This window comes from Numenius arquata, chromosome 12 (genome assembly GCF_964106895.1).
Source record: "Numenius arquata chromosome 12, bNumArq3.hap1.1, whole genome shotgun sequence".
Taxonomy (NCBI): Eukaryota; Metazoa; Chordata; class Aves; order Charadriiformes; family Scolopacidae; genus Numenius; species Numenius arquata.
In genome coordinates, this window is record NC_133587.1 from 33,797,767 (window position 1) to 33,869,855 (window position 72,089).

Here is a 72,089-nt window from a genome sequence, read left to right on the forward strand (position 1 = left end):
TAACTGGCTTTTTCATACCCTGGCATTGAAGGTTTTACGCTCAAATGTTTTGATGTATCCTGCTGGTTTCTGATTCTTGTTCTTAGAATTAGAAAAACGGAGCAAAAGTGAAGAATGCATCGGGGCACAGTTACTTTAAGTGTTGAGGACCAAAGCTTATGAAATAGCTACCAATATGTGCAGAAATTGCAGTCTTATCTCTGCGTTTCTTTCCCATTCAGTGTTGTTGCTACCCGATAGATAGGGATAGAAAATGATCAACACGTTGCTGTTTAAAGCAGCAAGGCAAACAATTTGGGCAAAATATCATTGCCTGCATTGGAATGTCTCCAAGTTCTTAGGTTTGTGTACCTGTCCCTGTTAAAAGCTTGTTATCCAATTTTTTTATAATAGATGTGTGAAAGACTTGTATTATAAAGGAGGGAGAGGGATCCTTTTGTTATGAACCTGTTGCTGAAGCTTAGCTTATAATCTGTTTTTTATTATTGTAATTTTCTGTTTCTTAATTAACGTTTTATATTTTAACTGTCTGCATTCAAGGGATCAGTGGAATTTTTAGGATAGTCTGTGCCCAGTTGTTTTGACTTGCAAGGAAGAACTACTGTCCTTAAATCCAAGCTCAAATATTGGAACAGTCCATCCTTTTAACAGTGAGTCAAAACCTGAATTACCAGTAGTTTTGATTACACTGATACTCTAAAAAGGTGGGGTGTTCTAACTGTGAACAAATGTGCACCCAGTAGGTGATAGTCTTTCAGATGGTGTTTTACAAGTAAAGCAAGAGTTGCTTCTGATTTCAGTGAAGCTTGTAATGGAGGGTGGTGACTTTTTTAAAAAGAGGAAGTAATACTGAAGTGACTGGATTATTTGGGTTAAATTCTATTTTTGGCAAAGAGGTTAATGAAATAATCATTGGCAAAAACATCAGCTTCCTTTTCATATTACAAAACCTTAAAGTTAAATGACGCTTCTTCTGAAAGTAGTTTAGATTTGGTCCTGAACATGTTTCAAAACTTAAATTAAATTAACATATTTTGGATAAACGAATACCTTTCAAGTCATCTAAAAAAAACCCCAAACCCCAAAGCTTGAGGGGAGTTTATCAGAGGCTGTATGTTTTGCAGAGCAGCTGTTTATGAAAATAAACTTTGCATAGTCAGGATTATTGTATGCATTCCTGTTGGAAGAAAATGCGGCATTGTACCTTTTCATTTATCACTGTAATTATCAACATCTTATTTGGTTCTATATAGGCCTCTCACCTGGGCTGGGGTGTAGACCCTTTTCTCTCTCACTTTCCTCAGACCTGTTCTGACCGAAGATGTATTCTAGAAGCACCGTGACGGCTGTCCCATCAGTCTGCATCAAGTATTTTCCAAAATTCCAGTTCTGGAAAACTAGTTCTGCATGCATTTGAATTGGAGATCCTTGGTGTAAGATTTCTGCCTCCCTGAGCTAGGAGTTTATTGTGTGGTCTGAGAATGTGATGATAAAGAGCTCCGCAATCGGCTTTGAAGCTGTATGTGTGTCTTAAAGAATAATTCAAATCACTAAAAGCATTAAGTGTCCTAGAAGTTCCTGATACAGTTTTTGACCTCCTCTTACTCAATCACAGCACTGATTGCAGACTTGAAACATGGAATCCAAATAATAGCAATATTCTAAGATGATAAGCCTATTAAGACCTGTTAAAGAACGTCAGACTTCTAACCTCACCCTTGGAACTGCCCTAAATATTAACCGTAGAGCTTCAAGTGATGTATGTAGTCTCGTCTTTCATCATAAAGTACTGCATCCTCTTCTGCCAGCTTCTGAATTTTTCTGGAGGTGCTGTCCATAAAATCCCACCCTGGGATTACTTATTTCTTTTCCCTCTGAGAACTGTACTGCCTAGAGTCACAGGCAGCACCCTGAGTGTGCATTGGCCATTTTCTGGCTAGCAGGGTAGTGAAGTATGCAGAAAACTTTATTAAAGATTGTATTGGTAAATCGGGAGGAGGAACCTTCAGTAATTGAAACAAGGAAGTTCGTTGTTGCTGGCATTGCTACACTGACACTCTTCATGCACAACATTAACTTGTTCCCACTAAGCAAGTGCTAAAGCTGCTGCTACTCTGTCCTGTGTCACATCTTTTGAAGGCTTAGTGTTTCTTTGAAGAATTAGGAAAGGCCGAATAGACCATCAGCTGCTGCATCTTTGCTAAAAAAATTTGAAGCAGCTAGTAAAATATTATAGCAGTTGTTCTGTGACATAATTTATAAAATGACCGGTCCACTTACTGTGAGACTGGCACTCCAAGATGCTGGCCAGTCCATTAGCCAGCAAAGTCAGGAATTGGTTTCAGTCTTCCAATGAAAACTGCCTCTCCTGACGAAAGCGGAACAGTTTCTGAAACTTTCTTGCTCTCTGTGAGTTCTTAGCATGCTTAATTGTTGCTTCCTTGAGCTGTGGCATAGGGAGATTAATCTCTCTGACTTCCCTTTAATAGATACTTTAAAGAAAAGTAAACCGCCCAAAACCCCTTGGTTAAGTGGGAGCAAGCCAGCTATGTGGGGAGGGAAGGGAAACCAGGAAAATACATTATTATGCAAGATACTATCATTGCATAATAATTCCTCATGTGTGCATGAGTTCAGAGAAGAAATGATATAATAAGAAAGACAGTATCCAGAGTGCCAAAGTAAACTCACTTGCAGGAAATAAGATGTGTGTCAAAATGAAGAACTATAGAGTTTATAGGAAAAAATATCTGAGAAGTCTTTCACGTGGCTCTTCCCAAGAGCCACATTAATCTCTTCATGTGGGTCTTGGCTACCTGTGGGGAGGAGTAATAGAGGCTGAACATACATGTAAGTTTCTGAAAAGTTTCTCTTATTTTAAATAAATCTGTTGAAGACTTTAAGTTACCATCTAGCTTTCTGAAAATGCCTATTTAAAAATAGTACAGAAATGAACAATATTTTGTGAAATCCATAGTCATTAGTGCTAATAGGTATCAGCTCCTGCCTCATCCACTCCAGGGCAGGCTTTAATTTTCTTTCCAATTTGATTTACTGTTTCTAGTCAATTGTGTCTTTTTTGCTTTCTGTGTGTACAGAGCTGTTGTGCAATTGTTAACTCATGTGACCTCAGTGCAGACCAGCAACATGGATGATGATAGTTGATGAATTAGATGAGGTTTTGCATTTGGTGGTGCTAAACTTCAGAAGCGTATTTTTGTGATGCTTTCCTAATGTTTGTATTAAGTGAAAAAATTAATTTCTGCATCAGTGAACGTTATTTGACATTAAATATTGTTATTACATTAAAAACCTGGAATAGTCTCCCAGCTAATTTGTAGGCATAAAGATATCTGAAGTTATTGAAAAGGTTTGACTTTCAGAGAAAAATGAAATTAGCCTATCAAAGATCACACCAAAGGATCTAGAGTTAGTATTTGTGTAGTAGGTAAAGAATTATCTGGACTTCTGTAAGGCCTTTGACACGGTCCCCCATGACATCCTGCTCGCCAAACTGGAGAGATAGGATTTGATGGGTGGACGGTTCAGTGGATAAGGAATTGGCTGGATGGTCACATCCAGAGGGTAGTACTCAATGGCTTTAAGTCCAGATGGAGAGCAGTGACAAGTGGTGTCCCTCAAGGGTCTGTGCTGGGACCGGTACTGTTCAACATTTTTATCAACAATATAGACAGAGGGATGGAGTCCACCATCAGCAAGTTTGCGGACGACACCAAGCTGTGTGGTGTTGTCGATACACCAGAGGGATGGGATGTCATCCAGAGGGACCTGGACAGGCTGGAGAGGTGGGCTCAAGTAAACCTCATGACGTTCAACAAGAGTAAGTGCAGAGTTATGCACCTGCGTCGGAACAGTCCTTGCTATCAATACAGACTAGGGGATGAGGTATTAGGAAGCAGCCCTGAGGAAAGGGACTTGGGGGTGCTGATGGATGAAAAGCTGGACATGAGCAGGCAGTGTGCTCTCGCAGCCCAGAAGGCCAATCCCATCCTGGGCTGCACCAAGAGATGTGTTGCCAGCAGATCCAGAGAGGTGATTCTGCCACTTTACTCTGCTCTGGTGAGACCTCACCTGGAGTACTGTGTGCAGGTCTGGAGCCCTCAATATAAGAAGGACATGGACCTGATAGAGAGGGTCCAGAGGAGGGCCACGAAAATGATCAGGGGGTTGGAGCACCTCTGCTACGAGGACAGGCTGAGGGAGCTGGGGTTGGTTCAGCCTGGAGAAGAGGAGGCTCCGGGGAGACCTCATAGTGGCCTTCCAGTACCTGAGGGGGGCCTACAGGAAGGCTGGAGACAGTCTGTTTACAAAGGCCGGCAATGACAGAACAAGGGGTAATGGCTTTAAACTGGAAAAAAGCAGATTTAGATTAGACATTAGGAATAAGTTCTTTACCATGAGGGTGGTGGAGCACTGGAATAGGTTGCCAAGGGAGGTGGTTGAGGCCCCTTCCCTGGAGACATTCAAGGTAAGGCTTGATGAGGCCCTGGGCAACCTGGTCTAGTTGGGGGTGTCCCCGCTGACTGCGGGGGGGGGGGGGGGGGGGGGGTCGGACTAGATGACCTTTGAAGGTCCCTTCTGGCCCAGATGATTCTATGATTCTATAATTTTAGTCATTAAAGTGATGTATATTGGTAAAAATACCAATGCTTTTATTTGCATTACCTCAGCTGTGACTTTTATTTGCAGATCAGAATCCCGCTGAACTGGACACTGCAAGCTCAGGCTGTTGCCTCGTAGGTTAGTGAAGCGTAACAGGTAAATGCAGGTGGACGGGAGCATTACAAGAAATTAATGTGAGCAGCGGGTTACTATAATATATGATGTCTGTGCTCTGATGAAAACCTCATCAGTTTTTAAAATATATTAATTTTAAAAAAATCTTGCAGAAGGTGGGAGCTTACATCACATTCTACAGTTTCTGTTAACCCATGTTAGGCATAAACTTGGGGGTTTTATACTTGGCCGTTATTTAGGCTGGCTTTTATTAGAGGATTATATGGAAAGTTAGTCTCCTTCTACGGTTAGGGTCGTTAAATAAATGTACTCTCCATTACACAGCTTGCAAGCAGAGGCAGATGTGAAATGCTGTGCAGTCTGGAACTCCAAGCTTGTCCTTTTGTAGGTACTTTGAAGCATTGCTGCCCTGTGTTCAGGCTTAATTGGTTTTCTGGGTTTTTTCAATGCAAAAGAGCAATGGTTTGCATTGACCTGTTCTTTCATTCTTTAGTTCAGTACAAGCATTCTGCTGGGATTTCTCTTGTGAAAGTCCTTGAGGTATGTTACTGTTGTCATCTTGTTTTGTGGTTTTTTTGGGTTTTTTGGGTTTTTTTTGTTTTTTCTCTTGCAGTAAGAACTACCTGTGATGCTTTGTAGGAAAGAGTAATAGCAGCAGCAGAGTATCGTGGGCTTGACTTAAGTTTCACTCAGTACTGCAGGACTTGGTTTGTAGAACTTTGCTGCTCATGGTTTCCTGGAGAACAGGAAGGAAGGATTAATGGCACTGGTTCAACTTGGGTACTCTCTCCTCTACTACTCTTCGGGTAGTCACAGAAGTAAAGTGTGTGTGTGAGCAGCTACTGTGTAGTTCTCTATTTAACTGATTGTAGAAAAAATATTGTTCAAATTTATTCCAATTCGGTTCTCGCTGGTGATGTTTTCTTTCCTGGAAAAATAAAAAGAGACACCAGGGCTGGGAGGTAGGGAGGAGGTCAAATGCTCATGAACCTAACTGAGGGCAAGTGACAGGGTATTTTAGTGGAAAATCATAGTATTTTGAGGTACTTGCCTAATGTGCTTGAGTGGCAAATTCCTGATCTCTTTCCTGAGAAAGATAAAAGACCTTTTCCTCCATTGTGAGATATTTTCTGCTTTTTGTAGGCCTTAGTGATGAATATGGAATTTGTGATTCTACATTCAACCAGATAAAACAACTTCTTAAGAGAGGATGGGGTTGTGGAGAATTAGGATTATAGATGCCTTATATTAAGGTAGCATCCCACCTTTCATTTCACAATTGTCATGGTTTGGCTGAGCTGTTAACTTTATTTCTGCCATTTGAGGGGTTGCTCAGATAATGCGCAAATGGAAGAGTGAAGGGTTTATTTTAATTAACAGTTTGGTACCTTTTGAAATCATCTGATAAAAGAATATCTTATCTGACATGATAGTTATAATAGAAATTAAACACATATCTTTATGGATAACCTGCAGGGTGTTTGCTGTTAGTCCACTTACAGTGAGAAAAACAAGCTTGTGGCTTTGTGATGGATGTGCTACATGAAGCAACCCCTGTTAATTAATGAGTTGGGTTTCTTAATGTTATGTGCTTCAGCCTGCAGTCAGGAGAGTGCTGCTTCATATTTGAAAACTGAGAACAAGCTGTAGGCAAACCGAAAACTGCTTATGACAAAATCACACTTGTCTTCAAGGCACATGATACTCTTATCAGGCACAAAAATTTCTTCCCAGTGGGTTATTCCTGTTTTGGTAGGCACTCCTAGCATTCCTAAATAGTAAGATATTTTTAGATTATATACTATTAAACAACTCCTGCATTGCGTTACTGAGGAGGATGTGATCCACAGGCTTATTAGTCTGTTTCTTGAGTGATGTTTGAGTGTGCATCAGATAGTACCTGCGCGTAAAAGTTCTCTTCTTGGTGTGCAGAGGACTGCGGAAATTCTGTGCGAGACCTTTCAATATAATGAGAAGACTTCCTTTTATTTTAAGCATATATATTTAAAATACAATGCATAAAAGCCTAGACACAAAAAAGATAATCAGGATTATTTGTTGGTAGGAGTCATCCTGTTATCTTCTGTGTACTATGAAGATCTTTCTTCCTGTTTGAGATTAGGTGAGTGAATAAGGCTGTAACTTTACGCCCTTCCTATTTTTCTTTCTCTTGACTGAAAGAACATTTTGTATACTTCCATATAGAGTACTTGTCATTTACCACTATCAGATTTCTTTTGGGTTTTTATCTCCTTTGTATAGTAACTTACTGCTTAGTATCTCTTGGACAGCTAATTACTCTAACGATCTGAATTTCTATACTTGCGGACTAATCAGTTTTGGTGTGTAGTTTGTGTGCGAGTTGGAAGGCTCAGTGAACAGTGGAGTTGCAAATTGCTTGTGACGCCTAGTGCAGAAATGTTTCATAGGTCTTTAAATAAGGAAATGCTGCATTCCCTTCAAATAGCAAGGTTTGCTGTTTCTCTTGAGATCTCAGCCATACTTAGAGGAGAGGCTAAGTCTGAAGAGATAATTAATAGAATTGCAGGACAGTTTTGGAGGCTCTCAGCCTTATGAAGAACAGAATTTTTTAAAAAAAGCTTGTGATCTAGATACAGTAGCAGCTCTAAACCATTTGAGCTGGTGTTTTCTTTTGCAGAATGTTAAAAACATACAACGTTAAGGTTTAGGTGTTCTTTTGACGCAGAGCATTTCTTACTGACACCTGGGTGCCATGTGGGTTTTAAAATGCCCTGTACCTTCCAAGTGTCCTGTTGAGGGTTTGCCCCTGGGACTTATGTCCATGTTCCTCTTCATGAACCAAAGAGTTGTGTCATTCTGGGGGGTGCCTGGGCATAAGCGATTTTCTTGGCAGAAAGGAAAATGAAAATAAATCAAACGGTACTTTTCTGGGGTTTTTCAAAATCTAACTTTCTAGCCTCCGTGCTGGCACATACGCTGGATGCACCTATGTTTTGAAACCTTTGTCTGGCAGACTTGGATAAATGTCTGGGTCATAATAAGCTCCAGAGGTGAAACTTTCAACTTTTCCCTGACTGTTTAGCTAATTAGTAGTTAAACAAGTTCAGAGCCTTGCGATGATTTTTAAAAATAGTAGTGTATTCAGTATTTAACTTCTGTAAACACATGCTGTGATTAAATATTTGTCATGTCAGCTTTTTAATTGCTGTTGTGTAATACGGAGTTTACAACTGACATAGGCACAGTGATGACTGTGGAGATGGCCACCAACAAATGTGCTTTTTAGGGTTGTTAGGTTTAGTTTTTCTTGTTCACAGCTATTTTGTCCACTGTGGTAATGTAACCACTTCACAGTATATTTTCTTTTAAATAATGCCATCCTTTGAATGATAGATTGCTTGTCACATCTGCTCTGTAAAGAGAGTGGTTTCCTGCTTTGAAAGGGAAGATGGAAGCCCCTGAGTTCTGTCACAGGCTTTCTGTACCAGAAGGATACAGCTTTCTACGGTTATTCATCTACAGAACGGTAACGTGCAGCCCATGCAGCAGGATAATGGTTCAACTCTTACATGAACAGCTGAAATTGTTCTTTGAAAGTCTTCTAAAACAGCAACAGCCATCTGATTAAAATTGCAAGCTCTAGTTTGTATCACTGCTCGTAACACCGAGACCGGAGGGAAACTTGCAGCCTTTCAGGATTTGGATTTGTCAGTTTTTCGAGATGAAGCTCTCTAAGTTTAATTATCCTATATCTGAGTTAGCGGCTTTACCTGGACTGAGAACAAGATTAACTCTTGACATATTACATATGCCTTGGGTCTTCAAAACACTTGTGGAGGTAATAAAGAAAGGTAAACTTTGTTTAAACAGGAATTAATGTATTAAATGAATAGCATGCTTTTGGAAGAGGTATCTGTTATTTCTCATATTAACTATGTGGTGCACTCAGCAGTTCAAGTCAGTGGTAGCTCTGATTACTTCTGCTGTGGTGTCATGATCCTGCTGGATACATAAGGGCCTGAAAAGTGGTGAGAAACTGTGTTATCTCTGACAGTAGAGAGTTTCTGGCCTGCAACTGGAAGTTTGCTGTGAGGCTTATGTTAAGCAGTGCACTTCTGTTTTGAAAACATTTTAGGCTTTCTCATGTTACTGGAAGTGTATTTCTGTATTAGCCTTGTGAAAACTTTAATCTGTGTTTAAAGTTTCTAAAATGTTTGCTAGGAAGAGTTCTGCACAAAGCCAAACTCAAATCTATTTTTGTTTGTGCTTGCTGGAAGAGAAATGAAAAGATCTTTTATTCCAGTGAGCTTTTTTGTTTTATGGTGTTGCTGTTTGCAGTGTGAAAGTTAGTTGTCAGCACTTGCATTTGTAAATCTCTTTTTAAGGGCTGATTACTCTGGGCTGAAAGTTGGCAGGCAAGATCTCAGCCCTAGAGCATTGTTTGGGGTTTTGCGTGTTTTTAAATAACAGATCTATCTGACTGGCTTGATTGAGAGAACGCATGCTGCTACTCATACTCTCGTAACTAGACAGCAAAGCAGACTGCATAAAAGCACGCTTTGAATATGAATTAGAAAAATTAGAGACTACTTCGAACGAAAGCAGAGGTGGAAGGATCGGGGGCTAGATTGGAGAAAGGTTTTGGGGGGCTGGTTGGGGCAGCAGTGGCTTTTTTGGCTGTATGACAGTCAAGTAGATGTCTCTTCCAAGCTGTTTGCCAGGCTGTGGTGTATGTGGATATAGTCTGTGTGTGTGTGTGTATATCTATCTATCTATATATCTTCAGACAGTTGAACATTAACTCTACCAGTACTATAAGCTAACTGAACCTGAACTAAAATGCAGTGTAAAGGTTAGCTTGATGTTGGCACCACAATGGCACACACGTGCGGGTTTTGGATGAGAGCGGTCCCAGCTCTGCTTGGCTTGGCACCCAGACAAGTGTGGATCATGTGGTTGTGGGCGCTTATCCCTGTAGTCATCTTGTGGACCATTGCTGGTTTGTATCTGGTATCTTCTGAAATGATGGAATCCTTATAACAAGACGCATTTGAAAATATTTGCCAGTAATGAATCGTGTTGTCAACTTAAAAAAAAAGACAAAACAAACAAATGAATCCCATGACTTTTTATTTGTGAAGGTGGTTGTGGATATTTCAGAGGGAAATCAGTAGGCTGGAATATATGCTGCCTGTGTCACTCGGCCAGGTGGTCTCAGTCCACCCTGAGAATATTCTTGTAACTCCTCAGATTAACTGCGGCTGACCAGATGCCCACAGGGACAGGTCTGTACAAATAAAGAGTTACTGCCCCCATCATCCTCATTCTAATGAGAAAACAACCGTATTAAGGCGCTCATCCCCTTCCTATTGCAGTTACTAATTTAGCAGACCGAGCACTGTGTTACAGTTCTGGGTACAATAAAGACTCCAGTATTGAATGTTGTGTGGTTTCTAAAGAAACATGTTTTTATCTGTATGTTAAGCTTTGGGGGGATAAGTGTCTTGCCTACTTAAAAACCAAGTTCAAACTGCTTTCGATAAACTTCAGTAAAATCCACGCAGTTTCTCTTGGATTAGTTAGTTCTGGAAATAAATACTTGCTTGTCTTGAGAGTAGCTTTGCTCTTGATGTAATGGATCTGAAGTTGTTGAACTGGGCTAAATTACTGTATGATGACCAAATGGCAAGTGAGAAGGAAAAATAAGGATTTACTATATGCATTTACAAAACTGAAACTATACTACAATTTTATAATTATGTTCTTTATAATCAACTCATAAACACAGGCCATTCTGTAGACTATGTGACTAGGCATAATTTGTGGAAGACAGCTGGTTTTGGTGAATCTGCTTGCTATAGACTAGAAATCCTATTTAAAAGCTTATTTAAGAGATTGTATGCTTCTGAAGGTTTTTCTTGTTTTTTTTTTTTTTTAAACAATTTGGATGGAAAAAAATTGCAGTCTACACCTGACGGCTCAATGTTCTACATTGGTATTGCTCTCCCTGTCCCAAACAGGTCTGCCGACTTGCATTTTTCTGTTGAATGTCTCCTACTTATTGCAGCAGGGTGTATTTATGCAAAGATATGGTTTACCAATCAGCAATTCAGTGTATTTTTTAAAGTGGTGAGCAATTAAATTCTTTAATGGGATGATAATTTTTACTGCTGCATTAAAATACCACATTTAACTTACTTGCTAATTTGGCTATTGAACTAGCATCAAAAGAGGATAAACTGTCTACAAACTATCAATCCTTATCTATAGTTTATAGCGCTACCAGATATTGATTGTGGTTCTTCTAAATAAGCTTGTGTATAGAGATATTTATCAATAATAATGAAAAGCATGCTAAAACACATCCTGTGAAGAGCCTTAAACATTTTGTGGTCTTTATTGTTTCTGTCCCTGAAATAACACTGCTTTTTCCACCAACGCTGTATTATCTGACATGACAGTCATGGAAGCCTGCTGTCATACAGGTTTTGTGCTTTAGGAGACTGGTAAGTGGCAACGCTGTGATGGAAAACTTGATGGCAACTAACTTTCCAGAACAGCCCTGCCCATGAAGTCATTTTGAAGTATATCACAACAGATGGGATTTTGCAGCACAGCACCTGATGTCCTGGGAACTTGTAGCAGTATGACATACTAAGTGAAGAAAACTGCAAAGGAAACTCCTTCTGCATTGGGGTCTTTCAGTATGGCTTACCCATTTGCACAAAGGCAAAAGCTAATCAATGTTAAAAGCATGGCACTTAGAAGGCAGGTCGACTGTCCTCTTTTAACAGTAATATTAAAGTAGTATATCGCTTGTTTTGAGAGCCATCTTGATCCTTAATGTTCAAAATGCAAAGGAAATATATGGGTTTGGCATTGTTATTAAAAATAATTTGTTCACAAGATGTGGATTTAGTGCAGTGTGTATCACAAAAAAAAATCTGCGTAACTAATGAGAATACATTATTAGTCTGAGCAATGCAAACAAAGTTACCTAGAGCTTCAATCCAGACCTGGCCTGTGATAAGCATCTTGTGTAACCTCATCTGAAGGACTTCTGAAAAGCAGTAGAATGATGTGCTGCTCTGATTGCTCGTGGCTTGCCCAAGAAATTTGAAGTTGCAGTGTGCACATTGCAGTCACATGTTATCTATCAAGTTGACTAACAACTTGTCTACCCTCATCTGAAATTAATGATTTAGCTGAATATTTTGTGCTTGATGGCCAGTCAGCAAATGCTTTAAAGGACATATGTGTAGTGGAACTTTACTCATGTTTGTTAGACTCCTGTGATCTTAGGTGTTTTCCTTCCACAATCCATAGATATACAAAGTACTGGTGCTAACACAACAGACTGGAGGATGGAAGATATTGCAGCATGACTGGGGACAGGCTGATCCTATGAGGGAACTGGGAATGTGTGAGATAAACATGTGACATAGAGGGATGCAAAGAAGTACCTTGGCATTGATATGAGGATCAAAATGCCAAAATGTCGTCACTGCTGACTGAAAGACATTTGTCTTTCTGTAAAGTAGCATTTAGCTTGTGAATCTGGGCTAATGTGCATGCTCAAGGTTAGTATGAACAGCCACAGAGATTATATACAGCAAACATGAACTGTGTAAGAAGTCTTGTGCTCTTTTAAGAAAAATATTAATTCAAAATTTTAAAAGGCTAAAACCAATTTCTTTAAAGAATATTAACAGAAACATTCTCCAAGAAGCTTAGACACCTGCAGTCTTAAGGTGCATATAGCTTCCCATGCGTGGGTTTGAGCAACACAGAGTATAGCTATTTAATTCTTGCTTTTGAAAAATTGCTTTCATACTGAGGATAACTTTTGTTTGTTTGTTTTTTAAATAAAATACAAACATCCTGAATGAATTCCAGACTTTCTGCCATGTAGACTCTTGTGTATGTTCATGCATGTGTAACACTGTATGTGATGGGCATTGTATTTTTTTGTTTGTTTTTTCCTGTGTTGTTTTTTGTCTATGTCATTTCTCCCTTACTTAAATAGTTTCTATTCCAAGATGAGAGGTAGGGTGCTAGGGGAAAAAAAACTTCAGGGAATATAACAGTGACACAGTGTATGTATTTTTCTAAAAACATGTTTTTCATGCTGACTTTACATTGGTAGTGTGAAGCGATAAACAGCTGTTCATCTAAGCTGAATACTTTGTCCCGGCAGGGATGTCAGTATATTTGTTTCTTCAACTTTGTACGCAAAATACCTTATCTTCTGCGTAATCCCATACTACAGATGCTTGGATCAGGGAATGTCATAATTTTATTTGAAAATTTTGGAGTGTATTCTGTCAGTTGTATGAAAGGTTTTTGCTTTTGTCCATTTCAAAATACAGTGCAGAGGAGATTCAACGCAAGGCCATAATGCCATAGACTGAAAGAAGCACATTTTAACTCCAGTCTTTGGGAGTCAAGATACCCTAAAAGGAGCTTATGCTGCTAAAGAACGGAATCACACGGGTACCTTCCATGTGCTGCAAATCTTTACTTTTTTTTTTTTTTTTTAAGGAGATCATAGAGAATCTCAGCCCAAAGTTCAGTGTCACCAACTTGAGGGCATTAAATTTCTCTCACGCATTGTTACAGGTGGAGTACTGGAGTTTCTGGGTTAATAGGTAACTCAAAAAGCATATTACAACATGCTCATAGTCCTTTTAGAAAAGAAAAATTTTTTAAAATTACCCTGATTTTACGTCCCAATGTTTACTTTCTGAGACTTTATACTTTAAATGAGCTTTTGTAGTTTTTTAAGACCAGGTGTTTTTTATAATAACAGTATTAAATAATAGCCTCAAATTTCAAAGTGAAGTTGCTTTCAGACTTTCAACTCTACATAGTTTTCTACTTGTCTAATCAAACAAAATAGCATTTTAGGATGATGGAGCAGAGCAACTTGTTGAGCGTTACTAATCTGGCAGAACTGTTGTAACATGCTTCGTACAACTTGCAAAGATTGACTGTCAGAGTAGTTGTAGAAGACAAAGGTTGGTTTGTGACTAAATGGTTCTTAATAAATTAAGTAAGTCTACCAGGTGGTATGAAGAAGCCATGGTTTGAAAACCAATCTGAGTAATTAAGGTGAGAATCAAGTGAAACTTTCCCAGTGGAATTTCCCTGCCCGATGCTGTGGCAAGTGTTCGTCTGCTCCCCAGGCAGCCGGCGATGGGGAGCTGAGTGTGTCTGTGAGATTGCTTTATCCTCGCCTTCTGCCGCAGCGTCTTCTCTGGACGTCTAATCCTGAGCGTGGTCTGGAGGTTCTTGGGACCTTTCAGTCTGAATCGGCATGGCATGTCTGGAATGGCTGTGAGTTCTCAGGAATTTCAACAACCGCTTACAGAATCTTTTGTCTTCCTGTTTCCACAGCTTACAAAGGTGACCAGTAAAGTTCTCTCTGAGCAGCCAAAAAGCAGACAGCTCATGACTTCTGATCAGGACACTAAAGTTGTGGCTGAACCGCAGGTGCAGCAAGTACAAGAAGTTAAAGACAGTTCTCATCTAGTAAGTATTATGGTTACGTATTCCCCTCATATAAGTGTTGCATGAAACAGTTTTTTGTTTATTTTTCTATGTCTTAATCAAAATTGTATCTCGGAGCATTTTAGAAGCCTGTTGGCTGATAGTATTGCAACATCAAGTGCTAGAACAGAGCTGTTGAAGGTGGCTAATTCTCCATACTGAGTAGGAGCCTCAACTTAGCTTTTCTTCAGGCCTACAGGGGATTTAATTACACTGCAACACAACAGTTTGCACTCATTTAAGGTACAGGCTTTTTAGGCTATGCAGGAATAGTATTACCAATCTTGAGTTAGGTTCTAGCTCACACATCAACATGTGAGGAAAATGCAGGAAATGTACTTGGTGTGTATCTGTAATTGAAAAAAGTAAAAACCCATACAAATAGGAAATTGCTTTCTGTAACAGGAATTCTGCTCAGTCAGTTCTGCCAAATGGCATGTGCTGCTGTGCTACTGTGTAGGATCCAGCAAGCTGCTTTATGGGATGCTTTTGGCAGATCATATAGCAGATAGTACTGTGTGTATATACGTTGCAGTAAACATTACGTACATCTTCAATACTTGATTTGTGTGTAAGCTCTACTCATAACATTATATTTTCGTCTGTGATCATTAACTGTATATGGGGACAAATGTTTCCACTTGGGACATCTTGAAGGGTTTAGTTCCAGTGCATGTTCTGCTGGGTACTTGGCCTGTGCTGTGCTAAGCAGCAGATGCTTGCTGCTTCGACTTAACCAAACACTAACGAGCATTTTGAAAAGCACTCTGAACTTGTGCTTTTCTTTGCTAAGCAAGCTGGGGGGGGGGGGCGTTGTTTGTTTGGTGTCCCCCTCCTCTTTTTTTTTTTTTTTATTCTGGGTTCTCTTCTGCTCTGGTTTACCTTTCTTGGATGTTAATTTTGTATATCTGACAGTAGAGGAAAAAGTCGAACCCACTTTTGTGCCATACTTTTGAAAGTTGAGCTGTTGTGATTTTTTTAAATTTTTTTTGCTGTACTCAGGGCAGTAATTCCAAGAAACCAGTGTGTGAGCTTGAGTAAGAGACTTCTGCAGATTTGTTTCAAAAGCTTGGAACTGTCAATGCACTTTCAACAGGTGCAGTAGTATTAAAGGTGGTTTGATTAGTCTTCACATTGATGACAGTTCTTTTAATCTGGAATACTAGAATGTTTATAAAACTACATGTAAACTTGGGTCTCAATCTTAATTTCTGTTCTTTTGTAATTACTTGGAGAAAGAGAATAACCATTTCTTTCCATTTCAGAAAATGTCTGCTCCCTTAGTAGAGGAGACTAATGTCAATATAAGTATCTTGGAATGTATCCACAGTGTTATAGTGGTGCATTTCAAATAACTAATTCTTTTGAGATTAAAGCTTTCCCTTTGCTGAATATTTTATTCCAAAAAGATGAGACCTGTAACTTACTAAGCTTTAAGTTATATCAGTATCATACTCTTACATGCATAGCATCAGGATGTGATTTTGTTGTATGAGAATCATTGCCAATATATGCTGTTAAAAGTGTGGTTTTCAAGATGGTCCCTCCCATAGTGGCACGCTTGTGTGAGTATGTTTTGCCAGTGCTTCAGGGCTTTACTTGCGAGTTTTGGGAATAAGGCTATATAGTTTGAGGAAAAACTTCATGGAGTGCAGGAAGAAGTTATTAGCAAACTAAAATAATTTCATCTAAAATAAAATTGCTTTAATCTGTCAAAAAATGTGATAGGAAGGAGAAGAACTTCTGAAGTGCTGACTTGATTGCATTTAGCAAGTACAAGCTTCAGGTTAACTGAAAATCAACTGCTGCTTTGTGTGTATCTTAATTATTTTGAGATCAGAGGGCCAGATTATGTAAAGGTATAGATTCACGTCTGTGATGATCCCTACTTCAGTGTGTATTTGGTATGGGGCCATACTGCCATGGTATCTAGTAAGATTTTTAGGAATCTGTTTTTACAGACTTGGAAGAAATGTGCAGAATTACATTCCCTAGTTATTTTGGCTATCTGTTCTACTAGGATCTGGTGATACCTAGTCAGAGTGCTTTCATGGCAGTTCAGGAAGAAAGTTGTAGACTTTCTACTGGAAATTTTGATACACCTCTGTAGACCCTGGAGAAATAACTCCCTGTATGCCAGTCTTAATTCTGAAGTGATTGTATAAAGGTTTTTTTTCGTTTTATCTTTAAAGATTAACAATAAATAAATTTTCGTAATTGACTTTAGTCAGTCTGTTTTCTTTGGCAGGAACAAAACGCATGTTGTAATGTTGAACAGATAGTCAATAGTGACTGAACTAAAATGAAAGTTTTGATGTTGTGATGGAACCCTTCAGAAATCACTTTCCAGGGTGGCTTCTGTTAATGGTACAGAGGTCACTTGTTTACTAACAGTTTTCAAAGGCTTAACCTTATGGTGAGGAAGTCAAAGTCATTTCTTCTGCCTTGAAGTAGATATAAAACTATATGCTGTTTAATGCCTAATGTAGATTGATCACAAGCCTAGTACTGTTCATTTCCAACAACAGCTCCTCTTGAATTTGGCTGATTTTAGTAGTATTTAACAGCAGAATTTCAGTAGTTTTGCAGACAAGTCAATTGAAGGAAATTGGCGACTTGAAGATCCTGGTAAATTTCGTGTTAATAGTAGCTCACACCTCCAAATTGGAGGTAGATAATTTAGAGGATACTAGCAAATTCGTAGCTTTGATAAATTTGGGAGTTAAATATGCTGGTATTTCTGTCTTTTTTTTTTTAACCTAGTGGTGGACTTTGTCACTTCAGGTGACATCTGTCGTTGGATTTTTTTTGTATTCTGATTGACAGTTACTCTTTTTGAGAAAGCCCGTGTTAGACTGGACCCAATAAAGTCAGTTGGTAAGAAGTGTTTCACTCCCTTTGACTCGTGTTTCCTTTTCGATCAGTAACACTTTGCTGCTAGAGGAGGGGCCAAGACCCAGATCCCATGCTGGAGGTAGCTGATATGACCTGTCTCTGCCAGACAGGATTTAACTAACCTTTAGTGCTAAAGGCATGGCCTTTTTCCTTGCTCATTGATCCTAAACTCTTCCCCTGCCATGCCCACATTTGAATATGCGGCCTCTCAGAGCACTTTCCAAGAACCAAAGGATTTTCTTTTCTCGACTGGCTGAATACAAGACCTGATCTGGAAGTTTGAAATTAACTTCCGAAGGGATTCTTGCCATCAAGCTGCAACAGGTTCTGTGAGTGCTAGTATGTTCCAGTGGAGGATATTACCATAGGGCTGTTTAAACTTGCTGACTGATTGCAATATGAGCATCACCCATTCTCTCTCCAGTTGAATACTTACCAGGTGCTGCCATGGGCCTCTGTGAATGGGAATTTAAACCAATGTGCTGGTTTTTGTCAATGCTTTTGATCATATTGTTGGTTCTAAGTACAAGAAAAATTGCTAGCAAGTCAGAAAACTTAAGATGGGACTTAACTGTACTTCCTAAAATGTTTTTCATAGGAGGTAATATGGAAGGATGTCTCAGGCTTAGAGCTGCTATGTTTGTTTGAAAAATCCTTCAAGAATAAGCTTCACAGAATAAAAAGGGACTGAGGAAATTAGATATACTAGTTAAATAAATGTAGGAGCCTGTGTAACAGTTCAGTGAAAATTCAGTATAGCATATAGTCCTCACATCATTTGACAATACACAGTACTACATGCAGTATGTGCCAATTAAGAGTTAAGTAGCACTTTTTGTAACACATAGGTGATATTTAATAATTCAAGAGATCATGAATAGCTTTAAATGAGAGGTGAGAGGATTAGACCTTAAACTGAACATGTATGGTATCAGCATCATGAAACACTGCTCTGTGTTTGCTCTTTCTGGCACATTATTGTAAATTTAGACCATAAGAAAAGTGCTGAGTAGTTCTGCACCTGTAGAGGACTTCTAATGCTAATGTTTAATTGCTTTAATATGTAAAATGTGCATTTAAACTATTAACAGTCCATTTAACCTAAATATATCAGAGGGAAAGTTAAGCCATCTGATCAGCTGTTTCCAAAAACCCACACTAGTGATGTGCTGTTCTCTTTTCTGTTACCTGGTGGTGGGCATGGTGGCATCAGGTGTGGCCTGGGAGCTGGACTATCACTGTTTCTTCAGGACTTGTTACGCTTGCATGGCTTCATTATAGAAAAAGGATAGATGAAGTTAAATGTCAGAAGGTTGTAAGGACTGTTTTAACTTGTGATATTGTAACTTTAAAGCTAGACTATATTTTTAGACTTAGGTCTGGACTATATAAAGGATAAACCCTTACTCCTTGACAAGGGAAGGAATAGGTATGCGTAGAAATGAAAGTAGATGGGGAGGTACGCTCCTGTTAATAAGCATGTTGACTTCTTGCCTTCTGGGTAGGTGTGTGCAGGACATCGGACTAAAATACTTACTAAAAAAAAACAACAACCACAAAACAAAAACAACCAAAAAAAACCCCAAACAACCAACCAAAAAACCTGTTCAGGTTATGAAAGTGCTGCTTCAGAGCAGTTTTGTTTCATGGAGAGGGAAACCCTATTTAGGCTTTGAGTAGATGAGTAACATACCACAGCCAAAGTATATAAAGGAACAAAACCAAAATAAATAAAACCCACACCCAGCTGAGCTGGGCTCTGAAGTGACTGAGCACAAATTCTGTTGAAGTGCTGTTCAAGTCAGGTGGTGGTGTGTAGCTTAGCCAGGAGGTTTCTAAGACTTACAGAGTCTTGGAAGGTAACCAACCTCAGGTGATGTAGCATAACAACAGTGTGGTATTTTCTGCTTAAATTCATGTTACTGTTGTTTTTTTAATGGTAGTCTCGCATTGAACAGTATTGAGAAAGGGGACTTAATGAATGTGCACTCTAGGTGCTTAAAAATAGAAGTTATCCCTGGAATTCTTAGATAAAACCAAAGGAATGGGTACAAAATGTGCCTTTGTACATAAGGAGAAGGGTATGGGAAAACTGGAAGAAGTTTCTGCTTGCCTGAACTGCTTCACCCATTTTCTCCCCATTAGTTGATAGCAGAAGTACTCGTTAAGGCACTGGAAAAGTGGACTTTGCCCTGGTTCGTCTCTTAAAGGCACTTAGTCCCTCTCTAGAAGGCACGTAGTTAGTAATGGTTAAATCACAGAAGGAAAAAATCTTGCTATTTGTTTACTTGATGAGGGAGTTTTCTGAATAGTTGTAACTTTGCAAGTAGTACTGTGACTTTATGCTGACGTTAAAAATAGTTGAATTGTTTGCTTGCGGCCTTTCTTCAAAAAAACTATTCTAAGTAACTCCCCTCCCCCTTTGCCTGTTCTTGGTTCCAGGGAATGCTAAAGAGAGGAGTGACTTGGCATAGTTTTAAGTCTGGATCCAAGTATGTTGAATAACTTTGTCCCCTGGGAGAATTAAAAAAAATGCAGCAGATGGCAGCAATGATGCATCAGACTTCCTATCCTTAACAACAATATATCTGCAGGCTTCATGTATTGGATAAGCTGGGGAGAGGGGGGCAGGGTAGTCGTCTTCTTTTCTTCGCAGTTTCAAAGCAGACTTGCTGAGGAGGGAATGCATTTCCCAGCCAGTTCAGCAATTTATTTTTTTTTATGGTCATAGGATTGGTAATTTATGGTCATTTGGTCATTTATGGTCATATGGTAAACAGGAGGTTTTTCTTGAAAGCTAGCCTACATGATTCTGTCATGTATACAAATCTGAGTCTGCCTATGGCATATAAATTTATGTGGCATTTCAGTATATGATAATCTATGTTTAAGAATCTAAACCACATTATTCTTTTGTGATTCATTTGTCCTATGAACAGAATACTTGTCTGGGGAGAAAAAGCTACATTGGCAGCTATATTATAGCTTTGCTCTTTTTGGTGTTACGCAGAGTATTTATAAAAAGTTGGATAAGAAATGACTCAAAATAAATGTTCAAATACCTTGCAAAAGCTTCATAGAAGAGAATAAAGCATTTCACACTGTATAAGGAAGAGACATTCACCTCTAGTCTGTTTTATGCTGCTAAATGTGAACTTTACTATTATTACTGCAGGAGCGCTTCATAGTGACTGCAGTGCAGGCTAAAATTGAAATATCTGGATTTCTAGAGTACTTCTGCGCTTGTTCAGTACTACTTTGTACTTGCAAGTTATTATCATAAGATGGTGAACAGTTTGGGATAGCAAGAGGTTTTTCTCCATATTCTCTTCTACTGATTTTAATCCAGCTTTGTGCTGCTTCCTAGGGTTCAGTGCAGCATCAGTTTTTTCCTTAATCTTCAGGTGACAAGAAGGAACAAAAAAATGTTTGCTTCTTTGGTTCATGACTCAACAGATGTTAACTTAATTTACCAAGTAGATATGAATAAGAGGAACTGATGCTTAATTTATTTCTGTGTTGACAGTAGTAGATTTTCTGTCACAAGGGAAGTAAGCGAAGGAGATTGAAAGGAAAAAGTGACTGTGGGCTTCTCTGGTAAAGACTGAATTTTTTTCTTAGAATCTTGGAAATAAAGCAGAAATTTTGCAGTGTAGCAGTGACAGGGACCATGTAGACAACAGATGAGACTGAATCATATCTTAGGCCTTATGTAGGCTATGTGACTTGCCATGAAAGCAGCTGTAAATAAGTCACAATGATAATCATGCAAAAAAACCCAGTGGGATATTAGAGCATGGATCTGTGTGTTAAGCAGACTTTACCCTGCAAGCCTAGTTTACAGTAGAAATTAAAATAGATCTCTTACTAGTTAGTTGAAAGGCGACTGCTTTAATTAGCCTTAGTACCCCTATATGCAGCTATATGAATACAATGAAGGCAAGTTGCCAAGCTAGCTTAAAACTCTACTTCAAGTACATCTTGATTAAACTTGCCTTAAGGTGTACAACTAATTGAAAAATAGCACTCAGTTCAATGCACAGCTGAAAGAACATTTGAAATAGAGAAGACAGACCCTTAAACTCTTTCACTTTGTGTTTTCAGTATCTTTTCAGTAACTAAAGTGGTGGTGCTGTAGTGGTACAGTCTGTGAGCTCCCTGAAGGATGGGATCCAAATTCAAAATAATAACGATGGATTTGAGAAGAGGTCTAAGTGGTGTAAGGTTATGTAAAGGCAAATAAGAACAACTCTGTTTAGAGCAGAAAAGATAGCAGAAGTCTTCCAATATGTAAATAAATGTGTATAAAGATGTATCATAAGGTCAGAAAGAAACCTCTTTTCCTACGACAAAGAAAACTTTTTCTGGGGACAGACTTTTGGAAGAAGTAGCATTTAGTCAAGCTACTTTTAAAATCTGTTAGAGGTTCTTTGTAAAAGAATACATAAATTTTTTGGAGGTTAATTACAATTAGTCCTGCCACGGTACCATGAGATGGGTAGATGATCGTGGGGCCCCTTGCAGTGCTGTAAGTCACTGAGGGATTATGTATTGTTTTTTTTTTTTCATGCAGATAACAAATAAAAAAAAAAAAAGGCTTGGAACAGAATTAGCTTCTGATAACGTACAATGACTGTTCAATGGAATACATGAGGTCTTATCTATCTTTAGCCTGTTTTTCCTAAAGAAGTAATCTTGGTGTAGGTTCAGCTCTGGGGGAAGGGAGGAGGAGAAAACAATCCAAAAAGTGTTTGATCCTAATAGCTTCCACTAGTTTAGGCTTCAGATCAGATTTAAATGTGTGAAGCCAGACTGCATTTATCCTTGTATAGAAAGCCGGAGTTGTATTAAATGTGAAGGCAAGCAGTTTTTTGGCACACATGCGCACTGTGAAACATGTCATTTAAATATTTTAATGATTTGGATGAAGGAAATTCTTCAGGAAATTAAACAATGGAAGTTCATAAGACTTGGTAATACTTGTAAGCAGACTGTAATCTCATTAGGAGAATTATTTGGCTTGAATATTACAGTGCATATGATGAAATACTGAAACATTGCTCAGCAACTGGGATTTGGACTTTGAGTGGCAATGACATGTGAACCCCTGCATGGTTTTTAAGTGCACTATTTTTGGCAGTTGGGTGTTGGCTTGTCTCCTCAGTAGCAGCAGAAAATTAGTTTAGTGTATAGAGGAAGGTGATTTGCAATGAGAAGACTCCTCTGACACTACTAAACATGGGCTGCTGCTTCAGTAAAGAATTGAGAAACAGCACGAATGAGGAGAAAACCAGCTTGTTACAAAAATCTGTGGAAGAGGAAGCACCGGAGTCAACGATAAGTAAAACTTTATCTTCAATTTTAGGAACTGTGGAAAGCCAGGATCTGCATACAGTGGGAAGGACAGTTAATGGGGCAGCTGCGATAGTCGGCATTGAACATGTTCATAGCGATGATTGCGCAGCGTCAAATTTTAAATCTGGGTTCTGGGACAGAAAAGCAAAATATCCGTCATACAAAAGCATGGAGAATACTCCCTGTGAGAGCTCTAGGAGAACGTATGACAGACCTTTCAGCTTCTTTAATTCCTTTAGTCACCTCCTGAAGGTCTCTGGTACGTATGGAAATCTGCAGAAAAGTGAAGAAAAGAAAGATAGGGTTATTAAAAAAAGAACACCTAAAAAATCTAATAGTAATGGTCAGCACGTGAACAACACAGAAAATATTAATAGTAATATTCATAATGAAAATGTAGCTGCAGAAGAGCGTTGCTTGTTTGATAGTATTTCTACTATACATGTACCAGACATCTTAGACAAAGGCTTACAGGGTGAAATTTCCTTAAATAGAAATTTTCTGGAGGATTATGCAGTTACACGTGACCATTCAAGGCAGAATGAAACAACAATAAACGCTGAAGACAGCAAGTGTGACAGCCTGCAGAAAGTTTCAAACTCACATAGAGAGATGTCTCCAACATTTTCCTACCTTGATGTAGACAACAGACAAAACACAAAAGACAGGGAGTTTTACAGTATTTGTGTTGTAGATGCTGAAGATCTGAAAGGGGATGAAGAGGTGGCAGCTACTGTGCATGAAGAGACTGCAGACGTAGATAACTCAGCTGTTACTGATGAAGGAATGTGCAGCATGGCACGACCTCTAGACACTGGGGAGGAATTTCCAATGCAGCAATCAGCACAAGTGGAAGCTAAGTTTAATTCACAGAAAGAACTGTTTGAGTATAAAGAAGAGGATAGATCAAACATGCAGAAAAACAAAACAAAGGAATATTGTAGCATAGACATTCAGTTGTCTTATGATAACTTACTGGCTAACAGGTGTGAAGTGCATAGGTTAAATACTGACAATGCAGTAACAGATGGCTTAAGAGTGAAAGTATACAATGAAGTTGTCCCTGAGAATCAACGGGAGGAGGTATGTACTATAGGTAATGCTGTCAGTTGGAACAAATCACTCCAGAGAGCTTGTGATTCTGTTAAATTTGTGGATGCTGCTGAAGAGGACCGATACAGCCCTAATTCAGAAAACATGAAACACAGTGATTGTGTTTCCAGTGCATTGCTAAACACTAGAATATGTAATTCAGGACAAACTGAGGGAAGTCATGATTCTGAGAACGTACCATTTGGTTTAAGCAGGCATCCCTCAAGTGTTGTAAGGAAAATAAATACTAAACAGGGGAAAGAGAATGTGAGTGGTAACTTTAAATTAACATTAGGCTTACATGAAATGGACAATGATTCTTTTTTGGTGAGTCAACATGTAGAAAAACTTGATGAAGATGGCTACTTCCTAAAGCCAGAAAGTGAAGCAAACTCGAGTGTGGAAAAGAGAACATATCAGAGAATGTATAGTGATAGCCAAGCAACTGCACCTGACTCTAGTGAACATCACAGTGTTACAGAAGAATTCTTGAAAGATAAAGAGAAATGCACAGGTACAGTTTTGTATAGCTGTGAAGCTTTGAATATATCTGAAATGGGTGAAAACTTGGAAGAAGGTTCTGATTTTCAAACTCAAATTAAGGGTTGCACTGAAAACAAGGCATTAACTGAAGATGTCTTTGTGAGTACCATTGAGTTAAAAGGCGACATGCTTGAGGAAGCTGATAGCTTGAGCAGAACTCAACCATGGGTAAGTGGTGGCACTTTGATATCTCACGAACTAAATAACACGAGCACAGATGAAATATTTGTAAAGGAAAACAGCCTAGAATCTCAGATTTCACAAGAGTCACCAGGGAATAAAGGTAAAGTATGCAAATATTCAAATTCAGATAAAAAAAACAGTGTCTCTTCTGTGTCTGTGGAACATGAGGATATGAATAAAATGGACGTGAACTTTAGACAAGATGAGGAACAGGACGTATGTTCTTTCCACGCAGTGAAAAATCATTGGAATGCAGGGACTGAGTCAGCTAAAATAGCTGGGGATGTAGTAGAATCTGTAGAACAGATAAAATTTGAAGTTCACCTAAATGAGACAATTGATAATAAGGCAGAAAATGTAAAACAGAATTTGGATGCTAACATTGTTGATTGTGATAAAAACATCTTAAATTCCAGTAAAGGCTCGACTCACGACCGGAATACTTACTGTGACTCCACTGTACCTGTAACTTTGGACAATGATATACACAAGAGTGTTAAATTGATAGATGACACTAAAAATCTGGAAGATGCTGGTAGTCTCTTACATAAAGCGCATAATTGTTTACCTGCATTGTGTCAAAATTCATATTCTCATGTGTGTGATAAACCAGTGGAAGAGCCTGAGTTATGTCACTGTACCGGTCCAGAGCCAGAGGCCGGGAACACCCAAGCTTCTGTTGGGCCTTTTACTGAAGTAGGACCAGAAGCTCATGAAAAAAGTGTGTGTGATGTAAATGAATGTAATCTTCAGGATGGTGAAGTAAAACAGTGTTTCAGTGTCCACTCAGAGAAGAACCTCACTGGTTTTAGTACGTCAACTGGGAATCTAGAAGCTTTTACCACAGGGAATTTAAAGCAGTTAGAAGCCGAGACTACTGAACTGAAAAACACCGGTTACATATTAAATACTCAAATGAATGACTTGACCACAAGTTGGGAACAGATGCAGTCAGATCACAAGATTTTCTCAAACAAAGAGCTTGGAGTTTTTGTTGACCCAGAGCAGGTAGACAAATATGCTGCTACTCCTTCCTACGAAATACAGAGTGCCTCGCCTGGTGCCGCAGGATTTCAGCGAGGCAGTGAGTGGCGTGCATTAGATCTGATGGAACACACATCGAGTGACCCAGAACACGCCTATGAACTGGACAGACAAAATCCCCAAGTTGAAATGTGGTCACACTTCATCAGTCTTCAGACTGGCAATGCTGATTGGACAAATCAGCTATTTTCTGACACCGTTCCTGCTGGTAATGGTGAATATCTAATGGGCTTTATATGGAATAATGCAATTTCTAACAATACCATGAAGAATGACAGACTATGTATAATTAGTGAAAGCTTCCAGAATGAACCTGAAGATTTAACAGATGCTTCATATGCAGTGGAAAGATACCCGTATCAGCTGCTAGCACCACAAAATATTGGTACTTGGGGATGGCAAGATAAAGACGACTTTGTAAGTATTCTGCAGAAGTCATTTGATGTTAAAGCTGAAGCTAGGAATTGGAATAAGCCAAGTCAAACTGTGGTTTCGTTAGATAGTTAAATCTATCATATGTTATTTTGTCTTGAAGCTGACCACTCTGTCTTTCCTTTGCAAAACCAAATGCTATAGAGAATGTACTAGAACTAGTAGAACTACTGATTTTTTTTTTTTTTGGTTCTGTTTACCTTGTGTGAAAGTTTAAACGTTGGACAAAGAATCTTACTTGCAGATTCTCAATTCTAGATGAACTTGGGATGAACACTTCAGGATATGGAAGGGCAACTTTCTACAGGCTGTTGATAGTGCTCTTTACCTTCATATAGCAAGAAATGTTTGTGGATTTCCTGAAATTCTTACAGTTCTAGCAATTAGGAAATCTTTTGCTCACTTCTGAAGAAGATCTTCCGAAGTGCTGTAGAAAGGAGTGGCCGCAAGAGAAGCTTGGGGCATGAGGCAAGCTGGACCTTGGCCAGCTGGGGTACAAAAGAGACAAAGCCGACCTGCGGCAGCTCCTGCTCCTCTTCTGTCCTGCTCCTGCTCCTCTTCTTGCTGAGTCAAGCCAGCACTTAGTGATGTTCTCTGCACCCACTGCCCTACAGCAGCTGCTCCGATCTTGCCCAGCAGTCCCAGTGCTCATAGTGGATTGTCCTAGAGGCTAAATTTGCTACGTCCTGGGGAAACTTGTTAAATTAAAAATGGAAGCTGGTGGAACTTTCTGTCACCTTTTAATCTTCACTATTCAAGTAGTTATGTCAAACATTTCTTATAAAGTCTTTTCTCTGTCAGTCACTAAATGTGTTTAGGTTGAGATTCCTTAGATCTTTTTACATTCTGGATGTGTTTTCTTTGCACTATGATAATCACTATCTGAGTGCACATGTTTCGGAGTAATTAAAGCTTTGTGGAGTTCTGAAGTGCCTGTCTTAAACTCTATAATGTTCCTAGAGTCCTTAAATTCACCGAACAAATTTTAATAAGCTTTTTAGTATGTGTTATCATGAGCAATACTCTTTCCCAGTATAATCATCATATTAAAACACACCAAAGATATTCTGGGTATGGAATAACTTAATACATTTTGCTCAAACATTAGTAAAACAAGAGAAAACTGTCTCTTGTTACTATCAAAAAAAGTAGTGTAGATGTTGGCTCTGCAGAGAGCAATCTTTCTGAAGCACAAATATAACAATTTACATACATTTACATATAGCCATATATGTCCAGGTTGAAGGACATTGGCCTAAGATGATTTAACTGGATCTGTTAATTCATCCTTTTTGTCCTGCCTAGGGGAAAACTAACCTAAATTTTTGTTAATGCTCTGGTTTTTCTCTTGAAGTAGACAGAAGGTGTCATGTACATCTCATTGCTTTAAATGTTCCATAATGCTTCCTTAAATCTGTTAAATTTTTATATAAATCAAAAAAACCAAACAGCCACCAACCCCCCCCATGCTTTTGTATTTTCTTAATTTTTTTGTTATTTCACAGAAACAGATACAGTAACAATATAATCAACATTGAGTTAACATGTATATTAGAGAACTGACTGAGGTCTAGGGCAAGTACAGATTGAGTTAGTCTGTCAAAGGTGAAGAATGAAATGTTTTCTGTAGTTTGCTCTGCTTGGCTGGCCTTTTCTGGTGATTCTTAATCAGGGAAATGAATTCTGTGCTGCACAATTCAGTTATTTTTGTATGCGAAATGATTATGGGATGGGAATTCAGTTAATATATTCAGATGTGGAAGGAAACTTGACAATCCAATCTTGAGTTGTGCATCTGATACTGTTATTTGAAGCTGTACATACAGACGCACAGATGTGCACTGTGCATCCACAAAGTGCGTAATCAAAGTCATTTCTTTTTGTAGGAGTCAACCAAGGTTTCTGAGTTAAATCCTAATGCAAAGGTGTGGGGAAATCATATGTTACGCTTGGAAGCCGGTGGTGCCACTGATGGTAGCGTGAGCAAAACGTGGGAAGAAATACCTGACCAACCTCCAGATTCTTGTAAAGAAGGTATGAGTAAGAACTGCTAGCTGTTGCTCAAGCAAAAGCTGAAATTCAGTAGAGAATTTTCTCAAATCTAATTTCCTGTTAAAAAAATGAACGCAAATATGTAAGAACTTTACTTCAGATTTAGTTTTAACTGTGATATTACTGTGCTTAGAAGGAATGCTTTTTGAGTATGTTTGTCTCTGCTGCAGGACTGGATGCCAACGGTGATGGCGACAAAAAGCATCAGAATGCAGTGCTGACAGAGCTGCAGGAGCCGTCACCAGCTGTTTCGGTGTCAGACCAGACAGATATGAACCCTTTGGCTCTCGATCATTCTGAGTATGAGTCTATGCATGAAACCACCCAGACAGGTAAGAGAAAGCTGATATTTGCTTGGACTTGGTTTAAAAAAAGAAAACGTATTTTGATTCGAACAGTAAGCATCCACTTAAAAAAAAAGAAAAAACAAACCAAAAAACCTATACCACTTTTGTTCAATATGTGCACTCAGTAAACAGACCCCAGAAAATCCTGTCACTTTTGCTGTCAGGCTTAGACGCATTTGTCAACCAATCTCCTCCTGCTTGAGTATAGGCCTTATGAGATACTGCACAGAATCGATCATAAGTTCTGAATATAACCAAATATTGTTTTCTGAAATGTTATTCTGAATGCAATCCCTAGTAGACACTTACATTTAGATATCTACCTGTCTAAACTGCTTGTTTTCAGTTGGGTTAGGTACTGAGGTAAAACTCAGAACATTTGTGTCTCAGGTTGTGATCTTCATGTGTTGAAAGATAAGTCTTGTACTCGAAATGCTAAAATAAGAACAGTTTAGTCTAACTTCTTTGCATTCTTTTTTAATGAACTCTCATGTTTTTTTTCCAGTTCAACTGTTAGTAGCTGTAGTCTGTACCAGATGGCATGCTTTAAGAAACTGCTGGAAAGTAGTGTAGAGATTCAGCCATGCTTATATTTCTCTGAAAGGGACAGAAGGTCTGCAAGATGCATGTAGGATTGCTACTTGATCTGAGATGAGGGATGGGAAAGAGGAGAATGTGCTGGGTGTTTCTTGAAATTCATGAGAGGTCTGCTCCTTGTTCATTGTGCTTAGCTGATTTTATAACGTATTAAAAATGACCAGTACAGCATCCATAATGGTTGAAAATCAAGAAAACTGAGATCACAGTTGTGGTATCATCCTTGCTCATGTTGAAAACTGGAAGTTCTCTTTGACCCTTCTACTTAAAAGTACTATTGGGGAATATTAAATAATAACTAACTGTGAAATAGAAAATTATATTAATGATGCCTAGCACTCTGGAAGGGAACAGTGTTCCTCAGCTTAGCGTTAGAACTTGTCAGCATGTCCTTTATGTGCTCGAAATAATTAACGAGAGTCAAATACCATTGCAAAGCAGCTGAACAGGAGGTCAGATCTATGATGAATAGTAACATAGGTGGTCCCAACTCTGAAATCTGATTTTAATTTTTTTAATTATTATTTCAAGCATGCATACCTTTTTGGTCTTTGGGCAAGGAAGAAAGAGGAGATGGGGAAGGGAAGTAGTGGCTAGTACATGATATGTGTATTTCTCAGGTGTTGGCATTATCTGCATCAGAATAGAACACCTGAAGGACAAAACAGTGGGAGGAAATTAGAAGTTGCTTTAGGAAGAAGAAAGATTAAGGAGAGCTGAAGAAAAGGATGAAAGTTACTGAAGAAGGGAAAGGGTGTAGAGGGTAATAGTTGATGTGAAATACTTTTTAAAAAAACTAATTTACCTTTATGTAGCATGTTACTTAATGTCTTGTAAATCTCCAAAAGCCACACTAAACTCCTGATCTTTAAACAGTTCTCCCACTGACACAGTTTACCCTCAACTGACTTTATATAGTAATATATTATATAGTTATATACTATATAGTATATTACAACTTAGTATATTGGGTCTGAATTAAAATGAACATGAAATTAGTGTTTTCCGTGTGATAATTTTGAAACATCCAGGTCTAAGAAAAAAATTAATTTCTCCTTAACCAAGAGATTGTTGATTAATCACACATTTGTTGTTAATTGATTGGATATCTGCTGATATTTCATAATTACATTTTTTGAAACTCTCTCTTCTGAATTGGTGTGTTGGGAACTTCGAGTGAGGCCAGAAGTACGAAGCGTCTCCATTACATTGCTCGCTTGCTGTGTTAGTCAGGTGCGTTAGTCAGGGTTTCGTCAGCTGGAAATTGGTTAGTTAGGATCCTAAGACTGGAAGACTAATATATGAGCTAAATCAGTTCGGTATTTACCTTGAGATGTGTTTACAACTACTTTTCTAAAACTGCTTCAAATTTTTAAGTATTTGGAGAACAGAGGTTAACAAGTGAAGTAAAATATGTTTTTTCTTTTTTGTCTTAAAAAGTGTTCCTCTGCTATTTTGATGGGTGGTGATCATATATTGAACAACGAACATGTATGAAATTTGAAAATTTGTTACTAGTTATACAGCCAGTAGTAGACATGATGGCTTGATTAAGATATAGCAGAACTAAATTTAAACTTAAGTATTTTAATTATTAGGTGGAAACGAACAGTTGCAGCCAGAGGGTCAGGAAGATTTACGAGAATTACTGAAAAAAACACTGGAATTCTGCTTATCTAGGTATGTATATACCTAAACGTAGCAAACTGGAGGATAACTAACAAGATCCAGTACCTAACTTGGGATGTAAGTTAATGTGTTTCACAGCTGCCTCTTAAAACTGAGTGGAAAGGATGAGAATTTGCGTGAAATAACACACAAATTCCCAGAGTATTGTACTGATGTGCTTCTTAAAGCTTACATGAAACTTCTGGGCCTATAACATAAACTGGCAAACATACTATTTTGAAGTTACATTAAACAATTACAGATCAGATGAATTTTTATGACTATTTCTGGTTTTTTGCAAGTTAAAATGGAGTAGCTTAAGCCTTTTGATAAGCTTTCTTTAAGCTAATAATTTTAAAATTTGCATTGATACAAACTAGGACTTGTGTGTGTGCATCTGTAGATCCCTTTATATTTTATGTAAGGATCAATTTTAAAAAGGAAAAAAGTAAATTAAGGGCTCTGAATCATATGCATTCCAGTACAGACTGATGCAAGATCATGGAAGCAGTTTACTTGTACTTAATTATCATCAGTGCTTGTGTCTAGATAAAAACATCCTAAACATGTCTTAATAACCTAGAACAATTCCTAATCCGTTTACTCCCGTGTAACCAGTTCCAGTCAGTGGTTGTTTGAAGGAATAAACTCCTAACAATATCACGTGTTTGTGGGGGTAATGTCCTGCCTGAACAGGAAGATGCCAACACTGTTGCATGAAGAAAAGACATTTTGATGTTTTCTAGGAAGTGTAACAGGTGAATGGACTGGGGAGTTGTTGAAAATGCTGAAAACAAAATTTAGCATAGGAATATGCCTTCTAGTATGTGATGAGTTGTCTCAAGTTTATTGGCAAAAGTGGCATTTCCTCATTTTTTTTTTTTCTCTCTCTCAACAGAGAAAATCTCGCCAGTGACATGTACCTTATATCACAGATGGACAGTGATCAGTATGTGCCAATAATGACAGTAGCAAATCTTGATCATGTCAAGAAACTCAGTACTGATATGGATTTGATTGTTGAAGTGCTGAGATGTAAGTAAAAGTCCCTCAATTCTAGAAAGCATTTTGGTTACTGCCATAGGACTAATAATCTGGATTTTCGTGCCATCCTTTTTCTGTAAAGAAATAGAGCGAGCACCTTCCACTTTAGACCATCACAATTCTAGGACTGCAGTTTATCAAACCTACTTCACGTTTGAGATATTGAGTAATGATCTGTGTAAATGAGAATACTGTGAATTTAAATTCTCAGAAAGGGCTACTGGACGTTACCACTAAGGTAAGAATCAAAAAAGAACATGTCTGTATGTGTGCCTTAGAAGAAAAAGCTCATGAATTGGGATTTTCTAGGCTGGAAGAGTAGGAAGAGTGTGGAGATTATAAGGAACATGTCTACTCAGTTTCATACTCGGTATCCTCAGTCCTCTTCTGCTTGTTTCTTAACGTTCAAAAATATTTTAAGTTTAGTACAAAAAGCTTTGCATTGTAAAACTGTATCCACAGCATCTTTTGGTGTGCAAAGCTATTATGATTGCTGACAGCTAAATACATTTGTCTTTTCTCTTGTAGCGTTGCCTTTAGTCCAAGTGGATGAGAAGGGAGAAAAAGTTAGGCCAAATCAGAATCGCTGTATTGTGATCTTACGTGAAGTACCTGAATCTACCCCCATTGAAGTAAGTGTTTAATTGTTCAGTAAAGAATGTTTTTTTCCTCTTGGGATTTGGAAGTTACATTTCTTCCAGATTTCAATAAGCATGTCACATTTCTTACTACATTGTTAGATAGTTTCTAACGACGTTTCTAAATGTTTGTTTATTGCATGTGTTTGGATAATAAATTTATTTGATAGAAGCATGTTGGTCATAGGAAGACTGGTAAAACCTGTAGCTCTGCAGAAGGCTGAAAAACTGACAATGTTGTGTTTGGTAGACATACCATAATTTTCTTGGACTCTGGCTTATCCATATGCACTGAGCGCTCAGCTCCTTGGATAAACAGCAAACAAAGATGAAGGAGCGTAAATCTTAGAATGGAAAATGCCACTGCTGCACCTTGAAGCTTGTTAAGTTAAAATACTTTAAACTTTGCAAACATCTCCATAATGCTGAGTGTAGAGGTATCAACAAGCTGCTAAGGATCTTCTCTGGCTACTGCAGGTGTTCCGAAGTTATCGGTTCTGTTTTGTAAGCCTGAAAGTGCTTTTTCTCTATCTTACCTGGAGTTCCAGAGTTCTGCACTTTAAATTGATGTTTTCTTCTGTCCATTCATTTTTCCCCCACCTTTTTCTCTCCCTTCTTACCAAAACCACTTTCCTTAGGAGGTTGAAGCACTTTTCAAAGGAGATAATTTGCCTAAGTTTATCAACTGTGAGTTTGCCTATAATGACAATTGGTTCATCACGTTTGAATCGGAAGCTGATGCACAGCAGGTAACACTATTTTTTTAAAGCGTTTTAGAATATAACAATAAACAGGGTTGGGTTGAGGGTGGATTTGACAGGTCATAAACTGTATTACGAACGTCTAACAATTTAAAAAGAAAAATATGCAAACCTCTAAAACCAGTAATGCTTCCCTTTAGCTAAAATCCAGTTATCAGTACTATTAAACATCGCACTGTAGGAGTTTTATCTTGTTTGCATATCCTGGCTTCCTGGCCAAAGCTATAATTGTTTGTACTAAGAACGTTGGTATTTTGGATGACACATTGAAATGCCTCAATTTTAAAAATTAAAATATTATTTTAGTGCCATTGAAGTATTTCTGCAATGATAATTTAAATCTTGCTAAATGCAGATTACATATGAGGTTTTTCTGTAGTCTAGCATTAGCAGACACTTAAGAATTATTGTTAGGCTTAGCCTTTCAAAACTTAAGTTTCCTTTGTTTATATTTGACAAATTTTATAATTACCTTTTTTAAAGGCTTACAGATATCTTAGAGAAGAAGTGAAAACTTTCCAAGGAAAACCAATTAAGGTAAATAGACCTTTATAGATTTGGGGGGGGCATGTGTGTATATCTTCTTGGTTTTATGGGGCTTATGGTGTTTTCTAATATAAATTTAAGTGGTCCGATCTCAGTAGCCATTTGACCTGGAGATGGGTTTTGAAATGCAGCACATGCCATTTTACTTCTCCTTTTCCTCCTTTCTGGCAGTGGTATATTCATCCCAGCATCAGGCCAGCAGGGAAGCATTCAGCTGTTCCTGCCTTCCTTGAAGGAGAAAGCAGTGACTGATGAGTGTCCAGTAAAAGTTTGAGAGCTGCTAGTTTGAACCATCCTGATTTAATTTCAAAGGCTGCTGTAATAAATAACCTAATCTCCTTTGCAGGCGAGGATAAAAGCAAAGGCAATAGCTATAAACACATTTTTGCCAAAGAATGGATATAGACCTCTGGATATGAACCTCTACACGCAGCAGCGTTACACAACGTCCTTTTACTTACCTCCAGTATACAGTCCTCATCAGCAGTTTCCATTGTACAGCTTAATTGGACCACAGACCTGGTCAGCCACACACAGCTACCTTGACCCTTCATTGGTAAGTCTCATGATTATGAAACAGTTGGATTCTTTTCAAAGTTAGTATTATTTTCTTACGAAGTCTTGAGGTGTAGGAAGCATATGTGTCCTGAAGCTTAAGATACTGATTATTCTTGAAAAACAGTTCTTCAAAATTCTTCCCATGGTTAATTATTTGAAAATTTCATCTGATCTCAGATTGCAGTGGGATTCTCTTCTTAGCCTTTTAGTTTTTGAGGCAGTTCTTCACTAGAGATTATTAATTAACCATTACCAAAAGAGATCTTTACTGAAGACTTATTTTAATAATGGTTAAAAGTCTCTTTAGAAATAAGATCTTCAGGATATGTACATGAATACCAGAAAAAGCAATTCTGAGATATGTAGTGAATAAACTTAATGGAATCGGGTGAATAAGGGTAACTTAGTATTTTGATCTTCCAGCAGGAAAGTAAGTTCTAGGTTGACATGCTGGATTACCCTATTTGACATGTTCTTACAGCAAAATATTTTCTGTGCAAAAGTAACATCTTTTTGCAACAAAAAATAAAATTACTTTTGCTAATAAAAAAAATTTCACTTTAAAATGGCTTAATTTTAAAAAAAATTCTTAGAGGGGGGCTATCAAGTAAGCCTTAGAGCTGGGATGGTAGCAGTAAGTCCTTATATACTCTAATGGGGCAGACACTGCATCCTTCGATGCTGCCTCCATCTTCATCTTGTGACAGAACTATCTTGGCCCCTTTTAGTCTGCCTTTGTTGTCCTACAAAAGCTAATAAGAGCACAGTTTTCTGTAATGACTGGGGAGACTACGGTTGTCTTCTGTGTAACCTCTTTCCCCCCTCTCTAAAAGCCTCTTTACCTGCAGCTAAAAGAAACTAGGGTAGCAATGCTCAAAATCAGAAGCTTTTTAGAGGCTTTTTGGCAGAGGATTAAAGTGTCCTTGAACAAACTTGAGCAAACTTGCTGTGTACCGAGCAGCAAGCTAATTAAAAAGTTGGTGTGCTAAACACTTCACAAACAGGGAAGGCAGCCAGAGCCTTGCAGGGGAAGGCTTTTTAAGGGGGGTGAAGAATGCGGAGGAGACAAGGTAGCATAGTGACCGATGTTATTCCAGGAGAAAGCTATTTTATTAAGCAGCAATGAATGTGATTCTTCCTCTACATAAACTAAGAGTGACTGTTCCACAGTCTTGCTGTGGAATAGTGAAGTAGTTGGGTAGCACTGGTGTAGAAGACATAGATTGATTGACCACAGGTTCAGGCACAGCATAGTATGTATCTGCCCTGTGTCATCCTGGAACTTTTTGTATTCCAGAAAGCTTCACTAGTCCTGGCCTTTGGGGGAAGACGTTACAAGTTTGCCAGCGTTAAAGATCTCGTACCTTTCAGACTAAAACCAGAAAATTACGTGGCAGAGCTTTGCCTCCCACTGTTTTGTAGCATATTGTCTTTGGTTAGCTGCATTTGGTATGTGTTAATGTAGTATGATGTTTCTTGAACCTTTTATAGGAAGAGCTATATTTGAGTAGAAATTACTTGAGAACAGGGACCACAAGGAACAATGATGCAGGAATAATTTTCATGAGACAGGGCTGCAGTTTGCATGTAGACACTTGTGTGCAAATATAACAGAAGTTTCTCTTTTCTGCTTTGGTGTAAACGCTGACAGTGCTTTGTCTTATCTCTAATGTGAGTTTAAATATACCCATTAATGTGGACATACAGTTTTAGTTCTGAAACTAGAATATGGCAACGTCTTCAACATTCTGAAACTACCTACTTCTCCATCAAGTACTTAATTTGAGGAAATACCGTGCTTCAAAAAAAAAAAAGTGTACTTTTGGTGAGTTAGATGACTTCTGTGGAGAAAGCAAATTGATGCTTTTGGTATTGTTGGAAAACGAAAATTACTTTTTTTTCCCCCTCCAAAAAGGTCACCCATTCTTATAAAGAAGTTAACATTGCTAGTGTCCCTTTAAGCAATGAGCTAAACTTGTTTTCCTTCAGTAGGTTCAATGTCTTTTCATTATTCAGGTTCAGTAGTTGCTGACTAGCTTTGAATTTTACAGCATTCAAGTTGTAACTATTAAAGCAGAAAACACTTCAAAGCGGTATTTTGATGAAACTTTGTTCCTAAAATAACTTTATTAAACTGCTAATGGCCTATTTTTGGAATCTGAGGCAGCACTTGCTGTCATGTGTATGAGGTTAGGCTAACAGTGGTTTGGCACAACAGCTTTGGTGTTAAATTTTATTTTTCATTGCTTAGTGGTTTGCTTTAACTTTTGCAAGAAAGGTTGGACAAGCTTAAAGATACCTTTATAGGAAACAGTCTTAATCCCAGCTGTTTCTCATAATTTAATTAAGTGTAGAAAGAGTGCTACATAGAAATCTTATTGATCTGCATTTTAGTTCCTTTCAGGGGGAGAAGACGAGCAAGCGTTTGCTGTTGTTAATAATACTTCCTAAATGAAACTCATTCATATATTTAAAAATTAAAACTGTGCTGGTGAGGTTGGAGAAGTTGTTAGTATAAGACAGACATTGATATGCACCCACCCCAAAAAAATCTTTTGCTAATGTTGCTTATTCAGGGAACAAGGCAGTAATTCACCTGTAGAATAAGGTGTCAAGATGTGAAAAGAATCAGAGGTCCACTTAACATCCTCTTATTCTCTAGGCTTTATTTGGTGTCATGTGGAAGATAAGTAGAATGAGGAACTAAAGTGGGGGGGTTTTTTTTGTTTTGGTTTTTTTTTAGGGAGGGATTTAGTTAAAAATTATAAGAAAAACAATTTCAGGCTGTGTAGGTTAGAGACTCTTTGATGAACAAGTATCTCTGTACTCAGGAGTCATGCATAGTACGGTGTGAAATAGGAGTGTTAATTGAGCCAAAATTCTTGGCTGTAAATGTTTTTCAGTCCTCTTAACAAATTATCAGAACTTGACTATACATAGTAGCCATCTTCTCTAAAAGCAGCATCTTCTATGTTGCTTGCAAGACACTGGACAAATGCTTTGTTGCTGTTTGAGCCAGTATTTTAAGTTCTGCCTGCATAGAATGGAATAAAATACAGTGTTAAGAAAAAATACTACTCAGCTTCTTTATAATTGATCGTGCAATATATTCTCTAGGTGACACCATTTCCAAATACTGGGTTTATCAATGGGTTCACATCTCCAACCTTTAAGCCTGCTGCTTCTCCACTGACTACACTCAGACAATATCCTCCCAGGAACAGGCAAGTTCAGTCATCTTTTAACAATATACCTACTATTTTATTACCTGGCATGTGGGGTTTTAATCTGCTAATTTTAGTAACACCAGCTAACTTGAAAATACCTGTGCGGTTGAACCTGGTGCAAGGTTAAGTGAGGCCAAAGGGCAGAGGGTGCTCCTATTGTTAGTGGGCGTACTGTTTCTAAATGGACTGTCTGAAAGCTGGGAACTTGTCTGTTCCATGTTTTAGGGTATTCAGATGAAATATTCTGAATGATGGTGTGTGATGAGTAGGATTATTCATATAGTATTTTCACTTTCAAGTAGTTTTTAGTAAAGCCATCAGTGAAAATACAGTGAAAAGGTTAATTTTGATAATTCACACGGCCTGTTAAAATGAAAGTTTATTATTCTTATAAATGAAATATGCAATAAAGGACTAAAGATCTTGCTTCTTCTGAATTCTGTGTATAGTCTTAGGCCTCAGAAGATCTCTGATAGTACGTATGTTGAAATGACTTTTGAATTTGTAGGAATCCTAGCAAGTCTCATATACGACATACAATACCCAGTGCAGAAAGGGGACCTGGGCTTCTAGACAGTCCTACAATATTCAACTTTTCTGCTGATCGTTTAATCAATGGCGTCAGGAGTCCACAGACGCGGCAGCCAGGACAAAACAGGACACGGATGCAGAATGCTACCACGAGTTACACCAAGAGGGAAGTAGGAACTGGACGGATGGAACAGACCAGCGTAGACTCGTCTCCTGGATTAGGTAGAGGAAGGTGAGTGTATTCTGTAGTTGCTCTCTGAACAACCTGGTATTGCTGCTTCTAAACTACCTCTTTCAGAAAAGAGGTATGGTACTAGTACTGTGCTTGTTACTATTTTAAATGGAGACTGTCTCTCCTCAAAACTAAAATTTTGGAAAGTACTTCAGAGAAAGTGCTAAATATAGAACAAATATAAAGTGGACTTGCTTCCTTTCCTATCAAATGAAAATCATTGATGATAACTGATGAACAATTTACAGCTGTAAGATCTAATCCTCTGTCCTCTCTTCATCAGTTGTGAAAAAGTGTTTGCATATTATTTGTTCAATTTTAGTGAAGCAGTTCTGCCCATTCCTTTGTTCAGCTGTGTAGATTGTGCACCTGAACCTGTACTAGCAGTGCTCATTATTAATTTTTTCAGTGGAAAGACCAGAATTTTGCCCAAATTAGACATTTGCAATAACAAAGATGATGCATTGGCGTGCAGGGAGGAAAAAGGATTGCGTGCAACTAAAACTATTGTTATGCAGTTTAAAAGGAAAAAAAAAAAAAAAAACACCAAAAGAACCCACCTGGGGAGCTGAAAATTTTACCAATATTAATGTGAGAATTTAGGAGGCTTATTTTGGAATTTTTAAAATACAGAACAGTTCTACTAAGTGCTCTATGAAAGTACTGTGCAGCTTTGTTTAATGATGGCTGTGCTTGTGTCTCCAAGTAAATCACATTTTGAGTGACTTACTGAATTGGAAGATAACTTGATTCTTTTGCAGATGATCCTATATTAGACTTGTATTGTGTCATTGCAAAATTAAGTGGGAATTTGTGCAAGAATTGTAATGCTTCTCTAAATCTAATTTGCCAAATTGTGTTCTAACTAGTGGATGAAAGTATGATTAAGGAAATAGGAAATAAGGTTGCTCAAACTAGACTACAAAAATGTACAGCAATAGTCAGTAGATCTATATTCTAACGTTTTGGTATTCAATACATTTAAAATATTAAAAGTCAAACAGAAAACTTAAAAAAAATTACTGAAACTGAGTTAAAAGGCATTGCAAATTTTAAACTGCTGTTTGGAGGGGCTTTGCCTGAAGAAGGGCTGGGGGAGGAGGACTGAAAATGTTTTGGAGGGGCTTTACCTCGATTGAAAATAGTTAGCTATATTTCAGAAGTTACATAGGTATCAAAAAAAACCCCAAACCTCCCCAAAAAACACCCAAAGACTAAAACCTTTGATTTAGATATTGAAAGGTTTTGTCTAAGCCTTATGTGTAATCGGCACTGAGAGATGCTTTTGATGCAGGAATTATTTGTTACCAATGTATTCCTATGCTGACTTGTATAAGGTGTGTACCTTTATTTTAATGAGAGCTTGCTAGAAATTTTAATCTAAAACATTTTTTTTTTTAATAACCTGTCTAGAATGAAGATGGATGAAATATCAGTTTGAATTAATTTCTCCTGTTTTCACCAGCTGCCTTCCATTCATTATAGGCAAGGTTCTGATAACTGCTTTCTTTCCTTTAGGAAAAACTCATATGGCTACCGAAAGAAAAGGGAAGACAAGTTTACAGTGAGTGTTCATGATTTGTATTCATCTATAATAAAAGTAGGGTAACAAGGCAGTAGTATGGATATTATGTGGAGTAGCAGGTGGGATAAGTTATTGTGCAAGCAATTGTATGTTGCAGTTGACTAAAGACAACAGCTCATTAGAGTCACATGAGTTTACTGCATTTGGGTTTCAGAGAGGATTGTCTATTAATGCAGAAGCCAGGAAAAAGTTAAAATTACTCTTTCACAGTAGAAAAAAATTTCCATCTTAATGTTACTTTGTCAGCATGTTCATGTTTTTGCCACTGTTCATGTTCAGGGAGAGCTAAATAGCTAAGCTAAAGTTAAAGATACTTGATACTTGATTGTCATTCATGTAGATGTTGAAGAACATTCTGTAGATCCATGTGTCATAATATACAGCTACAACGTTAGTTAAGTGGTCAGTTCTGTTTCTTAAACGCCTCTCCAAGTAGCACTTGGTAAAGGTATACTTAACACTGTTGAAATATTACAGTTTTGGCAAATTTAAATCCAAGGTAAATATCTTGTCTCACTAATTTAAGACGTTAATGCTGCTTGTCTCTTAGTATGTTGGGTTTTTTAGGACTCATCTGTGTAACTTAATGTTTGTAACGAATATAAAAACACTAGCTATTGCAGGACTTCTGTCGTCTTTAAGAAAACAAAGCACTGTGATTTGAAGAACTGTTCTTTAAAAAAAAAGAAAAACTACAACAGTTGTTCCTCTTGCAGTTTGAGCTGGATAAGTGGAGTCTCTCTCCATGACCCTTTGATGGGTCATCTGAGTTCTATTTTTGGAGGTTTGCAGCCTCTATTGCTGTAGCACTCTTAAACCGTGTTCTGGGGGTCATGCTGGGTCAGTAGCAGTCCTAGGAGTTGCAGTTGCTTTTGCCTGCATATTTATTCTTTCCCTAATTCCCTCTGGACACACACTTCTCTTGACATAAACAGTAGTTTGTAAAAAGACCTCAAGGGTAGTTTGGTGTCTGTTGCTCTTCATGAAAAGAAAAAAAAAAAAAGGTAAGTAATGCAACACCTTTCTGTCCAGAAGTGTTGTTCTCACATTCAGACCATGTTGGCTATCTACCCATAAATATTCTCCTTTTCAAGATGGGAATTGTCTCAAAGACTGCTTTGCATTTGGTATTCTGTAGCAGAGATCATCAGGTCTGAGTGCAGTCATGAAACAGTTACTTCTTTGTTTACATGATATAGATGAAGTTAATGGGTAACTTCAGTTACAGCACATTACAAAAGGAATTCTACTTTTTTCAGTGTAAATAGAATTTAGCTTTACAGATTCTTACAAATGATCTTTAACTGTGGTACTCAACTCCTGAACTGCTGTTTCTAGTGCAAAGTAGTTGCATTTAGCCCATTGATTTTTATTTTTTTTTTTACTGGGATGTTGTTTTTCTTAGATATAACTAGAAAAATTCTCCCCATTTCAAATACAGTTTTGACATTTATCTTTGCATTTTTGCAAAGCGACCATATAAATTCATATTAATTAGATTAAAATGGCTATTGTCTACACTACACGCAAGTCTTGCCATTTCTTGATATATCCTGGTATAAGGTGATATATCATGGTGTAAGATTCTTGTTGACTTCTGTCTTTCATTTAGAATGTTGCCAACTGCACATAAATGGGCTTGATATTTTCACTGTCTCTTGATATCTAAACCAGTCTGTAAGTCTCCGTCTGGAAGGGTGGGTCAGTGAGAAGACTTTGCTTACTATACCAGTATCACTAAAACTTATGGGTGTGAAATTTTTAAGGATGCTTATGCCATGCCATTTAAATAATAGTCAAAAATTTTAAGGGTAACAGTGGAAAATGTTCCTATTTCTCGTTACTGTGTAGTTTTCTTGGGAAGTGGGATGGGGGAGATCTCTCTAGGGCTTCACAGATATCAAATGCAAAGCACAGTTTAGAGTCCCATGTTCTTTTCTGTCATGCAGTGGAGTAACATCAATGTGTTATTTCTGTTCCAGAGAGGCCAAACACAGTCTCCACCACCCCCAAAACCTCCATCTCCTAGCTTTGAACTGGGTTTATCTAGCTTTCCTCCATTACCCGGGGCTGCTGGCAATTTAAAGACCGAAGACCTTTTTGAAAACAGACTGTCCAGTGTGGTAATAGGAACGTCAAAAGAAAGAGTGAGTAGCCAGTGTTCATTTTTGTTGGGAAAACAAAGAATCGCATATCTCTTTTTTTTTTTTTTTTCCAGATTTGGTGGCTTATACATAAAAAAAAAAAGTTGTGGTTTTACATGGGTCATAAGAAATGCTTTTAAAAAACAGCTGTCAAATTATATGCCGCTGTCGTCTTCACTTATCTTAGAATTTGTTGGGTATTCTCTTTGAAATGGTGTGAAATATGAGCACCAGTTTAAGTAGATGTTAATAGCAGAGATTAGAAAATACGGTCTTTGCTGTTCATAATTGCCTCAGGCTTTTTTATAGACTCAGGTGGAAAATGTGATAAATTTTCTTCCTGTTTCAAAGTCAGACTTCTGAATTGTATATAAAACACTTTAAAGTGACAGGGACAAACTTTAAAGCACTGAAATATAAAGAAGCTGCCTACATAATCTAGGCACACTAGGTATGATAGCTGGAACAAGAACTGTTACCAAAACCAGCTGGATCCCAGTGTTGTCTTGTCATATTGCTTGGAAAGATAAAAATACACCAAAATGACTTGGCAACTGCTGCTTTTTAGATGTAGTAGAGTTGCAGTTGAAAATTAATGTTGAGTAGCTGTTCATGGATTTCATTCTTAGAACTGTCTCTGCCGTGCCATCTGTGAGTGACAGTATGTTCCCCAAGACTCACATAACCCTGTGTGCTGTGGAACAGTCTAGGCTATGGAAGTCCGTATTGGCTTTTTTTTCTAGCTGCACCACAACTGAAGAAGTTACCCCTGGATATAGCAGTGCAAAGCAACCTAATGAAACACCAAAAACTCTCTCGTGTCTCTGTCTCTAAACCCAGTCTATTGCAGAAGTGTTTTCTTTGGTGCCCACGTATCAGGGGTGGGCAGGGAGGGTATTTGTTGGTAAAGGAAAGAGGAAGTGGCATGGCAGCCTGCACCCCAAGCAGTGATTGCACAGACAGGCCACCTAGTGTGTCCCCTGGAAGTGGCAATAGGGGCAACTACGCTCCAGGGTTGAGTTTAGAGGGAACGTGCAGGCCAATGCCATGATAACAGCAGTGTTTAACTTGCTGTCAGCCAGTAGCACAGACTGTAGCCTATTCTTGGCCAAGGTCTATCTATTTTTAAAGTACTTCACCTCTATTATTTCTGAAGTGGTTTTTGATTATCATCTCTCAGGTTTTAAATATAATTCCAGCACTTGCTATTGGTAGTGGACCTGAAAACCCATTGCTCCTCCCACTACAAACATAGTACTTGCTTTGCACTGTACTTATTGTGCAGAACTTAGACTTGTTCCCTGTAGAGGCAGTCTTACTATCAGTCAGGCACTGAGGTTTTATGACAGTGCAATGTACTGTCACATTAAAAAAGCTTCCTTTGATTTCCCAGTTTCTCTTTCCAGCTTGCATGAGTTAGCCTGTACTGTTGTGTGGAAGGAAGGGATTGCGGTCTCTTTCCTTGTTGGCATTAATAAGGAATAAGATAACAGCAACTGGCTTCAAAGAGCCATTGTGTTCTACCACAAATGTGTTTGAGTTAACATTAGAATCTTGCCAATGTATACAGGCTGCTTTTCACCTTGATCTCAACATTTTTTCATGTCACCTGGTACAGAGTTATGAAGTGCTGAAGTAGAGTTACACAGTGCTGCTCTTGTTTTATAGATGGGCAAGTCCAGAGTACAGAAGCTGAGTGAACTTAGGTTGTGTAATTTCCAACAGTTGTTATCCAAGCATCATTATGCCCTTTGCTTTGTGGTGCTCTTCTAGATGTAGCTCTGGGGGGTGGCAGGTGTTAATCTTCCCACATTTTCGAACTGGGAAGCTGCAGCACAGTCAGATCAGGGGCTGAGTGGTTGTGCCTCAGAATGGCGCTCATGCCTCTGCTTGACTTGAAGCCATTCACACTTAACCATGTGCCTACAAATTTTGATGAACTTTGGGCCAGAATGCTCAGCAACTTGCAGTTGCAAGCCCTTGCACTCACTACTACAGTGAGTAAAACTATAAAAGCCGTTCTTTTATTTCTAAATATCCACCTTTTATGGTTTTACTCTCACTTGGAGTAAAACTAGGCTTAGTTCTACTGCAGTAACCTATGCTGCCTGATTTAAAACAGTGTCATCATTTTCCTTTCTAACAGTGACCACAGGAGTCCCCTGTTTGACCTTGAATGGTAGCTGGGCTGGGGGGAAGGGGTGGCTGTCTTGTTCCTCCTGTGCTTGTATTCTCCCATTGCTCTTCCTTCTGCTTACCAGGATCAGACAGGTCAGAAGCAATACAAAGAACATAGCACTTCTTAAAACAAACAAAATTATTATAAACATCAGAAATGCCTCTTTCAAGATACAAAGTCTTCTTTCTCTTTTCTTATTTTGTGACAATTTAAATTCATATGTGCATCTTGAACCTACTTGGCCGTTACCTGGAAGCACAGCATCACTTGGCACTATCAAAAGCTTTTGAGGGTTATAGAAAAAGCCTCTTTTGCTTGGTAGCAAATCACACTGTAGCATAAGAAAGGGACTTTGAAATGATGGTCATATCTGAGTTTGCAAAAACTTCATCTTATTTTTTTAAGGTTAGGGGGTTTTAGCACCAGCTGTTGGGGTGATGCAGAGTTAGAGCTTTGAAGAAGACAGGTCTTAGTGCAAGGCTATAGAAGACTTTTGTCTTAGTAGGCTGACTATGGTTATGTGAACAGGCACAAAGCCTACTTCGTCATCAGCAGGTGCAAAATTCCCAGGTTGAAAGAAGGGGTCTTGTCATCCGGACATGTCCCAAAGGGAGCTCAACTCCCAACTTTCTGGGAAAAAGCCACGATGTGTGATTTATTTTTCCTTTACAGTTATTTAGAAACACAGACAAAACTTACTTGTGAAAATACATATATTGGATCCTTCTGTATGTTCCTAATTTACCCTTATAAGTCAACTTGTAAACTATTTCCTGATTGTGTTAATTTTCAGAAAAACCATGTTAATTGGATATTATTATTGCCCTTCTGTGCCTTTTTCCTCCTTCAGAACATTAATGTGGATGCAAGTACAAACACTACTCCATCAGGAATTCCTCGAGAGCCATTGTTGCCAGTTTCTTCTACATTGCCCAGGACGTTTGAAAGGTCTCCTTCGCCATCCCAGTCTTCTGAGTAAGCACTTAATTAGATGGCTGTAGTTATTCTGCTCTGAATCATGTTTGCATTTTCTCTCATCAGAAGGCTAGATGGAACACTCTAAATAGCTATTAAAATCTTAATGAAAGAAATGATATTTTGTTCTACATTCTACTTGTAGTAAAGGCAATAAAGCTTAATTTCTGAGCAATATCATAAGTGATTCAGTTATAAAAGTCATTGAGCAGACAAAAGTTTATTGTTGTAGTTTAGTCTGCAAGTATTTAAAAGTTTAATGATACTGTCTTGTATTTAGATAGCTTTGAAGCATAGAGAGTAAACCCACGATCGTGTGGGCAGTACCGTTGTCCATACAATAAAGAAGGTTTCAGTAAGATTTCATTTGGAACCTGCAAATCAAATTGAGGTGTTTGAGTAACAGGAGTAAGATAGCATTTGGTTATTCAGTTCACAGAATCACAGAATCTTAGTGGTTGGAAGGGACCTTTGAGATCATCGAGTCCAACCACATTAAAAAAAAAAAAAAAAAAAAAAAAACCACACAAACAAACAAAAAAACACAACACACAAAACCAAACAAACAACAACCCCCCCCCCCAAAAAAGAAAAAAAAAAAGCACCCACCAACTAAACCCCACACCCACAACCTCACACACAACACCCCACCACAAACCAACAATCCCAGGCACTAGAGCATGCCCTGAAGAGCCACGTCTACATGTTTCTTAAATACCTCCAGGGATGGCGACTCCACCCCCTCCCTGGGCAGGCTGTTCCAGTGCCTGACCACCCTCTCAGGAAAGTAATTCTTCCTGATATCTAATCTAATCCTCCCCTGCCCCAACTTCAGACCGTTTCCCCTGGTCCTGCCGTTATTCCCTTGGGAGAAGAGGCCAACAGCCACCTCTCTACAACCTCCTTTCAGGGAGTTGTAGAGGGCAATGAGGTCCCCCCTCAGCCTCCTCTTCTCCAAACTAAACATGCCCAGTTCCCTCAGCCTCTCCTCATAGGACTTGTTCTCCAGACCCCTCACCAGCTTGGTGGCTCTCCTCTGGACACGCTCCAGCACTTCAATGTCTTTCCTGTAGTGAGGGGCCCAAAACTGAACACAGTACTCGAGGTGAGGCCTCCCCAGTGCCGAGTACAGAGGCACGATGACTTCCCTGCTCCTGCTGGCAGAATGTTATCAGAATGTCACAAATTACAGGTAGTGTCAAGTTCCACAGAAATATCATTTTTTGAATATTTGATAAATGCGATGCTAGTCATAATGCACCAGGTGAATTATAGCTATAACTTCTTACAGTCATACAGAAGTTTTAGACCCGTTATTAGATCATCTGTCCTGAAGTTTCACTTCTCATGAGCGTTGCTTCCTACTGAACACTTACAGGGACTCCAAGGTTGTGGATAAGCAGCAGAGAGAGACGCAGAGTACAGAAAGGCTTTCTTCTTCCACACTCAGCACTGCATGTAAATCGGTACAAGTCAATGGGGCTGCCATAGTAAGTCACCTTATTACTTCACTTTCTTGTAATGATCCAATTTGATGTATTTAACAGAATATTGCTTCCAGTGTTGCTTAATCATGTGAGCTCAGCATCCTTAAATTTGCATGTTGTTGGCCTCATGGTTACTTGCATAATACAATTATGCAATTAACAGTGCAACAGTGTTCAAGGTAACTCGGAAAATGATAGCTCTTTATCTGAATTCTCTTGGTAGGATCCTTGGGGTAGAAGCATTAATACATATGTTGATATTTAAACCAGAGTATTCATTGTCTTTAAGCTGGTTTAGACTTTTCTTGAATTGGAATTATTTTGCCTTATTAGAGTACCCCATTTTTCTAGCATACTGTTTCACATTTTACCTTGTTGTGAACTTCTGTAAACTTCATACTCGAGCCCTCATCTGCATGTTTTAGTGCAGCCATCTTTTGGGACAAAGACTTTACCGTTTTTATTCGTAAAAGTAAATAATTTTTATTTTTTTTTTTTTGCCAGGATGCTTTGTTTAATCTGCTGTTTTGTTTGCTTTTGACTTCACAGGAACTGCGAAAACCTAGTTATGCAGAAATTTGCCAGAGAACAACTAAGGATCCTCCTACATTGCAACCCCAGAAAGAACAGAAGCCAAACACTGTAGCATGTGGGAAAGAAGAAAGAAAGCCCACAGAAACAATAGAGAAAAACAGAGAACCTCCTCCTGCAAAGTCACATCCTGGACAACCCAAAGACCAGAGGAGACAGTCAGGACGCAGATCGTCCCCTCCAGCCGTTGGCAAACGCTTAAATAAAGAACAGAGTACCCCTCCAAAATCTCCTCAGTGAAACTACCACCTGGGAGGGATTTGAAAAGAGGTCTGCTTCCCACAAATTAAACCCATGTTCCCACTAAGATACCTGAGAATGAGTTGCTGGTTAGGAGCTTGCAGTGATACCAGGCATATAACAATGCCTGCAAGTTATTTTTCTGTGAAATACTTTTTCCCCTCTTGAACACACATTCTATTTTTCTGGATATTTCTGGATAGTTGTTCTAAACCTTACATTTAGGTTGGTGCTTAATTGGAGTTGAAGCTTAGTGTGATTATTTTTTTTCAAGATGTAAAATATTTGTCTTTAAAAAAAATCAACTTTTTATTAAGCCTCTCTGTGGCTGTGTGAGTGCAAGCTCTGTATAGTGAGTTTTTTCTAAACTGTTAAGCAGAAATGTGCTGCTGCAATATTTTTAATAAACTGGTCTGCAAGTACATATCTAAAGTGTCCAAACGACTGATAACGGCAGCTAGTGTGTAGAGTGCAAGGAAGTAGATATATTTTACAAATTAGTATGTGACCTTCAAGATTTTTTTTTTTTTATTGGGCTGCTGTACTAAGTGTCAGCAAATGAACTTGCACTTTTAGGTTAAATGAGTAGTTGTTTCTAGCGTTTTTAAAAAATTTAATCTTTTTTTTGATGTTTTGCACACACAAAATGAATCCTACGGAGCACCATAGCAGTCATTCTAAAACGTTTCTTTTTTGACTTACTGCAAGCAAGTAACCATCTTCTCACTCCAGAATAAAACTGTTGTTATAATTTGCAAATACAAAGCACATTGTGAATAGAAAGAATTAAGTCTGTGAGCTTCTATGGTGGTGAAGCCTGTTAGTGGGCGTTATCAGGAGAAAGCACCGTAGCCTTCTCGTGATAACCTCAGCTTCCCTGTGCTTGTAAGGGAGTTAACTGAGTCAGCGCTGTATGTTCTGGTTACCCCTGTGCTCTGTGTAGACTTTTTTTTAAACTCTGCCCCAAGTGCTCTTTGAAAGAGTCCATATCTCAAGTCAGCCTTGTGTTGACGTCTTCCTGTAACTACAAGCATTGGCATACGGATTTAAATTTTTCAGGACGTGAGATAATGGTGTTTGTTTTGTGTGGTGGAGGAAGGGATCCCTGATATTTACCTCTGGGATGAGGTTTCTCACACTTATTTACTTTAGAAGTGATGCGCTTTCTGAAGGACAAGGATGCACTAAATTAGCAAGTTTCTAATAAAGTTGAATATAAATTATTTTTGTTTTAAAATGCCTAAAGCTTTCCTTTAAGTGTTTAAACTGCAGGAAGTTCAGACAAAACTCATTCCTGCTGACTATGACAGTACAGTTTATTCCACAAAAATGTTTATTTAAACAACTGATTTTTTTAAAGAATTATTTCCATCCAATATTTAAAGACTTGAATTTTATTTAAACTTGAAAATGACTTTGCCTTAACTTTTGTACAAGACAGCTTAGAGTTAATGAGGTCTGACCCCGTGGAGGGTTAGCACGAGTGGAATACAGAATTACTCAGTTACAGTATGTATCTATTGTCACTGGTCTTACTGGGTAAACATACTGTAGTACAGGAACTAGCAGCAGTTTTTGTAATATACCTTAAAGATCTTAAACAGTTGATCTTTTTCAGATTGTTGAAAAACCTGTAAATGCAAATAGTCAATACTGTATTAAATATGTGCACTTGGAAGTGTGTGCTTTGCTTGTACAGTTGTAAATAATCAGAACATATAAAAAGGTACCCTAAAGAAAAAATCTGATAAAAATTATTGATATTATAAATGTTGCTGTTGAGCTGGATGTAGATAAACTAAATGTTGTGGTTTGAATATTACTTTAATTTGTTGTTTTTTCTTTTTCTTATTTTATTCTGGTGTGCTGAACTGACTCTGCCTCTTCACTGCAAAAGGGAAATGGAACGAAAGTCTTATTTGAAAGCCCTCAAATGTTTTGCTAAGTCCCTCTAAAAACAAGCGATTTAACCAATTCAGAAGTGTTCTGCAATGTAAATAGTGAATTTCAGCAGTCAAACTGTAATTTTAAGTCATTAATAAAATCAAATTTAATTGGAAAAAAAAATTAGACTGCTACAAAAATATATACTGAAGCTTACTTGTCTGCTTTCAAGAATATCAGTGCTTTCCTTAGTGCACGATTCGTAGAACTGTAAAGTAACTAGAGAAGTTGACTCCTGATAAATTTCCTGTTACAAGGATCAATTTGGAACCAGTTGACCTTTTAAATCCAGCCTGTTGTATGCTGCAGAATTGGTCAAAATCGGGCACGCTGGAATCTGTTGATTTTTCAAGTTTAAAAAGCGCACTTTGTGAATGCTGTGGGAGGAGACGGGACTCTGACAACATCCCCAAAACCGTTCAGCTAGTTCTGTCATTGGATTTTCAATACGCTTCTCCTTTCCCCGGTGGCAGTGAAAACGGTAGCTGGAGTTGTGTGTGGTTTAGGCCAGCTGTACGGTTCGTTTTGTGTGTCTGCTGCCAGCGAAAGGCTTTCCACCGGCAAACCACCTCGAGTGGTTCCTTACAGCGACTGTGTCCTTACAGCGACGAGTCAGAACGCTCAGCTGGTACCCGAGGGAGTATCGTGACACCAGCGGGACGTGTCGTGCTGTTCTAATGTTTTCTGCTGCCATTTGTGCAAGGTCAATACACTGTAATTACTGCTCACCCAGCAACAGTCTGTTGCATCAAAAGTTTGAAACCTTCCTCTGATGTGGTTTTTATAGCTTTTTTTTTTTTTTAAAAAAAGGAAAAAAAAGTGACACGCCAAATAGCTGTGTAATATACAATTTATCCTTACTGCGTTTTACTTTGAGGTATTTTTTTTTTTTTCCACTCAGTGACAAAATGGAGTTTTCGGAGTAGAGTTGTGAAGTTGCATGCAGACTGTTGCTATGATACGTAGAGAGATGAAAATGTGGCTTTTAAAATGAAAAACCTCCCAAAAGCAGTAGCTGAGTTAAAGGTTCGGGGATACAGTAATTAAAATTGGCATTTTACCTTGTAGGACTGTGTGGTGATGCTTTTCATTTTGAAAACAAGTCCAAATAGGATCTGAGACTCTTCTTCCAGGAATTTGGGAAAAAAAAAAACAAACCAAAGGTTGTTTTTAAAACTTAATGTTGTTTCAGATCAGTTCCCCACTGTGATGCTGTCATTCACCACTTAGAAATCTGTGAAGAGCGGCAAATGTTTTTACCTTGCCACATCATCCTTCAAAGTCTTCAGCATTTGGCAGAGAAAGGCCCTCGTTTGAGTGTGGTGCAGTGTATCAGGAGCAACAGCCGAGTGTAATGGTGCATACCTATCTCTGGACCTCCTTCAGCTAGCTACAGTTAGGGGTTTTATGTGCTTTGTAACCTATTACACTAATAGCAGCAGACAATCGAAGATTTCTAAGGAGACCTAACAGCTGCCAGTTCATGAAATAGAAGTGTAATATGGGAGCCTTCTTGAGGGTTTTTGTTTTTGTTCTTCTTCCATTAAGACTGGAATCAAGCTTACATGTAAACTATCAGTAATTTAAGTTTCCTTTTGTGTCATAAAATGTAAAACTGTCTAATTTGAAAAAAAAAATATGTAGGTTATGAAAAATAAAGATTTAGGCACTGTTGAATTCCTGATTTTTTTAATTAAACCTTTCTTCACCAGTATTTTTCATTACCTTTTGTCTTTTGCTCCCATTTTTGGAAATAGTATATTTCTGATTTTGGGAAAAAAAAAATCTTTGCTTGGTTTTACTGTTCAGCACAGCTGTTGTAACCACCACCTAAGGCTATGGAGCAGCAGCAAGAACACCTGTAGTACGACTCTGAAGGCAGCAGTATCTGTCTCTATTAGGTAACTATGGTTAACGTTTAAAAAAACAAAAACAAAAAACAAAACACAAAACCAACAACCAAACAAAAACAGCCCATGTGATGTTTTGTTTACTAGAGATTATCTTCATTAGTGGTTTCCTCAAATTATTAGGTAAGTTATTGTCTTTTGGTCTTAAATGTGGATTTTAACATTTGAGTTAGTGCTTTGGTTGTGAGACTCTTCAATCTGGAGATGTTCTGGGATTATTTTTGGCTTTGACTGGTTTTAGAGGTCATCCTGGTTGTGCCTCTAGGAAAGAAGAGCTTCTGGGATATCCTCCCTCTTAAGTAAAAGATCTAATTTGGACATACTTGAAACCCTTTTTCTTTTCTTCTTTAGGTTTGTGTCTCAGCTTTGTCTGAGCAAGTTTAACAATCAATGGGCATAAGCGTGGAAGTACTAACAGTTACTGTGTTTTATAAGCGTCTTGGGAAGCTTTGCAGTATTACTCTTCAGGCTGGAACTTCTGTAGCTGCTGGGCAGGGTAGGCTCCTTGTTGCTTTATTTCCCCGCTACCTTCTGCTCCGCAGAGTAGGGCAGCACAGGAATACCAGCCTACGCTGGGCACTGCGGGTTTCTCTGTCTTAGAATAAGTCGTGAAACATCAGGCTTTGGTGATGTGGACTACAAGTAGTTGAAGACATCCGATACTCACTTCTGATGGAGGATCCTGTTCTGCCCTTGGAACTCCATTTTCTATTACTTAGCATGTAAAAATGTGTGGAAGTTTGTCAGTGACACTGTCATAATCCTGGTGTGGCTCTTCAGGACCACCCCAGCTTTGGCAGAAATTAGGGATTTGTTTGTTCCCACAACAAAATTGGTCTGTGTCTTCTTTGTGCTTGTTTTCCCCAAAGTGATGTTTGATAATGGATGCAGCAGTGTTCATGTTGAACAAATTTTTTCGTTTCCTCTTGGGCATGAGGAGAACCGGTGAATATGGAAGATTACATACAGCTCAGTAACCAGAGATTACTAACTGTGACTCACCGTGTATGGATCCTAAGGCTTCTTTAGGAAAAAAAGATTTTATGAAGTCTTAAGTTTTCTACATGCTTTTACTTCACAAACCTCTGGAAGTTAAAACCTCCTGTTCTGCTGATTACGATGGCTGGGTTTTATGAGTGCAACCACTTAAGGGAAGTGATTGAATTTCAAATTTTGCTGGTTTATACGTGGAAGGAACGTTACCTGCTTCATCTCTGCACTTGAGAGAAGCAGCTGTGTGGTAGTATAGGTGCCATCTGCTTACAGTAGCCCAGTTACTGCAACATCCACTCCCAGCATGGATGCAGGTCCTTTGTATAATTCAACGTTCAACTTAAGTTGACCAAGGAGGAATTTGCTCCTGTTGAGATGGTGTGTGGAACACTGTTACGGCAAATAAGCACAAAAATGCTGTGCTGAACTGTGCCGTGTCCATTGGCTCCCTTATGTCCACGTGCTGGCCTGCCTGAAAAGTAACTGAAAAAGAGGGTTTTTTTTCAAATAGGTCAGAAACAGTTGGATCATCAGCAGAATGGAGGAAGGGACAGTATTGCACTATCGGTGCCCAGAGGAGGCTGGCACATAATGGTCCTGGCAGAGACAGGGTCTTACATGGGCTTGAAGCAAGCCGAGTGTTTGTACATCAGCTTATGATGAGCGGAAGGTAGAAGGTCTTGGCTTAGACTGTAGCCTTGCTCAGGTGAACATGGCTCAATTCATCAAGCTTGGTCATTTTTGAGCCTTATTTTCACAATGGGGAGAAGAAGGGAGGAGAAAGGGTCTGGGTTTTGCTTTAGCCTTTTTGGTTATTATTATTTGGAGATGTAAATGAACTAAATCTTAAATCTCTCTCATGGTGATAGACTATCGGAAGTCTTTGTGCATCGTCTTGTCACAACTGCTTTGGGAGCAGTTCAGTGTTTTGCCAAACGGAGGGCAAAACGTGTCTGTGCTCGGGGAAGGGAGTCTAAGATAAAATTGCTCCCTAATCTCTCTTAAATTCTCATCAGTTTGAAGAGCAAATTGCTTTGTGTGCTTGTGCTACGCACGTACGGTGTGGAAACCATCCTGCAGTCTGATGGCTTTACATCCCATTTACCGTAGGCAGGCGGTGTCTGCAGAAGAGTAAATCTACTATGGCTAAGGATGCTCCGAGGAAGGAGGGGTAAATGGATGAATTCAGAGTTGTAAAACGTACCGAAGCTGGAAAGATCTATGAAATTTACATGGACAGAATTATTGATACCTAATGAAATGTCTCTAATGTCTTCCAAAATGGAGCCAAAGTCCTATGTATGTTCTCCATGCATCTTGAGATACCAGCCCGGGCAGAACAAGTGAGGTTCAGCGGGTCTAACCTACCTGACTGTCTGACCTCCAGGGCTGGGAGTGTCTTCCAGGAACTACAGTTCATAGGCTGTAGCACACGTGAGAAATCTTCATCGCTTTTGCTTTTTTGTCTATGACTTCAGCGTACTTAGCATGGCTTAGGATGTCTGCGTGCAGCAGAGCGGAGGGCTGTGGGAGAGAGCTGTGGGCCTCACTGGGATGGGAGGGCAGTGGGACACGCTGTGTGGTGGGAACAGAGGTTTGGAAATGAGCGGTTAAATAGGTTCTTTGGGGGAAAAGGCCTGTTTCCTAAATGACACTTCTCAGGGATCTGCAGTGTCTGTGCAGTCTCTCAGTCCTCCACAAGGAAGAATGGGATTTCTGTCTGGTTCCCCTTCAGAAATAGGATGTGTGAGATTTTCCCTCTCCTGCTCTGGTTCTCCTTCTCCTTTCTAGTGATTCAGGGCTCTCACTCCTGAGAGCTGCATCTCTTGTGGAAGATGGCAGCTGTTGATCCCTGCTCCAAAGAATTACACCTATTCTCAGAAATAGGCTGAGTGTTTTGAAACATTTCAGTTTGCTGGAGTTTTGGGGTTTTTTTGTCCCACTTGTTAAAGCAAATTTGGTACTCACAGGAGGATTATCTTGATATGTGTCAATTCTTAGGCTCTAGGTTCCCAAGCTATAATGTATACAGTAAATCAACGTAGTAGGCTCTATCTTTGAATATTTGTAGCTGTTGCTGGGTTTATGGTGTTTATCTGATACTAAGTTCTTCATTTCTGTCTTTGCTGAAATCTATGTCCTTCCTACATACCAGGAAATGCTATCTCCATCTTCTCTAGTGTGACTCATGGTGGCACTGAGGGAAGATGCCTGCCTTGGAGCTATGGCAAGTAAGCGCTGGAGAGACCTGTTGATTCAGGCAGCAGACCCTGAAGTGACCCATTTGCTCGAGTGATTTTCTCAGGGATTTTGATTGCTTGGACTGGCAATCAAATGCTTCCTCGGTAGCAAATCCTGTTTCGAATAAACCTTTGTATTTTACTTTTCATTTGAATTTACTCTTCCCATGGAGACCTGAGCTCAGCCGTGCTGGCTGCCATCCCACATACTGGTGCGTGCTTTCATCCTAGCCCAGAAAATCTGGAGGCAGCCACACCAGGTTGGATACATGGAAGTTAGGTGCCAGGTTTAATGTACGTTGAGCTTGAAAATAAAAAAGAACCGAAGAGATGCTTTTTGGAACTGTTTTTTAGTTCTGAGATGGAAAAGGGGATATAGGTACCACAAGGGGTTCTGGAATGGGAAGACAGGGAAGTACAGCAGAGCTGGACTTGGCCCGTCACGCAGACGCACCGCATACTTTGCCGTTCAGCTGTGGCAGGTGCTGCTGCTTCAGTGGTTCTGACATCTCAGGACGCAACAGACATTAGCATCGTTTTGGTGTGAAAAGCCTCTATGTTGTTTCTGCATCAAACGATGTAGAATTGTCTGAAACCAGAGGTACTAGCCCTTTTTCCTGTAGCTTCAGGCTGTAGTTTCTGTTGAGGGTTGGTCTTTAACTGTAAGAGGGTGGGCGCTGATGTTTATCTATTGTATTGCTGCCCGTGGTATAGCAAAGATTATTGTTGACCTGAATGTTGTAGACTTGGGGATCTCGATGGGTTGGAGAAATGGGCCAGCAGAAATCTTATGAAGTTCAATGGAGGGACATGCAAAGTCCTGATGCTGGTGAGGAATAACCCCATCACTTGGGGAATGCCCAGCTGGGAAGCAGTTTTGCAGAAAAGGACCTGGGGGGGGCCAGGTTGGACATGAGCCAGCAATGTGCCCTTACAGTACAGAAGACCAATGGCATCCTGGGCAGCACTTGGAGTAGTATTGCCAGCAGGTCAAGGGAGGTGATCCTTCCCCTCTGCTCAGCACTAGTGAGGCAACACCTGGGGTGGTGGGTCCAGCATTAGGCTCCCCAGTCCAAAAAACCTCTTGGACATACTGGAGTGAGTCCAGTGAAGGGCTGTGAAAATGACTAAGAGATTTGGAGCATCTGTCATATAAGGAGAGTCTGTGAGACGTGGGACAGTTCAAACTGGAGAAGAGACAGCTCAGGGAGATGTTACCCATGTGTACAAATGCCTGTTGGGGGGAGTAAAGGCAACAGAGACAGACTTTTCCCAGTGGTGACAAGAGACAGCAGGCACAAAACAAAACAGGGAATTCTGTTCAGACAGAAGAAACCTCTTTTTTTGCTCTAAGGGTGATCAAACACTGGTGGAGGTTGCCCAGAGAAGATGTAGGTTCTCCATTCATGGAAATACTCAAGTTCTCACCAGACACAGCCCTGATCCACCTGCTCTGCCTGCCCCTGCTTTGAGCAGGGGTTCAGGATGGATGACCTCCAGAGGTTCCTGCCAGCCTCAACCAGTCTGGGATTTTGTGACTCAGCTGCTAGGTGGGAAGATAGCCTTACTTTGACTTAGTTATTGATAGAAGAATTCAGATCATATTGTTCATTGAGTATTCTGATCCCCTGAGAGAGCCACTGTTAGTTCTTCACGCAGAGCCCTTCAGAGATGAAGTTTGGCTCCTTTGCTCTGGCTTAGCAGCAGATAGTTTTCAATGTGGGTTGTGGGGTTTTCTTCTGCCATGTTGTGAAATAACAGTTCATATTTGGTGCATTTAATTAACTGTTTCAAATCCATCAACAAGTGTACGATAAAGGTGAAGTCTTCTAAAGAACATATTATTAAATAGCTTGTTATAAAGCATCTGAATTGAATGACCAAACTTCAATAAGAGCTTAATTTTCTACAGGAAATAGTACCATTTTCCAATATTTCCAAAAAAATTTCCATCTAGCTGTTCCACTTGCATGTTGGAAAGGGAAACTGAGTTGCTTGGGTGACTAGTTCAAATTCTGACTATTGACCATTTTCCAACATTTGCCATTATTGCCCTCACGGGAGCAAAGGTAACACAAAGCAATGTTCTCTGTAGGTAGGGCCGAGGACTGACACAAGATGCTGGTGTTTTATGGCAGCACATGGGACCTGCCACTGTCGCTACCGAATAAATATCAAGCAGTCATAGAGTCTTGCTAGTGTGGTGTGATGCTTGTACACAGATGGGCATCTCCACGTGCCTTCCAAGCTCTCCGAGTGTGTCCTGAGTCAGGACACATTTGTTTGTGGGTCCTCAGGCTGTGGGCAATCCTGGTGATTCAGCAGCGCTAATGGTGTGCTCCACCACCACCTTCAGGTGCTTGGCAGCGGTTCCAGGGACATCTAAATGTTTTCTGTCTTTGATTCCATTTCTATATTCCATTTCTCATTTTCTATTTCTTATTTTTAAAAATAAGTAAAAGGTACTGTCTAATAAATGGAAACAAAGCAGAGTGCAGGGGAAACGATGTGCTTTGCACCAGGGAGAGAAGAGCAGGCTTAGCCAGGTGACTGTAGGGGCTTCTCATGCTCTATGGAGACATGAGCACCATGACTGCAAGGCAATTCTCCATTGAGATGTATAAAAAGTTTTGTTGGTCTCCTCTGCTTCTTACAATGTCTTCCCATCCCTTACCCACAGCTGCCATGTCAGACCGAGCTCAGCATGGTAAAAACTCCCAAGCAAATGACACTGGAATTGCCTTGTAAGCAGTTAAGTGGGAGATTGTGTTAGGCTGTTGTCTGCTAATGCAGAATAAAAGAGCAAGGAATGTGTATATAGTATGCAGAAATTAAGTTACAAACTACTAGGCAGTGGTTTGGAGTCAGCTTGCAGATGTACATAAATTGAATTGTCTGCTTGGTCCGTGGAGATTGGATCAATAGGCAATGGAGCCTGGAGAGCTGTTCATCTGCATCTTGATCGGCTGAATTTTGATCCTGCATCTTGATCAGCTTGAGTAGCTCCTCAGGCTCCACTGAAATATGAGGACACACGTATACATGGCTTGTATAGACACCTATAGCTGGATGTTTTCATCTGTGAACTCAATTTCGTACATGAAAAAGGCCAAGTGATACAATTCTTTATTAATATAAAAATACATAGCACATTTTTAGTGGCCTAAATTACAGTTAATTTTGATAGTCTTTGTTTGGAAGTGGCTGCAACTCACAGCAGGTTTTTGGGTTTGCCATTAAGTCTTTTCCTAGATGCAGATTCAGTAAAAACTAGAGAAACATAAAGTAACTCGGGTCTGAAGGGATCTCGTGAGGTCTTTGGTCCAACATCTTGCTCAAAGGAGGACCAGAGCAGGTTTCTCAGGACATTATCCAGTTTCGTCTTGAAAACCTCCAAGGATGGAGACCACACAACCTCTCTGGGCCATGTGCTCCAATGTTTGACTGTCCTTATGGGGAAGAAGTTTTTCCTTAAACCCTTGCGCCTGTTCCCTCATCCCCCCTCCGCCCTGCTGTACAGAGCCCAGCTCTGTTTCCTTGATGGCTCCCCATGGGTATGGGGGGGCTGCAGGTAAGTTTCCCAAAGCCATCCCATCTTCAGGCTGCCCAGGCCCAGCTTCCTCAGCCTCTCCACCCGGGGTGAGTGCTCCAGCCCCAACCACCTTGCTGATCTCTTCAGAACTGGTTCCAGTTTGAACTGCCTCCAATTTGTTGATATTTTTCTTTTATTGGGGGCCCAAACCAGGACCCAATACTCTAACTGCAATCTACCTTCCAGCACTTTTCCACACAAAGGAGAATAATTCTAGTTGTCTTTTACCTTTGCATAACTGGAGACTTAGAAAATTTCCTAAGTCTGCTTCTGTTAAGAGGTTGTGTAACATTTGACAAAGTCTAAAGTGACTCACAGTGGCTGCTCATAACCCTGATCATTGCTTTTCAGAGTTGATGAATACTTGTCTGGGTTTTTTCTTGTACCCAGTGGCTGCTATTATGAGACAGTAAATTTTTGAAAGTATGGATTGCCATCAGTGTAACAGGGAAAAAAAGTCTAGAAGGGCCTTCAGGAAATGAGTCGATTGCCTTGTTTTTGTTCCCTCCATGTCAGACAGGTTATTTGTTATGTTTATTTTGTTTCTACAATGGAAATTACCTTCCCAAGCAACCTAGTCCAGTGTTGTCCTGTCCTTACCCAACTCCCAGCCCCCTCAGACAGCCACCCTGGCTCTTCTCCCTGCTCCACTGGGATACAGGGAAGGAGCCTGAACCAGGCACGAGCAGGGGTAAAGGAAAGGACAGACAGGGAAAAGCTGAAGAAATTTACAGTCCTAAAGAATAAGGCTTTTTGCTCCTTGTGCTGAGAGGAGGGTTTCAATCCACCATACACCCCTGTGTGCCAGCAGCTGCAGAGCGCCATGGCCAGTGATGGAGGGAGGTTGGACATACTGGCCAGTCATGTTGACCTGCTGTCCCACCAGCCCATCCCTGCTGGCCCCACCGTTGTCAAAAATGGGTGTATCTTTATTAATGTCTCTCCCAGATAGAGCTGGCTCAGGTGAGGTGCTTCGGACACTGCAGTAAAAGGATCATTTCCTGATGGAATTTTAAAATCCAGTTTATAAGAAATAATGTAATAGCAGTGCTGATTTGCATTTCAGCTGTTAGTTAACCTGGTCAAAGAGAAGCAGCAGAGAACTTGTACAATGTGATTTATGATGCCTTCAGTGTTGTGGCATTTATTTCAGCTGTATGTATCATAAAAATAAAAGACTGTATCTCTTCAACCTTAAGAGTGACTCTCGGCCAAAGATGTACTGTAGTAAACTAATGCTCCAAATGCCTTTTTAACTGCATCTGAGAAAACTTTGCTAGATGGAGCAGTTGCTTTCTCAAAGTGTTCTTCTTCGAGGAGTAGGAAATTAGCCCTGGCTTATAAATACACTTCTAGTGCATTAAACCATTGACAAATGCAGCGTAGCCATTCTAAACTAATTTGTCTTAAGTGGGCATCTGATGACTCAATTTATCTGAACTTAGTCATTTGGATGTGGCTCAGCTGCTCTGTTCAAAGGAAATCATCTGGATGCATCTGCTGTCTCTTGCTTTCAGCGCTGGTCTAGGACTGCACAGAGCAAATACTCAAATTCATCTTTGATGGAGACAAAGAGCACACATGGGGTCAATTACTGCACATTGCCTGTTCCCTGGTGGTAACCATGCCTCTAAGCCCAGAGGTCTGGAGAGAAAGCAGTACTCTTTTAGGAGAGTATCTTTCAACAGAAATAGCCACCAATGTTGCTAAATCGGCTAAGTGTCTCTCAACCATTCTGCTTTTACTTAAGTCCATCCTTAAAAAAAGGGATTTGCCAGCACTAGCAGATTGCCATGCTACTCAGAGTATATTAATTCCTAAAATTACTAAAATGTGGCACTAAATACTAAATTATCAGTGTTGGTTCTCTTTGACCATGGACAATGTGTTTTTTAATAAGCGAGAAATCTGCAGATAAAGATTTGTAGGATCCCTTTTATATTTTACAGTATTGAAGACATTGTCCAATTACACAGCCTTCTCCCACTGGCTTCCAGTGTAGAGCTCTACGTGTTGCTTCTCCATGTTCCCCTCCGCGGGAGGCCCGAGTCCGCTATCCACAAGATGTCAGCTTCTACCCAGAGAGATGCCGAAGCCCTTTGTCATTAGTGATACAAAAAGTCATTTTGTGAAGCACTTCACGGAGATGCCTGCAGCATGTTCCCGTGTGTAGAGATCTAAACGAACACCATGTATCACGCTGTCTTTTGTTAACGAGACTTAGCCTGTGCTGGGGAAGCTATAGTGATCTATTTTTTTTTTTTTAAGAAGAAAACATCAATTCTTTGAGAAAAAGTCTGTCTTTACAAATACGAAGAAAATCAATACTTTCATGCCTGTTTTTAATGAGCTTGCATCTATTAGCCTCTCTTGCCCTTTATTTGGGGAGACGACTGGCTGATTAAATCCCCACCACCCCCGACTCCACCTCAGACTCTGGAGTACAGGTTAGGCCTGTGCTGCTGGGCTTCAGCTTTGGGTATTTTCTGGCACTGAGGAGGGAATTTCCAGACCTCTCCAGGCTAATGTTATTTTTGGTGATCTGGGCTATAATTAGGCTGTCGGGGAGACTTGCTGGGAGATCTGACTTGAGCCAGTAAGAGCTAGCTTATTGCTGGGGCCAAACAAGAGTCTGCTGGTTATGGCTGTGGAGCGAGGAGGCTTTAGTCTTTAGACACTGCCTGTGTCTGGCAGTGCTACTGTAAGGCAGGATCAAAATGGAGACGTGGGACAGCTAGCAGAGCTAGGACTGGGCAAATACCCCCGTGCTGTTGTGTACCCCTTGGCAGGGAATAGAGCACAGCAGACTTCCATCTAGGTTAAGGTTTTTTGGGTTCTCCAGCCTCCTGAGGCTGAGGAACGGTGGTCGTGTTTCCAGGTTAGGTGAGCTGAAATGACAGCTTTTTGGTGGCTGGGAGCAAAGCGGGGTCTGTTCCCATGGGTGTGCAGCTGCCCAGAGCTCTTTGGGGTAACCTTAGCCATGGGGCCTGGAGGGCTTGTGAGCCACGGGCTGGGTGGCAAGGTGGCATTCCTTCCTGCAGCAAGGGGTATTGGTAGGGCTTCTCCCAACAGTGTTTGGGCTGGCATGAGATTCCCGTTACGCTGCTTTGGGCTTATGCAAAGGATTCGCTTCAACACAGCACCAGCTCCTGGCTGTTGTAGCTCTCCCTGAGGAGACACTGGAACATTCATTATTCGCTGGAACAAAAGGTTTAGGAATTTCAGCATGTTTTATGGGATAGAATTATTTTCTAACTAAACTGTGCAAGCTTAAAATGCTAGGTCCGTGTGTACACGTACCTGTATAAATTGCTGCTCTCCCGAGAGTTTACAGTCTTCCCAAATCTAGTCATTAAGGTTTCCAAATCTTAGCTGCCCTCTCCCTGCAAAGTTACATATGTTCATAGTACAAAATAATGTTTTAATTAATGCCATTAAAAAAAGGCAGGAAGGCTGGGTCGTCACTAGTTAGGGATAGTGCACTGAGTGATGAAGGACCTGCTGTGGGAGCTGCTGTCTGGTTGTCTACGGCATTTATTATGCAGCTGATCTGGACCATGCTGGTTCCTTCTGGCCTTCAGTCTGCAAATCTCTGCAGAACCCCCCCCTGCCCTGCTCTCTCTCAAGCAGATGGTTAGGCAGATGAAGAGCAGAGATGTGCTACTTCAGCAAGCGCCTTGTTGGTGCCAGAAATTTTAAAAAGCGAGTTGGAGGAAGGAAAATGTGCAAAAAAAGTGCAACAGAATGGGCTGAAGCTTCCCAGCGAGGAGCTCTGTGCTGGGAGGACACGCAGGATGGTGACTGGAGAGGAGCGAGGTCTGTGGATCAGTGAATTGACTCTAAATGAAGGAAAAAGAGGAAAGGAGGGAAAAGCGTGACCCTGAGGTGTGAAGGGCTGGGATGGTCTCTGCTGCGTTGAGCATGTTGTTCATCTCTCACTGGTGTGGAGGATGGGGAGTCTGCACTGCTTCCCTGTGTTAGATGAGGATAACAACATCAGTTGGGAGTCCCTTTAAATACTGTGGCACAAAGGACACACAAACATCTCGGTTAAGCGTGAATTTTGATGTCAGGTGGGAAAATTAAAATGACAGAGAAGGCAGCTGAGCAGAGGGTTGGTAGCTGGGATCACAGTGATTTTAGTGATGTCTAGCAGAAATGAAAGGATATTGACAGGTCAGGGAAAAATCAAGGATACAGAAAGTAGCTTATCAGCTGAGACAAAGGAAAGCCCTCTCTAAGTGCTGTAGCTCTGGGATTTGTCATGGATTTGGGAGGATGGTGACTTATAGCTGGTCCTGGAGCTCTGAGCGGCAGGAGAGATGATGTCTTGCGCAAGACACCTTCAGGACTTTAAACCAAAGTCCATTAATAAATACCACAGTGCTGAATGTATTCTGCTGTTTATTGGCACGGGGAGAGAAGTGACCTTTCTGCTTTCTTCCCCTCTCCCTGGGAGCCTGATGGGCTGCAATAACCCACTTAGCGGGCGCGTGGGCGGCGGGTGATGGCGTCAGAGTGACGAGAGGGAAGCAGCTCATGCCATATCCTTAGCGCTACAGCTCTCTAAAAATAAACGCCGTCTCACGTCGGGAGCCTCTGGCTGTGCCTCGGATCTTCTCGGCTGTTCCTCTCCTCCTCCTCTGGCATGTCTGTCAGAGCTGCTCTGCGGCAGCTGATGCTCTGCACTGCCTCTGAAGCACCTGAGTCACCAGGGACCAGGCTGTAGGGAATGGGATGTTTTTGCACGGCGGAGAACACAGAGGAGCCTTGGAGTCGTCACCGGGCCGTGTTGCTGAAATTTCAGGGGCTAGGGCACCCGCAGCAGGCAGCTCCTCCGGGTGCCAAGCTGGGAAGCAGAGATTTGGCCTCATCCCAAATCAGCACCAGCGGCAACGAACCGTAGGGTGGGTTTAATTCAATGCGTCTGGCACAAGCTGGCGTAAACCGTGCTGGATGTAGGGAGCATCTTTGCTGGGTCAGGCACACAGCTGAGCTAGCTCGGGTGGGAGAAGGTCCCAGGCAGGGCCTGACCAAGGACAGTATCAGAGGTGGTGGAGGAGGTGGAAGGTGGCCACCTCCGTGGACCACGTTGGGTCCCTGCTGTAGTTGCCACTCGGTGCTCTCAGCATGTGCAAGCAGGGGCTGTGGCAGTGCTGTCCCCGCTGTGCAGCTCTGACGGGCAGCACGCTCAAACACCTCACCGTGGGGCGCAGCAGCAGAGGGCACAACACGGGGCTTGGGGGCATCTGGCATATTCAGCTTGGGAGAGGAAGGCCTTTCCGGAGAGGCAACGCTTCAACGGGTGACTTGTTTACACGTAGCAGCTGTAGGGTGGCTTCTGCAAACACAAACGTGAGACACGAAAGAGAACAAAACAGAAAATAAAACCCAGGAGGACAACATCGCTGCAAGAAGAGCACATGCACCATCGTCTCCCTTTCTCCCTTGCTTTTCTTGCACTTCAACGATGGGCCCAGCACATCAGCCACCCAGAGTGCTCCAGCCCCAGTGCCTATGGGTGACCAACTGTACTGGGCTGAGAAAAGGCTGGATCTGGGCTATGGTGTTCACACCATCAGTGAGACTAGCAGCTACTCAGTGGGACCTGCTGATGCTGAGCTCCTTGTTGCCCTGCCCATGGAGTTGTCGCTGGCTCTTTATCCATCACCTCCATGGTTCTTGCTGCATCTTTTCTCCAGTCCTGAGCTGGGACTGTTTAGCCCAGAGAAGAGAAACTTCTCTTTTAGAAAAGGGGGATCTTATCTACATGTATAAATACCTGCTGGGGAGAGTAAAGAAGGCGGAGCCAGGATCTCCTCAGTGTATTCAGAGGGCACAAACTGGAACACAGGAAATTACATTAAAACATAAGAAAAAGCTTTTTTTATGGCGAAGATGGTCAAGTGCTGGAGCAGGTTACCCAGAGAAGTGGAGGCTCTGTCCTTGGAGATATTCAAACCTGATCAGACTCAGCCCTGAGAAACCTGCTCTGGCTGACCCTGCTTGAGCTGGGGGTTGGTTTGGATGATCGCAACATCCCTGATGTTCCCAGACAATGCGTGGTTGTGTGGTCCTGCTCCCTTATCCCTCTTCCAGCTCCTGCTGGCCATCTGATCTGCTGGCACAGCCATGCGCAGTTTCAGCAAGATGTTTCTGGTGTTATCTCTGTCCCTGTGAAGACCCTGCACCCTCCCTTTATTGAGCAGTGTCAGGTGAGATGGATGCCTCACCTTCACGAAAGTGCAATAAAGTGGCACATTATCTTTGGACTGAGGGAGATTGAGTCGTAGGTGAGGGAGGAAGAAGCTTCTCGTCTCTTCTTTAATTGCCTGTGTGACACAAAGGCAAAGCTTGTGACTTCCAGGACTGCTCTCCCCAAGTTGCTCTCTCTGAGTTTGTCCCTAAGAAGATAACCAGAGGAGGCTTGGATTGTTTTTTAAATAAAATGAAAAAGGCTTTAAAAGGTAGCAGCTCAGAGATTTTAACATCATTTCAGACTAAGACGGCATTAGAATATACCAACCAGCTGAGGAGAAGGACATCAGTCTCGGGCAGGGAACTGCCCCTGGCCGCTGCGGCACTCGTTTGGCTGGACGGGTTCACGATGGGTGGGAACTGGTGCTGCTGGGCTGGGATCAGTGTGGACAGGCTGTAGTGCCTGGGGACATGGCACAGCACTGGTAGAGTTGGGACTCCATCTCATGTGGCAGGGAACGGGATGCTGCCTTGACCCTCCCTCAGCATCGTCCAGTGTGCTCTGGTGACCATTGCTGTTCCTGGGGAAGGCAGCAGCATGTCCCCCCAGCTGCTTCTGAAACATTCTTGTGTGGGTGCAAGTGTAAGGAGCACACATATACGCATGTGTGTGTTACTCTTTATGTGACCTGAGAGTTGTCCAACCATCCTGAGAACTGTTTCCATAAAGAGGAGAAAATTATGTCGGAAAGCTCATTTTCCATGATGCTACCCTGTTTATTCACACGAGCGTGTAATGCTTTCCTGCAATGCAGGAGTAACTGAAGTGAAGGTAGGCTTCGACCTCTGATGGGCAAAGAAATAACCTCAGAAGTGCTCTTCTTCAGCTTTTCCACCCCAGCTTGCTTGTATGAGATGCTTTTTCTGTGTCCTCATCCAGTTTTTTCCCTATGTTTCACAACCTTCAGAGAATCCCCCTGTACCTTACCTGTGCTGTGTTTTCAGGCGAGTTCAGATCTTGGCATTTTGCTGTGGAATTGTGACTATTTCCACAGCCTGACAGTGTAAGAGAAGGCTGGGGCTTCCCACAACCAGCTGGAAAAAGGAGCAGTGAGCATGTACTGTGCTGACAGCACGGCTTGAGGGAGCCGGTATTGAGGACATCACTAACTTCCCTGAAAAGTGCTGTACCAGCCTGCAGAAGCAGCTGCCGTAACAAGTTCCCATATTTTGTAGTTTCTTCCCACAGAGTGTATGTCAGACTGTAAGTCCCTGAGAACAGTAGGGAGCAGAAGAAAAAGGACAGAAAATGAGCGTCCTCCTGAAGCGCAAATTTTAATGTTGGAGGAAAGACCTCAGCAGAGCCCTGACTAAACTGGGGGGGTTAGTTCTGTTGTTATCTTTTCTCCAGTAGCAATGTCATGGCCAACTCCCTGCACCGTAGCTGAAGCTGCAGTGCTGTGTCCTCTCCTGCCTCCCCTCAGCAGCTGACCCCTGTGGAGCCCGGGCTGCAAGCACCCCAAAATGACAGTGGCCTCCCTGGAGATCTTCCCCAGCACCTTGCACTGCCGGTGCCATGTGCAGGCAGAAGTCCTGTTTGTAGGAGGATGTGAGGAACTAATTGAACAAATAAACAGACCAAGAGAAGCAGAAATTTAAACCTGAATTTCTCACTGTGTGACACTGAACAGCTTGGCACCTTGCAGGGCTTGGAGTCGAGAGGGGAACACACTGGAAAATTCATGCCACAGTTTTGAAACATCCTGATTAGGATACACAAGAGAAACAGATCAAAACCAAGACTAAGCATTTTGAAATTGAAATGGAGTAGTTAGGCAAAACATACATAATCACAGATTGGTTTTTCAAAGGGAGGATGTGGCTTAAAGCTCTTGTTTTGTCAAGCAACAAGACTTGGTTCTGGCCACTTCTCCTAATTGCTTCCTCTGTGACTGCGAGATGTGCACAGAGGAGGAAAAGGGAGAGGATGGGAAAAGACTGGGGGGATACAGCATCTTCGAGATATTGTTGGTGCTCATGGCAGCTGCAGGGGAGCCATCGGTGGCAGCCAGGTGCCCAGGCTGGACAGGATGGGTGGGGGTCTCACCTCACTGGCCTAGGTGAAAGGCAAAGCAGCAGGAGAGGAAGGCAGGAGGAAAAATAATGGGGTATGGAAGAAAAGAGAGCTTCAAAACTGCAGCCTGATGGGAATCAAGACCAGTGCAACACTGCTGCATGGCTCGGGGAGTGCTCTCTGTTCTCCCACAGGCCCTTTGTCCATTTGGGGGCTCAGCCGCATCAGTCCTCATTAGGCTTGCTTGGCATCAGTCGTCTTGGAGTAATTGATTTCCAGCCTCACACAGTGGCTTACCAGGTCCTCAGCATCATCCTGGGGCTGCAACCTTGTCGTTCAGACTGAGCCAGTCCTTTACCTCCCTTTTGTGTCTTTTCCTGTTGATGGTTGTGCCTGGGGTGTCCTGGAGCTCTCATCTCCTTTCGGCAGCTGAATATGCAGGTGACAGCTCCCCTATTTCACAGAAGCTGCTGAAATTCTAGCAGTGAGGCTCGTCCCTTACACCTTTGGTGAGCATAAAGATGCCAAGTACGGAAACACACAAAAGCAAACACCGGCACTGAGAGCGCTCCCCCAGCGCAGCCGCCTTTCCCACGGCGTTTTTGGAAGAGAGCAGTCAGGGTAACAGGTCTGACTCAGCCCGACGAGGTGGTGTTCAGAGGCAGAGATTAAGAACAAGTGTGAATTAAATGAAGTTCCAAGTGTTAAACAGCAGGCACTTCCCTAGTGTAAATATTTTGGCACAAAGTTTCGTCAGGGTTTTAATCTCAAGGAAGCAGCGAGACTGGGAGAGACATGTCTTCGGGCGGTTATGGAGATGCACCTGTCCCGACCTGTGGCACGCAGTGGCGAGCCCCTGCCTGCCCCGGGAGTCTCCATCGCTTTTGGCAGGCTTGGGCCCAGTTCAGCAGCAGGAGCGATGCCGCTGTGCCCTGTCCCCATGGCTGGCTCCCAACTGGCACCACAGACCCTGCCTGATCGTGGCCCCTGTGACATTACTTTTTCTGGCATCTTTTACCTTAACTGGTATCAAAGCATGCAGCTACAAAGAATGTTTTCTCCCTCCTCTTCTGTTTATCTAGTGCACTGTGAGAAGCAAATTGCAGTCTTCTTTCTTTACATCTAATTTTTCTATCTGGCACTAGAGGGCAGAAGGAAGGACGGTGGAGCCTTGCAACCCAGACCTGTCTCTTCTCAGCAGTTATCTGAGGGTGCAGAAATAAATCTGGCTTGAAAGGCTTCTCCCTTTGCCCATTATGAATGTGCATTAAGGGTTTCACGCCCCAGCCTCTTTAGTGCCATTAAAGTTTAATAGTTCAACGTTGCATATCAGAGGCAATACAATGCAAAGCAGTTCTACAGGCACAGCGCCGAAGCAGCACCCCTGTTTGCTCTGGAGGCAAAGCGGGCATTTGTGGCTTCTGCAATTTGGGAAGTGGGTTTGTGTGATGGAGAATGCATTTTCTCCCTTGCGGTGAGGCTGCCTGCCTGCCCTTAGAATCCCTTTGGAAACCTTGTCCCCCCCAGGCCGGTGCCTGTGAGGGGGAGTTTCATAGACCCTCGGCAGGGCAGGGGGGGAGGAACAGGGTGTGATTTGCCCGGAGGTAGTGATGGAGCCAGGTGACAAGCCAGGAAATACCAGCTCTTCACAGGCTCGAGGGATTCCTCATTAAAATCAGCGCAGACAAGGGCATTTTCATGGTGCACACAGCCGGACTCCTCATCACATGTTTTCTTCTCTCTGCCAGAGAAACACTGTCTGGGAGCCACCAGGGCTGTGGCACAGAGGATTAAGCCCCGCCGCGATGCCCCGGCTCCCAGGCTGCCTTTGTGAGGAGGAGAAAAGAACATGTGAGCCCGGGAGGCTGAGCACTGCGTGTCTTGGTCAGGAGGCCCCGTGGCCGCCGGCATCTCTGCAGCCGTCTGGAGATAAGGAGGGGTCACCGTGGGAAAGCCACGGTGGGTTTAACACTGGTTCTGCTCTGGGATGAGAAGCAGAAACCAACTGAACCAGTTCCTTCTGCCTGTCCAGCCACCGCTATCTGATGGCTGAAGCACGAGGGGCAGATGGCAGCAGATAGCTGGTTTTATGCCCCTGTTGAACTAACTCACTTCATTTTTCTTCTGGTTTTTATGTCTGTGATTAAAATGCATACTATAAGTAGTTATTTAATCAAAAAATAAGACTAAAAATTTCTTCCTTTTTACTTTTCATTTGGTTCATCTCTTCACTGTAGCACTTACTAGGATAAAATGATCTGACAGTTTGTGGGTAGTGGAGAGAAACGAAATTTCTTAAATTCAAATGAAACTGCACTGAAAAGGGCTTTCACAGTCTGCCACACTTTTTGAGACTATGAATTTTATTCTGTTTTGCACAGAGGAGAAGGAATCTTTCATATGCTGACAGCAAAAAGCCTACCAGAAGAGCTAGTAAATAGTCCACTGGTCAGGACACTTAATTTGTGGAAGAGCTGACATTGGGTTTGTTGTCTACTCATTTTTACCTCTTATGCAGAGTTTTTCAAGAAAAGCACTATTTTTTCAAGCAAAATTTTGGTTTCAACTGATCAGCATTTCCTGAGTGGAGAAAACGACTGTCAAAACTCCTGACCACATCCTACCACAGGAGCCCCAAATGCTGAGAGAAGCCGGGACTGAATCCAGCACCCCCTTGTCTCACCACGCACTGCAGCAGCACCTGGGAAAGAGTGATGTCCCAGGTTCCAGCTGGGCTAAAGCCCTGTACAGACACACCACAACAGTGCTCTTTTCATGAATTATCTTGCAATGTCAGTACGCTGATATTGCCATCCTAATTTAGCAGCTCAGTTTTGTTCACAGTCTAATGCGTAGTTCTTCATTCCTGGACTGGAAGGGCCCATGCTGCTGGCCCTCAGGAGCCACTGTGGTGTCCAGCTCCTCCTCCTGGCCCTCAGGTAGATGAGCAGAAGGACAGTAACAAGGGAGAGATTTGTGTGGTACATGAACTCTTCTTGTTTGGACAGCCGACACTTCTGCAGTGAGGCTTGATCGTTGAATTAGACTTTGCTTAACTCAAAGACTGTTGCCTTTCTGAAAGAAAAACCTCAGAAAGTGGCTAACGAATGATACACACTCATACAGATTCTCAGGTAAACAGGTAATCCATTGGCTGAAATGGATTTGTAAGGGTTGTTCAGCAGCAAATAGCACATACCTTGATGGGAATTAGGATTATTTCTCAAATAACATGTAAAAAAAAATGTTTGTCATAAACTGTGAATAAAGAATAATTGAACAATCCAAAGCATAATATATGCAAGGGGCATCAGGCTGGGGTTTCTGTTTAATGTCAGCCAACGTTCAGGAGGCTGAATAACTCAATGAGTGTTTTACTCAGGATAATATTTGGAAGATGTCAGAAACATAAACAAAGAGATGTGGGACAGGCATAGGAGATGATCCTCACTCAGAGTGAACAAGACTTATTCCTTCTCCGGTAGAAATAAGCAATATCAGGCAGAAGGTGTTCAATCCTGTTGGCCTTAAACAGCCACAAATCTCTGCTGCTGTTCTGACTTGATTTTACCTTATATATTAGATATTTCCATAACTCAGATACGCAGCCAGCGAGCAGACCTACAGAAAGGTGCTCACCAGCTTCTGAGTCCCATTAATGACTGGGGACCCAACGCCCTGAAGGTTTTTCCTTTTTTCGGGCATGGAAATTGGAGCAAACACTGGGACTGGAGCAGGCGGCTCTGCCTGCAAGCGGTGCTCTGTTCTCCCACGGCTGCTGTTTGGTTTCTGGCCATTGTGGTCCCTGCTCAGCACGGAGCTGCTCTGCTGCGTGTACGGGCTCAGGGCAGGAGGGGGAATCCTGGTCCCGGGGAAAAGCACTGGACAAACGTGCAAGGCAGTGGGAAATTGCAAAATGCAAAATCCAAGCATGGAGGCTTCCACCTCTGAAGGTGCATAGCACAACATGGCATTTTTTAGGGAAATAGCCAATCATGGCTTACGTGTACCTGGAGACACAACATTGGTTTTGGATCTCAAAGAGCCTCTTCCAGTGTTTGTGTCGAACCACTACTCAGTACAGGAGAGTTTCTCCGTGGCTGCAGTGCACAAGCAGGATGTTTCCTCCTGTTGCACATCTGATGTGCATAGAAAGGTGCATGTTCTGGAGACAGCCACCTGCATGTGGCTGTTTTCCACTGCCTGCTTTCTTTTCCCCTACCTACTGAGCTGTGAATTCCCTTATGCACCAGTGGAGCTACTGCTCATTAAAACTAATCAGCTGAGCAGATGCTGAAGGAAATAACGGGCTGGGAATAAAGAGGATGTTGGTCATACATCACCAAAAATCTCTGCAACAGGCTTTTGTAGTTCACTGAGTTTTCATTCTGTTCCAAATCAACATGCAAACCAGCTCCACCGGGAGAAGAGCAGTTCAACGAGGAAAGGGAACTTCAAATTATGAAGAATTGATTGCCAAACGATACAGAAGGAACCCATCATATAAAATATTCTGCGCCGAACAACACTTGCAACACAGTAATGGACGTAAGTGCAAGTCAATCTCATCCTACTGCCACCGCAGGCATAATTGGAAAAATGAAAACTCTCTCCCTGCCTACGCCCTGAACGTGTACCTGCGATACGGGAAGCTAAGAAGGATGCTCTTGCTTTCAGTAAATTGATATACGTTGCAGAGAAGAAGCAAGCTCAGAAAATGGCCTACATTAAGTTAATATCCAAGCACACAAATAACTTAGGGCCAAAATTAGCCTTCAGTTGCATTAGTGTAAATGCAGCATAGCATCACTGGGTGGATGGGACTTTCTGGACTGTAAGTGGAGGGAGGATTTGGCCCTTAGAAGACTGTAACGGGAAGAAGGGAGAGTGAATCTGGCTTTGCAGGGGAATTGATAGTGGTTTCCATATGAGCATGTTGCTCCAGATAGCACGCTGGTGAGAGCCCTAACGGCCAGCAAAAGCAAGGCTCAAGTATCAGCCTGCAATGCAGGAGCACAGTGACAAGACTGGAAAAAATACAGCAACAAAAGGTGGGGAGGTAAAGCCATGTTTGCTAAGGTCATTTTTTCTAATGATTCCAATTAAAAGTCAACATAACGGTAGGTGCGGTTTTAGCATGTCAAACACACCCACTGTTTTTCTGGCAGGAATGTAGAAGGGCACTTCATATTTCATCTGTTTACTTTGGTGATGCTGCCTGATGCTCTCTCGCATCACATGCCCAGACAAACACATCTTCACTCCTAATAAGATTTTGTCCTTTTGCTTTATAACTTTAATTTTTAATAAACAACACGGAGTCTCTCTTGCTTGTGATTCACATCATTGGTAACTTTTTGAAATGTTGTATTTCTGATCAGTACTGGATTTAGTTACAGAACAGAAAGAATTTTTGGTGAAATTTTATTTGAATACAGCAAAAGTTTCTGATGACATTTTTATCAAACTGGCTCAAACAGCTTCAGGAACGAATTTTCTTTTTCTCTCTTTTCTTGTTTTTTTACTTGTTGGATGTTCCTGATTTTTTTTATTTCTCTTTGTTCTTTTTTGCATATTTTAAAAATCATTTTTATAACCAAGAACACAAATGATTCATAATTGGAGCTATGCAAATAGCAGGTTTTCCAGTTTAGTGGCCAAGTTGGAAAATGAAGGGTCAATGAACTATATGCATTTGGAGCTGATTTGAAACACACTATTTCATCAGGAGCCAATTTTTACCCCTGTTAAGAAATCAGCTCAGCATCAAACAAGAGCAAACCTTTCATTTTGCAAGGTCATGAATCCATCTCTCCTGATTTTTTTTTTGTTGTCTGAATCACTTTGCTGGGCTTCGTTCCCCAGAACTGTGCTCTGTGGAGGCGAATGGAAGACTGCTGGGA